The 72089-nt window shown below is 35.6% G+C and overlaps 2 protein-coding genes and 1 long non-coding RNA gene across 5 annotated transcripts; 2 read left to right on the top strand and 1 right to left on the bottom strand.

The window, feature by feature from the left end:
* Positions 1–34394: 34394 nt before the first annotated feature.
* On the bottom strand, positions 34395–43288 carry LOC148852551 (uncharacterized). Its single transcript, XR_016099623.1, has 3 exons — positions 42882–43288; positions 37958–38076; positions 34395–34831 (listed from the first exon to the last, which is right to left on the bottom strand). It is a non-coding gene; the product is annotated as an uncharacterized LOC148852551 (long non-coding RNA).
* On the top strand, positions 34663–44939 carry LOC148852550 (MLO-like protein 9). 2 transcript variants are annotated; one of them, XM_088946738.1, is made up of 15 exons: positions 34663–35085; positions 35812–35869; positions 36058–36302; positions 37408–37524; positions 38009–38069; positions 38224–38312; positions 39097–39171; positions 39254–39342; positions 39466–39515; positions 39625–39665; positions 39753–39926; positions 42082–42117; positions 42227–42294; positions 43718–43778; positions 44210–44939. In XM_088946738.1, the coding sequence occupies exons 1-15, from the start codon at positions 34957–34959 to the stop codon at positions 44528–44530; spliced, it is 1614 nt and encodes a 537-aa protein (XP_088802864.1). In that variant the 5' UTR covers positions 34663–34956; the 3' UTR covers positions 44531–44939. The 2 variants fall into 2 exon arrangements, with proteins under 2 accessions (XP_088802864.1, XP_088802865.1); XM_088946739.1 differs by lacking the exons at positions 42082–42117; positions 42227–42294 and having other exon boundaries at positions 34676–35085.
* A 5713-nt stretch (positions 44940–50652) lies between these two features.
* Positions 50653–60187, top strand: LOC148852549 (FKBP-like peptidyl-prolyl cis-trans isomerase family protein). Of its 2 annotated transcripts, none has more exons than XM_088946006.1 (8): positions 50653–50828; positions 51696–51915; positions 52375–52445; positions 52560–52646; positions 53564–53713; positions 53861–53920; positions 54660–54806; positions 59661–60187. In XM_088946006.1, exons 1-7 carry the CDS (start codon positions 50730–50732, stop codon positions 54720–54722), a joined length of 750 nt encoding a protein of 249 aa, XP_088802132.1. In that variant the 5' UTR covers positions 50653–50729; the 3' UTR covers positions 54723–54806; positions 59661–60187. The 2 variants fall into 2 exon arrangements, with proteins under 2 accessions (XP_088802132.1, XP_088802133.1); XM_088946007.1 differs by having other exon boundaries at positions 50672–50828; positions 51696–51912.
* The last annotated feature ends 11902 nt before the right edge of the window (positions 60188–72089 follow it).

Raw genomic sequence — 72089 nt, 5'->3', positions numbered from 1 at the left:
AAAATATATTAATTTAATATATATACACATCATTGAGGTCTTACATTTAGTATTCTTGATGTATTTTATGATTTAACAAAGTATTTATAGTGTTTCCAAGCGTATCTATGCATATCTTAGTTTTTCTCTTATATGCATGTGTATCCAAGGCATATCTTGATACATCTCTTAAAATTGCCTTTCTGATACACTTAACATTTTTGACACTTTGAAGCTTGATCATATTATATGTCTGCCACTTCTTCCAAACACTAACTATATGAGTTATAGATAATGGTTTTAACAAAAGCTTTGGGGACCAAGGACCCCCACCTTTCTACTTGGCTACACTTGGTGAACTCCACCTTTCTTCTCATTAGTGTTTGTAAGTGAGTTAAAATCTCTCCATGAGCCAGCCACTGTGTAGAGTTTTCTGTGCCGATGGCTATATATTGCAGATAACATCCAATTAGTCTATGAGGGTGCAAATGCACAACAACATGGATGCATCTATTCAAAGTATTAGTTGTTTCAACTTTCACTTCATTTATCTACAAAAGCCAAAGACCGATAGAAAAACCTTTAGGCCCCATTCTCTTTTTGGTAAGTTTTTTACCAATTTTCTTTTATTTTCAAGGTAAATAGGTCAATAACCATTTTAGCCTTAAAAATTGATTATTAAAGGGGCATTTTTTTGTCCCAATCAAGTATTAGCAAATCTCCTCCTAGGTGGGAAAGTTATTTACCCACCTTGGAGATGGGCCAACACATGCTAGATTTAAGTTAGGCTAAAACAGGCCACCAATAGAACTCATTGGGTCAACTAAGATGTCTCAATGGACTGGCTTCTTCAGCTGATACGAAATGGGCCACAACAGGCCAATCTGAAAAGGGCCAACAATGGCCAATAAAAACCTCAATGGGTCAATGAAATGCCTCAGTGGGCTTCTTTCTTTCTTTTTTCTTTTTTTGAAATAGACCCCTATGGGCCAAATAGAAGAGCAGCAGGTCCATGAAGCCAAATTGACCTGTTGCCACTAAAGCTAGTGTAAGATGTCATAGACCTTAGAAACTAATTAAGTTGGAGAAATTTTTCTGAGGGGGCGATGAAAAGTGGAATTCAGGAGAAACATTTGGTTCTGTAGCGGTATCATATAACGAAAGACGTTTTGATGCCCCTGTTGTCATTGTTGCTCTGCAGATCCGGTGATGGTGAAATCATGATTGTGGGCTTGAGCCTTTAGGTTTTGGCGGCCCAACAAATGTCGACATTGAAGGCCACACTTATCGACTTATGTTTGTTGAGAGTGACAAAAAAGAAAAAAAGTACGTGCCCAAAAATATCATCGTTATGAAAATTTTGTTTCTCACAGGGGTCACATGGGTTGCTACAAATGATCACTAGAATTGATTTTGGGTTCTGATGGTGGTGGTGCAAAAAAAGAATTGATTCTGGGTTCTGATGGCATGATGAATGAAACACTAATATTCACTTTCAGCATGCAACTTTATAACAACGAATAGTGGGTGATGGTGATAGGCTGGAAGTTAGGTAGTTGGGTGAATGAGAGAAAGATAACTAAAGTAATAGTGAAACTAGAACTAAAATAGAATTGGCTATAAAAAGAAATATGAATGAAAAACTAAATTAAACAAGAAGGCAGCTAGCGGGTGGCTAAGATGCTAACCACCCGCCAGAAACATGGGAACAATTTGAAAGACCTCAAGGTTGAACCTTTGGCTCTGATACTAAGTTAAAATTCAAGGTTAAAAAGAATGTATTGATTGAATATGATAATTATATTATATTTATAGACTAAAATAGAGATCAAATCTATTCAAACTTAAACTCTTATACTCTACCTAGGATTCTATGTAGTCTATCTTAATCCATTTTAAACTCTATCATAACCTAACAAATTATGTCTTATCGAGAATTCCTAATGTAACTCTATTCAACATCATCCTTATCATAACAGCCCATACATCAAACCTTATCTTAATTCCCTAAGACTGGGCATGTCAGAGAAAAATGCTACAAATTGATAGGTTATGCACCTAGCAATAAAGCAAGGGAGAAATCTTCCACTACTCGTACAATAGGTGAACAGTAACTCAGCTGATCGAACAGATTCTTCACCCATAAGTAGTCTCATAGTGGAGAAGTATCAACAATTGATCGCACTTCTTACTCCACCTACTTGTGCAAATATGGATGGTACATCCATCAGTTCTTGTTGTTACATTGGACAGTAAAGCCACTGGACCATAATGGTTTTGTGTCCCTAACCATTGATATTACATTGCACAATGTCCTATTCTTACCTGATTTTCTTTGCCTTCATTCTCTAGTAAGAACACATAACAAATAAATTATTAATTAAACTCTTTTTTTCCTACCTTCTAAATCCAATAGAATCTAAATTCAAAGAGAATTATTGGTGTGGAGAAGCTCTATAACGGGCCATATCAATTTAATTTACTAGAGTTCCATCGCTGGTTGCTCTTCACTCTACATGTCTTCAGCCTCAGTTGTGGTTCGATTAGGTCATGCATCTTGTGATCATTTGTTTCTCATTTCCAATTTAAATATTTCAACATAATCTTTAAGGCTGTGATTGGTTTGAAGGAAAAAGTAGGAAAAGGAAGGGAAATATAGGGAAACCTTTATTTAAATTTCCCTTCCTTTCCCTACCTTTTCCTTCAAACCAAACACAACCTAAATGGTTGTTGTGATGCTTGTAATAAATTAAACCTACATGGCCAAATTACCTTTTTCTAATAGTAATACACACACTACTTCTACAATATTCCTGGGCTACTTGTGTCTTATTGATGCAACATAAATTCGAAATGGAATGGAATGGAATTCAAATCTAAATCACTATTATAATTTTATGCGACCCATGGTATTGATGATTCACAGACTAGATGTATGGCCACACCACAACAGAATGGTGTGGTCAAGCACAAGCACAAATACTTACTTGAAATGGCATGGACATTACGGTTTCATGCAAAATCACCACTCCAGTTTCTGGGTGAGTGTGTACTCGTTGCTATGTACTTATATCATAAACCAGCTTCCCACTCCAGTCGGTCCTCAATGGGCATCCTCCTTTTCAAAGACCTAATGGAAAACTATTGACCTATGAATGCCTTTTGAGTGTTTGATTTTCTTGCTTATGAACAGTTACTAGGCAAAGTTGACAAATTTGCCACTCAATCTGACTGGTGCATTTTTATCGGGTATCCATATGGACAAAAATGCTACAATATACAATCTCAACACCAAAGTTTCTCACCCTGTTTGGTTCGAGGGAATAGGGATTTGGAATCGGAACCGGAATAGGTTTTATTATGATTCCAATTGTTTGTTTAGGTGGAATGGGAATCCCATTTTCATTCATTCCCCATTTGAAGAAAAGACCATTCTCTGCCCATTCCTACTTATTGTAGTTCCCGTTCCTATTCCTGCCTGAACCAGACAGACTATGGGAATGGACCATTCCAATTCTGACTATAAACCAAATGGACACTCTTTGTCTAGGGACATTATTTTTTATAAAGAAAAAACATGGTGGTTCTTAGGTCCATGATAAGGATCAAGTTTCGAGCTTACATTCTCCTAAAGGTTCTAATCTTCCTCATACTAATAGGCCTTATCTATGCTTAACCTAAGTGTATCCAGAATGCAAATACTTTTCTTTAAATAGCCTCATCAATATTTGCATTTTTCAATATTTTGAACCTTGCACCCAAATTAGGGCTAGGATATAGATTGGGTAATGCAAAATTCTCATGTAGTTGCCATCCCTAACTAAGCCCAAAGTCTTCCAAATTCCTCTTTTGTTGCAGATCTTTACAACATTTTTGTTTTGTATAATTTGGATCTGGTCTAAATGCATTGTCCTAACAAGCCATAGCAATTCTATATGGGGAGCATCTCCCTTGTCCTACATGGCCAGATGTTCCCAATGTACCATGCAAGGGCTCTTGGTACCAACTCACATCCTCTGTACCTTGGTGTAGAAAATTTTCTCAAGTACACAAATAGCAATCTACCATGCCACCCTGTCTTTATCCATTTCAAAGTTAAATCATTTTTCTTTGTTAAATTGCTATTGGTTGGTCAGAGGATGTGAATTCTCTTGGGACTGTGTTTGAACCTCGTGAGCTTAACCGAAATAGCTAGCAAAGGGTATCACATCATAGGTAGGTAAACAATCAATGCACACAACGATTTGGTGAGTTTGATGAAAGGGGTTGTATGGCTATAAAAGCTTTCAAACGTTCGTACATCCTTTCTGCTGGTAAAGCACAACTGGTCATTACTCAATTCTTCCTATGCGATCTTTTTCAGCTTCTCTAGATTCTCTCATTTTAGTATATAGTTTATGGGCCTGTTCATTTGTTTTTAAATCTAACATCTAAAAGTGCAATAATTACATTAAGAGGTATATTGGTACTGGCGAACTTTTCTTTCCTCTGAACTCTGAATGTAGAGAATGTTGTTTTGAATATTGAATTCTGGAAATGATCAAATATCTATTTTGACCCATATATGAGAGTTTTGTTTGTCTTTTTGAGATTATCAATGGAGAACAAAAAGTTATATGATTACACTTTAAGACATAAGAGATAAGAGGAAACAAACAAATATTTTTCTCTTAAAATTAAAAGATTTCTCTTAAGAGATAAGAATTAAGAGGAAACAAACAAGCCCTATGACTTTCTATAAAATACACGTTTTAAATTTCAAAACGTGTATTTTCCGCTTCTCCTCCTCTCATTTCTCTCTCTCTCTCTCTCTTTTTCATTCTCTCCTCACCTCCTATCTCATGTCAAATCACTCTCTCAATATCAAATCTATCTCTCCCTCTTTACCTTTCCTTTCACGTCAAATCACTCATTCAATGTCAATTCTCTCCCTTCTCTTTCACAATTCCCTCATCGTATTCCTATTTACACTCTTTTTAGTTTTTACATTTTACTTTGCTTTTTCTTAAAACGAGGGATAAATGAAAGGGTCATTTACTTAGAGACCCACTATAATTAATTTCTAAAACACCACTATTGTTTACACATTAGTAAGCTGATACTTTGCAAATTGCAATCAGTTTACTTAATCCAATTTTCATCAAAAATCATTGGTATTTCGGTATTGTAACCTCATGAAAAAGTGAAAAACCCAAAAATGCCCCAATGAAAAATCCAAACTGAGGGGTTTCATAGTAATACACAAATTATAGGGGTTATTTTGGTAAATACATTAAATTAGAGGGTGTCTAAATATCAAGTAAATGACGCTTAATGAAATATATCCAAAGAACCAAGATAAAGAAGATAATTTAAAAGAAAATAACAAATGAGTAGATAACTAAATTATATTTTAATTAAGATGTTGATCCTAGGATTGTTCATGTCCACAAAGCGTGAGACGTGGGACACTTCAACAATCCAATAAATTTTTATTTATTCATTTATTTGTTTTGTTCAATTTAATAAAATACTATTTAAACATTTATTTATTTGATAAAATTAAATATATTATTTAATTTTATTTATTCCTTTTTATATTATTTTTTAAATGATTTATTTAGTTAGGTATAATTTACGAAAGATAACTAGATTAGGATTATCAATGGGTTGGGTCTCCCCGATGTACCCAAACCGATTGAACCAATTATAACAGTTCCTATTCCATAATTTTGTCTCGTTTAATGAATAGGTTGATTTCGGTATTTGCTTGTCTAGAACCAATTCAAACCCAAAACCGAGTACTTTATGATATATATATATATATATAAGATTTTTATAATTTTTATCATATATTTATGCTTGAAATAGTAAATTTGATAGATAATAAATAAGACTTATTAACATATAAATAATATAGTATTTTCTATTATTTTTATTAAGATTATATTGTCAAAATTTAAAATTTAAGTTATTATTTGAATAAACAACTAATGTTTTTAGTATAATTGGGTCTATAATTTTGTTTTGACTAAATAATCGGTTTGAGATTACTCCTACCTAGACCCAACCCATTGACAACCGTAAAGCATACTAGGGCTTCCCCACTATAGCTATTTACTATTCTTAAATAATACAGTTATAGTTATTTTATTTAACAAAATAATAACAATCTAATTTATTAGGATAAATTACAAATAGGAGCCTTATGAAGGAAGGAGAAATCCATCATATGGATGGCCAAACCATGCTAGATGGCTAGGTGAAATTTCAAAAAAATTCTTTTACCCATCTAGGTATTGTATTCCCAGTTTTAGGAAAACTACATTTTTTAAGGATCGTTCTTGCACTGAACCAGACCAGATCTGAAACCAAAAGAAAGAGAGAAGAATAACTGATACAGATTCCACACATGCAGTTCCCAAACTAGGTGTTCACGCCAAAGAGGGTACCAAAACCAACTTCCACTGAAGATGGCGCAGCTTAGGTTGAAACCGGTTCAGTAACAGACCTTCAGCAAGAACTGTAATACAATAGCTTGAATCGAGCAAGGGAGGTGAGCATGAAATTATTCTAATTTTTCTTGCAAAATCAGAAGTGAGAATTGATCTCTATTAATCCAATAACTGGAGATTGAACTGGGTTTGTATGGCGGCAAGAACAGAAGAAGAGAGAGCTGAAAGCAGTGTGTTCTGAAGCAGTTCGCCCTCCTCTATTTATAAGCCTTAAAGATCATCTCTCCTAATCACATGATTGCTTAAGCTGTCATGTGACTTCTTAATTAAACCAATTAATAATGGGCTTTAGGCCCATTAAGCAAGTGGCTTACGTCCCCTTTTAGTTGCTGGCCAATTTGGCTTTCTTTGTATGGCATAAGACCCCAACAATGACCTCACATAAGCACATATGGGTTCAACCCAACTTCTGTGAAAAAGCTTGGCCGAATTCACTATCAAGCATAGTGAACCCCTGAGTCCACTATGCTTAAGCTGTCATGTGACTTCTTAATTAATCCAATTAATTATGGGGTTTAGGTCCATTAAGCAAGTGGCTCACGTCCCCTTTTAGTTGCTGGCCAACTTGGCTCTCTTTGTATGGCGTGAGACCCCAACAATGACAACACATAAGCCCATATGAGTTCATTCCAGTTTCTATGAAAAAGCCTGACCAAATTCAATGTCAAGCACAGCGAACTCCTAAGTCCTTCCGTATGGGCTCTCAATGGGCCCAACATTTACACTAAATGGCCATCGAATCTAGCCATCCTATGAAGACTCAAGGACAATGGTCTTCTGTGAGATTATCCCATCAGGTAAAACGACCCTAAATGGTCTCTTACAGTTAACCTCTCAACCCTTAATGATCAACCACTGCCCAATAGGGAAGGACCTCTCCCCTGTTTGCAAGGTGCAGTATTGCGCTATCTACACGGATGGGTCCTAAGAATATCTAATAGAGTCTGGTTTCTCCTTTCTGACACACTGTTTAGTTGTGGTGTAGCAGGATGAGACAACTATGATATAATCCCATTATCCTTAAGGTAGTCCCTGAATTCGTCAGAGAGATATTCACCTCCTCGATCTGATCGAAGGGCTTTGATCTGTCTCCCAACTATTTCTCGACTTCTTGTCTAAACTCTTTGAACTTTTCAAAGGATTCAGACTTATGTTTTATTAGGTACACGTAACCATACTGCGAATAATCATTAGTAAATGTTATGGAATAACAATGTTGGTTGTGTGTCCTAACATTCATAGGACCATATACATCAGTATGTATCAGGTCAAGTGTGCATGTTGATCTTTCAGGCTTACCCGTAAATAGTCATTTCGTCATCTTGCCTTGAAGACAAGGTTCACAAGTTGGAAGTTCTTCTATGGTAAGAAAATCCAATGGGTCATCCTTTACTAATCTTGTGATATGATCTATATTAATATGGCCAAGTCTGTAATGCCACAAGCATGTTGGATTAACCATATCACGTGTTCTTTTCTTGGGGATAATTTTTGTCGTAGTTTTGGTTATGTTTGTTTATAGAGAAGGATGGAGGATATAGAGACCATTCTCAAGTTGTCCGTGAGTAAGGAATTTGTTATTCAATTTAATAGTAATCATATCACTAAATAGAATTAAATAACCATCCTTGCAAAGTTTTGAAACTGAAATCAAAATTCTTCTTAGTGAGGGTACATAAAGACAATCTTTAAGTCTCACAATTCCTTCTCTAAAAACTAAATCTATAATTCCCATGGCTATAGCTGCAACAATTGCAAAAGTCACCAAGTAAATGATCACCTTGTTTTCACTCAACCTTCTGCCTTCTTTGAACCCCTGCAATGTGTTACATGCATGAGTAGAAGCCCTGGAGTCAATACACCAGGATGCAGAAGTGACCAATATATTGGTCTCTATGACAAGAGATTTGAAATTACTTTCTTTATTCTTGGATTCCAGATATTGAGAACATTTCCTCTTCCAATGTCTGGTTTGTTTGTAGAAGTGACATGCATCCGATATTTTGTCTTTCTTCTACTTTTTTCGGCTTTTTTGCTTTCTTCTAAGGCCTCTTCTTGCCCTTTCTCTTTCTTTTACCTAATTTTCCACCTTCAACAAGGATGGAGACAGAGAGTTTAGGATGGCATTGGTTTTTGTGTCATCATCGAGCTAAGATCCATGAGCTTCTAGTTTGTTAATATACCCCACCATTTTCATGGTGTGGTCATGGACCTGTTGGCTCTCAGTCATCTATATGGTCATTAACAGCTTGAGGATTTTTTGACGGGCATAATGATTTTTCTCCTTGTACATAGTCTTTAGACTATCCAGGATGTCTTTACAGACTTCAATCTTATCGAATTGCCTCTAGATAGCATTATCTAAAGATGCTACGATGTAACACTAGACAACCGAATTTTTCTCCTCACATTCCTAATATTCCCTCCTGTGAGCCTCAGAAACCTTGTCACCCGGACATTCCAGAGTAGGGTTCTTAGCAACCTTGTCCAATTTCTCGGATGTCAAAACTAGATTAAGGTTACGGTGCCAATTAGCACAACTGGGTCCCTTAATTTTGTTATCATCCAACAATTTGGCGAATTGTCCGTGTGCCATTTCTGATAGAAGGCAACAGATATTAGTTCATGACCTAAAATTTATTCATGTTATATTACATAGAATGGTCTTTTATTTATGTTCCGTTTTCATTTGTTCATCTCTGAGATTTCCCTCCTATCTCAGTGACGGAGACACGACGCATGTTTTTGGAAATGTGGAAAATCACATAGGTGCACGAAGCTAAATATTTTAGCTACAAAACCCCACAACTTTCTTTGAAGGATCATGTCCACCCATCCAGTGAGCTTTCCCTTTGGCCTTATTAGACAAGGTTCGTGGACCCGTGAAAGAGTCTTCCATTTTAGGATATGCCTCTCCCACATCGGCCTATGATGCCCCTATCATCTCAGGAACCAATTCAACCAACTAGACCAGAAAATGAATAGCCCAATTTTATGGTGCATCTCCACCCACCGATTCAACCCGCCTTCATGCTAATGACGGAAAATCTTTAGAGAATTCATCATATAATATCCCCTATCACTTGAGCTTATATTAATCTGGAGGGAACAAGTAAAATGGTCCCTATGTCTGATTTAGGTCATACCAAAGTGGCTCTCACTGACTTTCATAAAGCTATATTCAAATCGGCCAAAAACGGGCTAGGGTTCTACGGCGTTCCTCTTGGGGAGGAAACTGATTAGGGGGCCCATTGAAAAGGGAGATCATCCAATGATCTAAGGGCACCATGGAAATGATGTACATTCAGCCTTGGTGTTTGGAGAGAGCCACATACGATTAAACATGGGCCAAGCACTTATGACCCATGTACGAATCACATTCAGCACATCACAAGCATTCACATAATCATAAAATTGATCCAATCAATTAATGGCTTATAAAACTCTAATTAATTTAATTAACACATAATTATCCCATTAAGGGCCATGAATTATCTAGGTATATGGGCTAAACTACAAAGAGCAATTTGCCCCATATAGCAGTTGGGCTGATGTTGCTTTAACTTAACACAAATTAGGTTTTAGAAGAGAGGGCCGAATTGTACCATGTGTTGGGCCATCAAACCCTTGGCCCATGCTACAATTCTCAAGATTTCGATATGAAATTATTAACAGCTGAATATTGACAATCAATCACAACAAAAATAAATAATCTAGGGCTGTAAGTGTGATGGTCCGAATCTGATCTGGATGAACTACAATTCGCAGATTGCAGAATTTTCTCTGCAAAATTTATTCTTCTCCTTCACGCGCACTAGAAAGTATTCCAATGTAAAAAATAATAATAAAACCCTAATTTTTATTAATTACATCAAAATAAATCCTAATACATTTTGTCTAAAAATAATAAAAAATATTTACAAACCAATGATTAAATAAATAAATAGCAGGGTGCACAAATCTTGGCGCCAATAAAGAATTCGATATCCATCACACCAACAGCCCAAAAACCAAAAAAAATAATAATAGAACAATTTTCATATTATAATAGAATAAAATAAAATGAATTTCATATCAAATCGCCCAAAAACTGAGAACTAAGTTTTCAATAAACTGCAAACTACGCAAATCGGGTAGAACCATAAAACAATTCTACCGATTTGGGTTCTGCTTCAGATCTGGTTTATTTCAGTTCAAGATTGAACCTTTGGATCTAATACCACTAAAGGAAGGGGAAAACCATCATATGGATGGCCGAACCATGCTATATGGCTGGGCGATTTTTCAAAAAATTTCTCTTAACCTTCTAGTTTTAGAAAAACTACATTTTTCAAGGATCGTTCTTGCACCGAACCAAACAAGATCTAAAACCAAAAGAAAGGGAGAAGAATATCTTATACAGATTCCACACGTATAGTTCCCAAAGTGGGTGTTCACGCCCAAAGAGGGTACCAAAACCAGCTTCTACCGAAGATGGCGCAACTTAGGTTGAAGACGGTTCAGCAACACAATCCTTCAGCAAGAACTGTAATTCAACAGGTTGGGTCGAGCAAGGGAGGTGAGAATGATTTTTTTCTGATTATTTTTGCAAAATCAGAAGTGAGAACTGATCTCTATCAATCCAATAAATGGAGAACGAATTGGGTTTGTATGGCAGCAAGAGTAGAAGGAGAGAGAGCTAAAAGTAGTGTGTTCTGGAGCAATTCGCCCTTTTCTATTCATAAGCCTTAAAGATCAGCACTCCTAATCCAATTAGAAGCTTCTTAATCCAAATCTTTATTTGGACTTGGACTCTTTAAGTGGATAGGACTTATCCTCTTATCCTAAAGACCGATCCAAACCCACATTCGCCCAAGTCACATGATTGCTTAAGCTGTCATGTGACTTCTTAATTAAACCAATTAATAATGGGCTTTAGGCCCATTAAGCAAGTGGCTTACGTCCCCTTTTAGTTGCTGGCCAATTTGGCTTTCTTTGTATGGCATAGGACCCCAACAATGACCTCACATAAGCACATATGGGTTCAACCCAACTTCTGTGAAAAAGCCTGGCCGAATTCACTATCAAGCATAGTGAACCCTTGAGTCCATCAGTATGGGCTCTTAATGAGCCCAACATTTACACTAAATGGTCCTTGAGTCTAGCCATCCTATGAAGGCCTAAGGACAATGGTCTTAAGTGAGATTAGCCCATCAGGTAAAACGACCCTAAATAGTCTCTTACACTTAATCTCTCAACCCTTAATGATCAACCGCTGCCCGACAAGGAAGGACCTCTCCCCTGGCTGCAAGGTGCAATGTTGCATTCTCTACTCGGATGGGTCCCGGGAATTAAAATCTTTTGCAAATATTTTCCTTTAAAACATAATATATATTATCATATAAATATACTTTGCAAAACAAATATCAAACAAGTTTGAAATCCACTACCAGCAGTTTTGGTTTCCATCAGAGAGAGTGCAGTCCCGATCATTCACTTTGTCCAACAAAGGGGTTGATCCTGTCACTAGACCTATTCATGGGCCGGGCGGCCCGATGGGCCGGCCTGGCTCGGCCCGACCCCCTGACGGGCTTGAATAGGTATATGGGCCCGCGGGATTAACCTCGGGCCAAAAAGCCCGACCCACAATAAATTCGAACCAGGCTCGGGATTTGCCAAAATAGCCCGACCCGAGCCCGGCCCAGGCCAGCCCGACCTATAGTTAAACCTAAGTAAAAACCCTAGTCGAGACCTTTTGCCTCTTCCCATTCTTTTTTCCAGCCGAACCCTTCATCTCCAATCTCTAGTTCTCCACATCCTCCACACTCCACAGTTGTCATCCTCACACTCTCAGGCAGCCACAACTGGCGAGGCGGCAAACGTTCACCGGCGCAACAACTCCGGCAGCGGTGGTGAGCTCTCTCTCTCTCTCTCTCTCTCTCTCTCTCTCTCTCTCTCTCTTTCTCAGACGTGAACTAATCAAGTGATCATTGTCAAAATCGCAGGTCAGGCTCATAGCTTACAGACCATAGTCACCAACTCACCACGAACTCTCCAGCGAATACAATCACCGGAGGCGGCGGTGAGTCCTCTTTACCATTTTATTCTATTACAATCTTTAGTGTTTACTGTTTTTATAACTGTTGGTCCTGCTGAAAAGAACAAGGCAAAAGTGCCTTGTTTCTTCTCTCTGTCTAGTTGATGCACCGACTACCTGGGAATCAATATAGTTTCATTCAATTCTCAGATACCAATAAAACGAACTTCCTAGAAAGGCAGAAACTTTTACAGAGGATGAAAAGGAAAAGTTTCTTGCCAACACAGGAAGGAATTTTCAAGTAAATTACTTATTAGTGTTGGAGATAATATATTATAAACTTCTGCTACTTCCAGTTGATTGGGAGTCTGATTCCACCACCAGGTTTGTCCAGACATGATCCATCCAGTGTGAAACATAATCGTTATCTGAATTATGCAGAAAAAAATGGGTGTTACTGTTATCATAATTGCTTAAAAAATATGAAAATGTGAAACGTAATTCCACCACCAGGTTTGCCTCTGCATTACAAATTCTGTTAGTATCAGAACTGCTATTAAAAAATATGAAAATGTTGTAGCGGCCGAAACTAATTAAGATCTATGCCCTTTTTCTCTTCTCATTCTTCTTCTATTCTCTTCCCTTCTCTTCCTCTCTTATTTCTTCTGTTTTTCCCTTATTTCTTTTTGGTTTTCCTGTTGAAACTACATCAGAATACTGATCGACTGTGAACAACACCCGCCATCTATTCTCAAGTAGTTGTTGTTTGATTAGGAAATGATAATGGAGGTTCATGGCAGTATAGACATGCAATGAGAAACATTAAAATGATGATTAGAGATTTGAGAATGAACTATAGATGGGTACCAAGATCAGCCAATTTTGTGGCTGATTCTCCTGCAAGAAAAGGGGTGGGAAGGGAGCAAATGTACTGATAGTTTATTTCCCAAAAAGGCAGTGTATGGATGGGTAGCAGGTTTTGGTCCAATACGAGAGAAATGTTGGCTTTTCCTATTTGTACAACATTTTATCACAATACTAATAAAGTTTGATTGTCATTTTTCTTGAAAATTCTATAACCCATGGGACTTAAGCATCATACCTCAAGGGTTATACTTCATGCATCTAAAGGTCGGTCCTAGGCTCCTAGCACCTTGTCTTTTGCCTATGCATATTTAAACATTGGTTGTACGTATGGATGGGGGGGTGGGGGGGGGGGAGGGGCAATTGGGCAGACTTTGGTGGATTGGATTTAGAAGAAGAGGAAGAGTGAAAACCTGTTAGTCTTCACATGCACAAAGAAACAATAGTGATAGCCGAATGCTATCATCTTGCTTGAATGCTATTGTTTGTCTTGAAATAGAAATTTACTAGGTAATGTTGGTCTTCTCTCCTTTAGAATTTATATAAATTTTGATTTATATTATTTTGTCTTGAATTCAGAATTTATATTATTTTTTAATGTAAATAAATTTTGATTTGTATTGATTATTGAATTCAGAATTTATATTATTTTTTGGTGTAAATAAATTTTGATTTATGATGATTGTTGAATTTAGAATTTATACTGAATTTATATTGTTTTTTAATGTAAATAAATTCTGATTTGTATTGATTATTGAATTTAGAATTTATATTGAATTTATATTCTTTTTTAATGTAAATAAATTCTGATTTATATTGATTATTGAATTCAGAATTTATCTTGAATTTATATTCTTTTTTAATGTAAATAAATTCTGATTTATATTGATTATTCAATTCAGAATTTATATTGAATTTATATTCTTTTTTAGTGTAAATAAATTCTGATTTATATTGATTATTGAATTCAGAATTTATATTGAACTTATATTCTTTTTTAATGTAAATAAATTCTGATTTATATTGATTATTGAATTCAGAATTTATATTGAATTTATATTCTTTTTTAGTTTAAATAAATTCTGATTTATATTGATTATTGATTTCAGAATTTATATTGAATTTATATTCTTTTTTAATGTAAATAAATTATGATTTATATTGATTATTGAATTCAGAATTTATATTGGATAATCTGCAATTGGTTTTTTTTTTGCAGATTCAGAAATTATATTCTTTTTTAATGTAAACAAATTGTATAAATTTCTTTTAACTTTTTATTTAATATATGTTTGTCTTATTGATAAAATTAGAATTCATTATGCAGCTTACTTCATATTTAATAATTACTATCATGTCAATGGCAAGTGAAAATACAGCTACTGGAGTAGATATAGTTGATGATGACTATCAAGAGTTTGACCAGACTTCCACTAAGAAAACGTTGACATCTAAGGTGTGGGAAGAAATGGAAAAGATTAATTCAGAGAAGGCACGATGTAAGCACTGCATGAAAATATTACAAGGTAAGTCAAGTAAGGGAACTACTCACTTGAAGCGTCATTTAGAGCATTGCCCTAGACGTTGAATTCAGGATATTAGAAAGTACAAAGTAACTACTTAATCAAACACTGATGGGAGTACTTCATTGAAAAACTACAAGTTTGATCAACAAGAGTCTCGTAGAGCATTATCATTTTTTCTTGTATGTGGAAAACACCCTTTTATTACTGTTGAAGAACCTAGTTTTAGATTCTTCATTCAATCTATAAATCCTGAATTTAAAAATGTGAGTAGGCAAACTGCTAAAAGAGATATCATGTCAAGTTATGTGAAAGAGAGAGAAGGTGTGAAAAGTGATTTGTCTAATACACTTGGTCGGATTTGTTTAACTTTCGATAATTAGAGATCTGAGCATATTGATGATAAATTCATGCGTGTAACTGCTCATTAGATTGACAACAATTGGAAGTTACAGAAAAGAATTATTCGCTTTAAAGCTTTGGCACCTCCTTTTGATGGACTGTCTTTAGCAGATGAGGTGGCCATGTGCTTAAGCGAATGGAATATTGATCAGAAAACTTTTAGCATCACATTAGATAATGCTAGTTACAATGATGTGATGGCTAACTCTTTGAAATTCAAATCTTTGGTGTGTGGTGGTGATTTTTTCAAAGTTCGTTGTTGTAGCTATATTTTGAATCTTATTTTGCAAGCCGGTTTGAATATTATTGATGATGTTGTTTGTAAGATTCGGGATGGTGTGAAAAAATATAAAGAAATCAACTGCCCGAAAGCATAGATTTTATGAACTTGCTGAAAAAAGTTTTCACTTAAACACAACTAGAAGATTGAGGTTAGATATGTGTGTGAGATGGAATTCAACTTATTTGATGCTTGAACATGCCATTTATTATAAGCAAGTCTTACAACATTAGAGGCAGAGGAGTACTATTTTTAAAATGCTTATGCTTTCGGAAGAAGAATGGGGAATAGTGGATAAGTTTCACAAGTTCTTAAAGTTTTTTTATGATGTTACTTGCCTGTTTTCTGCCACTAAGTACCCTACTTCAAACATTTATTTCAAGGGAGTGTGGATGATTCATAGACATTTGATGTTAGTAAGTAAGGAACCTCAAAATTTTATGGCTGACATGGTTAGAAAAATGAAGGAGAAATTTGATAAATATTGGGATGAATATAGTATGATTTTGTCTTGTGCTGTTGTGTTGGATCCTCGTTGTAAGATTAGGTTAGTGGAGTATTGTTTTGATAAACTTTATGGGGATGAAGCTGAGGAGCATGTTAATGCTATAATTAAAACTCTCCATGATTTGTTTAATGAATACAAAGAAAATTTTTCCTCCACCTCCTTTGTTGGATCTTCTAGTCAATTTGGCATGAGTGAGAGAAATGATGATGGTGATGGGTTTAAGGATTATGAACAATTTTTGAATTCAAAAAGAAAGATTCAAAGTGAAAAAACTCAGTTAGACCTTTATTTGGAGGAACAAAACTTTGATATCAAAGCGAGTTCACTTAGGTATCCTGAATTGGCATCAATGGCTCGAGATATTTTGGCTATTCCTATTTCCATTGTTGCATACGAATTTGCTTTTAGCATTGGAAAGAAGGTGATCAATCCTTGGAGAAGTTTACTTAAGTCCAAGACAATTCAAGCTTTGGTTTGTCTTGAAGATTGGCTTCGTGCATAAGGCCTTGTATCAGGTAATTTTGTTATTTATTGTTTATTAAAATATATGATTCATTGAATTTTTTCTAATAGATTTTCCAATTGTATCCAAGGGAATCAAGCTTGTTAGAAGAGGATGGAGAATCAAATAATAGTGATGATGATGATGAAAATGTTGAACTTGATGATATGTTTTAGGTATTATAATAACATATATTTCCATTATTTATTTGTCATTTGACATGATAACAAATTACATATGTGACATGGGTACTGGATTTATCTCTTATTTTCTTTTGTAGGATGGCTTGGAACTTGGAAGTTGGAATGTTCAATATTGTTGGTGAATTCAAGAATGAATGGAGATGGCTAAAAGCCTAGAACATGTTTTATTTGATATGGTCATTTGGGCAATGAAGTCTTTTATTTTATTTTTTAGAATGGCTTGGAACTTGAGAGTTGGAATATTCCATCTTGTTTGTGAATTCAAGAATTGGTGGAGAACATGTTTTATGGATTTTGTTTGTTTTATTCAGATTATTTTTTTATGAATTTGGAGGAACATGAACTTGAAGTTATATGAATTTAGTTTTAACGTGTAATGCTATTTGTAGGAATATGAACCTATATGATTTGCTCTTATGTATTTTATTTCAGGTTTGCCTTGGTTGTATAGAAACAACCAAACAACAGGGAATATATTAAACAACCTTAAAGAAGGTTGTTGATTCACTTGATTGTAAGAAAAAAAGAATGAAATTAAAATGGGTTATGTGATGTTCATTTGAATAATTTTTTTGATTCGAGAATGTAAAGTTGTGTTTATTTAAATAGGAGAAAAAATATCTGAATTAAAATAGATAATGTTGGGAAAATTTTTAATTTTTTTTATTAGGTTGGGCTTCGGGCTTTTTGTCAAGGCCGGGCTCAGGCTTCGGGCTTTTTGTCAAGGCCGGGCTTGGGCCCAAGTTCTAGGCCCATTGGTCGGGTCAGGCTCGGGCTCGGGCCTATCATTTTTCCGTTAATGAAGACTAAAAGCTCAGCCCGAGCCTGACCAGGCCCGGCCCATGAACAGGTCTACCTGTCACTATGATCACCGCTCGAGTGAATTCTCATACTACTCTAACATACCCAGGTTTTGACCCCCAAAGGATCTCACTGATTAGTATTTCAAAGACAGTCCAATCCGACACCCAGTGTAGTACCATAATCGAGTCTAGGGGTTAAGTGTAATTTTCCAGTTTTGCCCACTAGTCTCCAATGTCTAAGGCATAATTGGAAAATGGTCTGGGTTCAATGTTTCAAACAAAAACACACTACATGTGCTTTGGGTTTAACCTTGGCAGGTGAGACAAGATACCCCAACCTACTTGGCAGCACATTAGTGTCAGCCTTGGCATGATAAACTTCTCCAGGTCTATCCAACAGCTGAGAGCATTCTAAATTAATATGAGTCTCATAAGTGTCCAATTTACGGGTAATTACACAGAAACAACCAAATATAACATGAATCAATTATGTACTTTTATTTATTTACAATAAATGGGTATATACATCAATCTGATTGGAGCTAAGGACATACACTGTGTAACACTCTATACTTTGGGGTAGTGACACATAGGTACCCTGAACTTTCAATTGCAACACTTGAATACTCTGAACTCTCAAAAATAGACACTTGGGTCAATCCATTAGTATTTTGTCAACTAAATATTACATAATGTCAAAAATACACTTTGTATAATTTTAAGATCATTTTGCAGAGTAAATTCATCACTAGAGAATGCCATTGTCGGAAAATTTGAATATGTTATTTGTTGTCGATGTGAGAACGTTATCATGGAGAGACATTCATTTACCTAAGAATGATCTAAAAAATTCATGCAAATGGTATTTTTGGTATTATGCAATAATTGATAGAATACTAACAAATAGGCCTAAGTGTTTATTTTTGAGAATTCGAGGTACTCAAATGTTGCAATTGAAAATGCAGGATACTAAAGTATAGGGTACCTATATGCAATTTACCCAATTTATTATTGTATCTTCTAATTGCACTTTTCGGGGCTTCCTTGCTAGTGAACTGTTTAAAAAGCATAGGTTAAGTCAAAGCACTTTTCGGGGCTTCCTTGCTAGCAACAGTTGTAATGATAAATTGTTGCTATAGATATCTTTTAGCAACGGTATCAAATAGAACCATTGCTATAGATGTTTTTTAGCAACGATTATATTTTAAAACTGTTGCTAGAAATGTATTGTAATAACGGTTTTCATGGTCAACCACTGCTAATAGGTATCATTTAGCAACAGTTTTCATGATGATCCGTTGTTATATGTATCGTTTAGCAACAGTTTTCATTACAAACCGATGTTATATGTATCATTTAGCAACCGTTTTATAGAATGACCATGGTAATATATCAACCAATTTTCTTTTATGCGCTGCTTTAGCCATGTTTTTGCCCGTTGATATAGCCATTTTAGCAACGGTCAGCTTAATGTCTGTTGCAAGAGATTAAGATTGTAGCAATGGTTATGTCTGTTGGTAAATGATATCTCCAGCATCGGTTTTATAAAATCATTGCTAGAACCTATTGCCACGGTGGAAGAAGCATCAATTTGGTGTTTGTTGCTAGCCCGTTGTTATAGGTCTCTAGCAACAGTTTTAAGGACTTTTGGCAACAGTTTCATCCATTGTTAGAAGTCAAATTTCTTGTAGTGTTCGTAGCTTCATTATTTGCTGGTCATTGATCAAGACGGTACATTTGAGCTATTTTTCTGCCTTATTGTAGTCAACATATTTTCTTCTATTGGAAAAGAAATCATCTGCTATGTTATCCTAGCTTAATGAAAATAATCTTTTAGGTTCTGTTCGCTTTTTGATAAATTATTTATCTAGGTGGATACATGCATTTACCCATCTTCTTTTATTTCTCAGATAAATAAAACAATAACCATTTTAGCCATAATAATTCATTATTAAATTGGACAGTTTTGTCCCATTCAAGTGTTAGTGACTTTCCCCTTAGGTGGGAAAACTATTACCCACTTAGGAGATGGGTATCACTTACCCGGAAAAATAAACTTAATTTTCCTGGTCCCCACATAAATGTGAAAAAAGAATTTGAGTTTCTTGGTCAATGGGAATCAAAATCTCGTTAACCAACTTTTCCCCATTCAAAATCCCCACATGAGTTTTTTGTTCTCTTGTGAATTCACAATTAGTGATGTTTTTCTTAAAGTTTTTGCAAAATTCTAATTTCTTTTGGACCTTATGGTTGCTGTCTCCATCAATGTATACATCTTTTTATCTTTTTTTTTGTCATTTTGTTGATGATTGTTATCATCCCGTCAAATCACTTTTCATTGGCACAAGTTGGATATTTTATGTTATTACCTATGCATCATATTAGGTTGGGAGAGATCATGCGTGCTTATGGTCCACAAAAGAATTGTGATGGCCATCCGCCATTGAAATTGGATATTTTCATCTTTTGCTAACTACTCTTTCTTGTTTTTGACACTTCAACTAGTTCTACAGGATAGATAGCACAAGTTTTTAACAAAAGCAGTTGGACAAAGCATGTAATAGAGTAAGAGTGTGGAGACGGAGGTCATTTAATGATGAAGTAATTGTGATCTGTCACAACATGATTTTGAAGAACACATGAGCACTCAATTCTTATAAAACCCTAATATAGAATTCATCCACCTTCCTTAAGCTCCTTGATAATTAGTTCGATGACAGAAAACATCTATAATTAGATAATTAATTACAAATCAATTACTCGTAGACTCTCTCTGACCCATCTATCTTCGTGCCCATATCAAGGCACAGTCCCCTTCCCATGGTGCAACTGGCAAGCGCTACGGTGCTTCCCATGGTCTTAAAAGCAGCTTTGGAGCTGGACGTGCTTGAGATCATATCTAGGGCCGGCCCTGGTGCTTGAGATCATTACATATTGGAATATTTGATGCTTTCTTTTGTCTTTTTCTTAATGCAATTAAGTCAAACCAAATCCCTAAAATTATATGGCGTGTTTATAAAATACAAATTATGGATAGGTTTTAATAAATCAATAAAACTATAAAGGGTATTTTAGTTAGTGACAGTTTTAATTTCTTTCTTTGTTTTGAACAAATATAAATAAAGCAAATTTGGGTTAAATCCGGTTCTGATATGATTTGAATCCAATTTGAGCTCCCTAGATCTGATTGATTTTGGATGAGTTACGGATTTCAGTTACGGAATTCAGATGTTTAGGATCCGAATCCGAACTGTATATTGCAGCCCAGGAATTCAAATGTGGCTATTGATTAGTTTTTATGGAACCACCCAACAACAACAAAAATAAATAAATAAATAAATAATGGAGAATTACAGCCTCCAATTCCAAAATTGTTATATCTAAATGCAACCTTAGCTCTATATATAGATAGAGTTTTATATCATTTACGTTGTTGTTTCAATTCAAGCAAAACTTGATCATCGAACCTTGGCTGCAGGCAATGTTTGAAAGATGCGGTTTTTAAAGGTGGAATTCCTTTCATCAAGGCTCATGGGATGCATGTATTTGAATATACTGGGGTTGATGCTAGGTTTAACAAGGTCGTGAATAAGGCATTGTCAAATATTACCACAATGACCATGGTGAAAATTCTTGAGACATACAAGGGATTTGAGGGCCTCAAAGTGGTAGTTGATGTGGGAGACTGAATTGGAGTCACAATTAACATGATCACATCCAAGTATCCTCAAATTAAGGGCATTAATTTTGATTTACCCCATGTCATAGCAGATGCACCATCTTACTGAAGAAATATCTGCTCTTCAGTATTATAGTCGTACTGATTTATCAGTTACCAACTCCGGTGAATTTTTTGGAATTGCTGTCAATAGATAGACAAATATTGGTGTTTTAGGGTGGGGTGTTTCTCATTTTAAATTGTATAAGGTTACAATGAAATTCAGAATTTTGCAGTGCGGTGTATTGTACTTTTCTAATGCTACCCTAATAAAACTATTTAATTACTTATGAAACAGGTGTGGAACATCTTGGAGGGGATATGTTTGAATATGTTCCAAAGGCAGATGCCATTTTTATGAAGGTGATTTATTTGAATTTTTTTAATATAAAAGAATGATTCTTTTTTAATAATTAAGCATTAATTGTGGGGCAGTAAAGGGTGCAAGCTAGCTAGTTTCACTCATTAATGAACTCAACCCAACACAATTAAATCTAGCTGATTGAATCTCAAATTTAATAATTAAGCATTAATTGTGGGGCTGTAAAGGGTGCAAGCTAGCTAGTTTCACTCATTAATGAACTCAACCCAACACAATTAAATCTAGCTGATTGAATCTCAAATTTAATAATTAAGCATTAATTGTGGGGATGTAAACTCATCCAGTTACAGCTTATGATTTGATTTCGAAAATTAATTGTTCATATATATATATATATAATGCTAATATCAACTTGTTATGTTCTAATTAAATAATGTCTATATATGTCCCAATTATTGAGTTGTCCCAAGTAACCTCTCCAGGATCACATGCACCCTGCTCTGTCCCATAGGCTCAGTTTGGAAGGAATATAAAGGCAAATATATGTAGAGTGCGAAATCTTGTATTTTGTATTATTTTGTTTGTATTTGTACTGTATATATTTGCATTTGTATTCCTTCCAAACTAATATTATAATCGTAAATGAAAGATTGTAAAAAATGTAAAAGTTGAAACAAGCTCCTTAATTTTCTCCTGTGACTCATTCGAGGAATTCAATTTAATTAACATGTCTTTCTTGGCTTGATCTTTATGCTCCTAGTGCATACTTCATGATTGGAACGACAAAGATTGCTTGAAGCTTCTGAAGAACTGTTGGAAAGCCTTACCCAACTTGGGAATGGTGATTGCCGTCGAATCAATCCTTCTGATCCTGTCACTAAAGTCGTATGGGAACATGATTTGGTCATGTTATCACAATGCCCTGGAGGAAAAGAAAGAACATACAATTAGTTCCAAGCCTTAGCACTGAGTTCAGCATTTACCAGTGTTCAAGTAGTTTGTTCTGCGTATGACAGTTGCGTTTTGGAATTCCATAAGTGATGATGATATATATTTTCTAGTTTTGGAGAACTACTTGTGGTTCTTACCTCATGCTTGCTTGATATTAATAATATCGATGGATGATGGGACTATTCTTGTGTGCAGGTTTCAGGCCCTTTCCTATTCTGTTAACATTTGGAATAATTTCATTGTGGTTTTTTTTACAGTCTCGAGACAATAAGTAAATTTGCAACGCAGCTATATAAAGAAAAGAGAGAGTTGAACTATAGCTATTTTGATGTGTTAAAATTGGGATGAAATTATTTAATATATAAGACCCAAATCATTTTTAAGTCAGTGATGAGTGTCTAGGATGCTTTTCTGGTGTGGGCACTCTGATGCTTAAGTCAACGATGAATGTATTGAAAGTTTGAAAGTGATAGTTAAAAGGTTTTGAGAGCTAAATCGTGCATGCCTCTTGTGGTGAATGAGGCTCCTTTATATAAGCGTGAGTTATGCACGCTTCACAATATTCGCCCAAGATCCCCTGTAAGACGTGTTTGTTTCGCTCAGAGGTCATTTCTTAGTCGGAGATGTAGTCCGCGTGGAGGGATAAGTTTTATGTGGTCGACTTTTGAAGCATGCAGCATGGGGAGACGAGTCTGTTGATTAAGGGATGCGATTCTGGAGAACTAGGAGGGTTGTGCGCTAGAGAAGCCATTTGCCACGTTATGCAGATCATCGACTGGGCTGCAGTCAGGCCTATGGGACCTTGACAGCAGTCGCTCCCAATGCCAAGGTCTCCAGCTTGGCCCCAACCAGTTCGTTGGAGTGAACATCCCAAGGTGGCATCAAGGCTCCTTGGAGCGTGTGACGTGCCCCCCGAGGGTTACCAAGGTGGCTCTAAGGTCCATCCAAGGTGGCATTGTTGATTGGGAAGTGCCACATGTCGCATTGTTATTGGAGGGTCAAATCCTCCTTCATCAATTGTTCTCCACTCCTGAGTTGGGGTCAATCAGGCAAAGGGAGTAGCTCACTACATATCTTTGGCCCTAAGTGACTAAGTCTAACTAGTCCCTCTATGGTTTGGTATCTTGGAACCTCAGCATTCATGTGACAAGGTGGATTTTAGATCTCCAAACGGGACGTGGTCCGTGTGTGGTAAATTCAAATTTTGAACAGGGGCGTTGGATTTGGAAAGTCCATGCATGTCCATTTCAAATTTTGACTAAGGCGCACATGATTCAAATTCAAATTGCTTTCCTTGCCTTTGAGCGAACGATCCTTGGGTTCGCTGCGAGGTTCTCCATTTTTTCCATCTTCTTCTCCTTAATTGGTGAGTAGATTTTCTTTTGAAAATGTATTAAGAAGGGCCAAAGGGGGAGTCCTATGAGTTTAAACGAGATAAGGCTGGCACCTTGGCTCAAGAGCAACAAAGGTCTTAGAGGAGAACTTCAACCTCTCAATGACTTGTGTTTGGGTTCATTCTTAGCTCACTGACTAGCGAAGAGGTTCTTGGGTTGATAGCAACCTTCAACATCCCCTTGACCTATAGCTGCATTCTACCCAGCGAGGGTCAATACCCTTGGAACCATGGGCGAAATGAGGTGTGTGTCTTCAAGGGGGCATTGATTGCCAAGCTTCATTTCCCACTTCATCCCTTCTTCTGTGAGGTGCTCAACCATTACGGGGTCTCCCTCGAGCAGCTCCATCCAAGCTCAATTTGGAGAATTGTGGGGATGATCTCTCTCCATTACCACCTCGGCATGGGGCTAGACATTGACTACTTTATGGAGATCTACCATATAAAGAAGATGCCTAGGGCACCATACTGTTTTTATGTGAGTTACCAATCTGGGTACAAGCTCCTACACGACTTCCTTTCAAAAGTGAGGAATTTGAAGCATAGGTACTTTTCTTGTCCTAGGAGGACAGCTGGCCGGTCAATACCACTTGGAACCTGAACCGAGGAAGGTCACTGTGTTTGACAACGAGCTAGTAGACGAAGTCAGATTCCTCGTAGAACGATGATCTTTGGCCGAGGATTTCTTAGCTGAGCTGGTGCTCATTGAGGCCGATCTGAGTCCTGTCGGTAGGTTGTCCCTGATGATATTTTTGTTGTCACAAGATATATTACCATTTATCTATTCGGCTAATTGTTTGTTCCTTGTGCATAAATGTCCAACACTTCGAACATCCTTGTTGCAGCCAAGACAATTGGGGAGAACAAGAGGTTGAGAAGAGCAAGAGAAGTTGCCAGCTCACTTCCCGTAAGGAGGTTGGCCGAGCACATTGTGATTGACCCGAAAGAGGATGGGAATACAGTGAATGTCGATCCTGCCCATGACGTCCAAGCTCGGTTGCAATTACATTGTAGCCTTTTCGTTTTCAACTTGCCTCAACTACTACTCTATTTCCTGCTCACAATCCAACTCTCTTGTTCAAGTCCTACTAGACCAGGCCACTTGTATGAGGCATAAGACGCATGGGATGAGGGACTAGATTGAGCTTCTCCAAGCTTAGTTGTAGAATGCTCGACTTAGTGGCGAGGAGGGTCGCCACCAACTAGGGGAGGCTCAGGAGAGATGTAGCCAGCCTCATCAGTGAGTTGGAGGCACAAGACCGCCAAATCTAGGAGTGGGACCGTTTGCTAGAGGAATGGTAGGCTAAGTACGCCAAGGACACACCGAAGTTTGAGGTTGAGAAGACTACTGCCGTTGTACCCTCTCTCAAGAATTCAGATTGTGTCGTCGCTTCCTCCGAACTCTCCACCCTAACTTCAACTTTGATCACATCTTCATCAGGTTGGTTTCTGATAGCATGGGAGATGCTATCGATGCCGAGATGAATACATCCTACAAGATGATCGAGGATGACAAAGAGGTTGGCGAAGAAATTGAAGAAGTTGGCGGCAGCGATGATGGCAAGGAGGGAGACGAATAGCCAGACACCTTTTTTCTTTTTTGCTTTTATTCCAATGTAAAGAAAGACTTTTGACTTCTTAAAAAACATAAGTTGGGGTATCGAGGGATATATAGGCCAAGGCACTAGGAGAGTATCGATTGATTAAATTTTGGCTAAGTCAACATGGGGCTGAGGTATATGTATTGGTCGAGGTGCTAAAAGTGAATCAGTCAATTAATCTCTACCAAGTCAAAATGATACCAAATGTCTGTAGGTATTTGGGGCTAGGCCGAGGTGCTGAGAGCGTATTAGACGATTAATATATGCCTAAGTCAAGATGATGTCGAGCTCCTTAGAGATTCAAGTGCTAAGAGCGAGCTAGTTTCTTGAAGAGTGAACTGGTCGACGTGTTAAAAGCATATTGGCTTTTCCATATTTTTGGCTAAGTTATAAATTAGCCAAACTGCTTATATAGGCCAAGGTGCCAAAGTAAACCAGTCTTTTTTATTTTTATGCTATGTTCCAAGTTAGCCAAACTGCCTAGATATACATACTACACTCAGGTGAGGTGGTCGACGTACGTGGTCAAAACTTCATATGCAGTATCTTCTTAAGTTCTCAACTTTACATGCATAGGGGACATGCCTCCCTTCGAGGGTTTCAAGTTCGTATGTCCCTTCGCTGATGACTTTGCATACTCGGTAGGGTCCTTCTCAGTCAGGACCTATCTTTCCAATGCCGAGCTCAAGTACCATAACCTTCCTACGTACCAGGTCACTAACTCAAAATTGGTGTCTCCTGACTCAGGCATTATAGTACCAAGCTACACATTTTTGGTATGTCGTATTTTGGATATAAGCCAGGCCGCAAACCTCTTCCACCAAGTCTAGATTGGTCTGCAGATCATCATCATTTACTTCCTCTTCATACACTTCTGATCACAAGGTTGGCACTTCGATCTCGGTGGGGATGGTGGCCTTAGTCCCGTATGTAAGGTTGAATGAAGTCTTGCTCGTTGCTATCTTGATGTCGTGCGATAAGCCCCTAGATTGCTTTAATGAACCACTGAATCTTTCTCTCCGACTTTGTGATTTATTGGGTTTTCAGGTTGATTGTTACTTGAATTTGATTAGCATCTCCTTGAGTGGTACATATTCTTTCTCTTTTGTTGTCATTGAATCTGGATCTAAGGAAGTATAGTTCCATGTTAAGGTGAGCCTCATTGGAAGTCTTTTGTACATTACCATGTACCAGCTAATGTTAAGGTTTATTCTCGTACATAATGACCTACATAGATCCATTTCTACACAAATTCTAATAGAATCTATCTTAATCATTGTTCCCAATTTTATTTCCTATTGACCAAGAAACCCATGTTCTTTTTCAGATTTATGTGGGGACCAAGGAAAATTTCTTTTCCTAGGTATCACTTATCCGGATTAGTGATACCCAACTACTAGGTGGGTAAATAACTTTTCCACCTGGGGGGAAAGTTGTAAACACTTGAATGGGACAATAATGCCCCTTTTAATAATGGACTTTTATGGCTAAAATGGTCATTGACTTGTTTATCTGGGAAATAAGAGAATATGGGTAAATGCACTTACCTGGATAAATAACTTACCAAAAAGCAAACGGGGTCTAAGGACAACATTTCCTAGTCATAATATTCCATAGGGAGTTCTACAACTCTAAGACAAATAGATGTCTCGTTAATGTGTTCTTGTTTCAATTTATAAATTGATAAATATTGATCAGCTATAAGCCAAGGACCTTGAAAGAGAGTTTTGCCTCCAACATGAACTTAAAAATATAGAAACCATTTGTGAGATCTATGATTTCTATGCTACTTGATTAATGGATTCCAAACTTGCTTCAATCTCGAAAAATCTAAAAACTTAAGTTGCACCCAAGAAGTATACCAACTAGAGTATTCACCCAAGGCAATGAATTATTTGATGAACTTCTTCCTAAATTTCCACATAAACATTAGCTTTCAAGGCACCATATGAAGCCAATGATCTTTGTCATCTACATCTAACTGTTATTTTTACTATGGGTGCTCTGCTCTAATTGTATTTCCATGGGAACTTCAGCTGAATCATATGTCATATCTTCATTTTGATCATTCATATTCATGGAAAGCTCTTTCTGTGCTATTTTCCTGGACCAACAACTTTGACCCCTTGTTGTCGCTACTAGGTTTCAGTAGCACATGTGCAAATTTGTAAGAGTTGGACTTAGTTATCTATCAAAAGGTTGTAAACCCACATGGATATTTCAGAAATGTGGCAATAAGATCTGGAGGGGAGGATTTCTCAAGGAAACACTCCCTGTGTTTTCCTTCAATGTCCAATAGGATCTAAATTCAAAGAGAATTTTTGGTGTGGGGAAGCTCTATAATGGCTTGTATCAATTTAATTTACTAGAGATCACTCTACATGTCTTCAACCTCAATTGTAGTTCATTTGTCTCTCATTTCCAATATAAATATTTCAAAATAATCTCTAAATGGTTGTTGATGCTTGTAATAAATTAAACCCAAATGGCCCAAATTACCTCATCCTAGTAGCAACATACACACTACTTCTACAATATTCTTGGGCTATTTGTGTCTTATTGATGCAACAAAAATCCGAAGCGGTGCATAATCAATTTAACACAAATATTAAAATGGCTCGATCTGATAATGGAATGGAATTCAAATCTGGACTACTATTAGAATTTTATGCAACCCATGGTATTGATGATTATTATACTAGATGTATGGCTAGGGGTGAGATAAAAAACCGAAAAACCAAACTGATCGAAATTGAATTGAAAAATTGGGTAATTGAATGGTCGGTTTGGCTTCGGTTTAGTATTTTTTAAAAAACCGAAGGTACTGGTTAGGTTTCAGTTAACCAATATAGAAAACCAACGGTTAATCGAATCGACTGATATACATATATTTCTATATATTTTATATATATTTATGTATATTATATATATTTTATATTTTTATAAATTAATAAATATGCATTATATATAGATATATATTTATAGTATATGATATATTATTTATTAATTAAAATATAATATTTTATATATATTTTTTATGTTTTATTATATTTTTATAATATATATTTTAAAAATTAAAAAACCAAAAAATTGATGAACCAAATCGACGGTTAATTGAACCAGTCCACTGGTTAACCAATTGGCTTCTGTTCGATTTTGGTTACCGGTTTTTCAAAAACCAATAGTACTGATTTAGTTACAAAAAAAAAGCCCACAATTCGGTTAACCGAGCCGTGAGCACCCCTATGTATGGCCACACCACACTAGAATGGTGGTTAGGCACGAGCACAAATACTTACTTGAAATGGCATGGACATTACGGTTTCATGCAAACTCACCACTCTGGTTTCTGGGTGAGTGTGTACTCATTGCTACGTACTTACATGTTACATCATAAACCAGTTCCCACTCCGGTCCTCAATGAGCAATCTCCTTTTGAAAGACTTTAGGTTCAGTTTGGAAGGAGTATAAATGCAAATTTCTAGAGTGCAAATCCATACAAAATAATACAAAATACAAGGTTTTACACTCTTCAAATTTGCATTTGTACTCCTTCCAAACCGAGCTTTATGGGAAATTATTGACCTATGAACGCCTTTTGAGTGTTCCCTTTTCTTGCTTAGGCTCAGTTTGGAAGGAGTACAAATGCAAATTTTTAGAGTGCAAATACATACAAATTAATACAAAATACAAGGTTTTACATTCTACAAATTTGCATTTGTACTCCTTCCAAACTGAGCCTTTTGAATGATTACTAGATAAAGTTGTTGACAAACTTGCCACTCAATCCGATTGGTGCATTTTTGTCAGGTATCCATAGAGACAAACAGACTACAATTTACAATCTTGACACCAAAGTTTTCTGGCCCCATTTGGTTCGGGGGAATAGGGACCTGGAATCAGAACTGGAATAGGTTATTCCGGTTCCAACTATTTGATTAGGTGGAATTAAAATCTCATTTCCATTCCTACTAGAATGGCATTCCCCATTTGAGAGAATGACCATTCTTTGCCCCTTCCTTGGGAATGAAATCTCATTCCTATTTAATGTAATTTCCATTCCCATGCCTACCTAAACCAAATAGACTATGGGAATGGACCATTCCAATTTCGACTATGAACCAAACAAAGTCTCTTTGTCTAGGGACATTATTTTTTATGAAGAATAAAAATGGTTCCTCTTAGGCCCATGATAAGGATCATGTTTCAAGCCTACATTCTCCTAAGCTTATGCTTGATTTGAAGGAAAATGTAGGGAAAGGAAGGGAAAGGGAGAAAAACCTATACAAGGTTTGTAAAGGTTTCCCTACCTTTCTCTTCCTTTCCCTACTTTTTCCTTCAAACCAAACACACCTTAAGGTTCTAATCTTTCTCATACTAATAGACCTCATTGTGTCACCCATCCACCAGCTAAGCTATCTGATTATGTTTTGTCGCATTTTATGTACAACTAAATGCTGCCAGTACCAACCATCAAATATCTAACTATTCAAATTTGGGTGCTTCCACAGCTTTTTCTTCTGCTTTCTTGGACAACCGAACTAGGCTCTATGTGGAAGCCCCTCACTAGTCCTCACCAGAAACAAGCCATGAATGATGAACTTATCACAATAAAACACAACCACACATGGTCGTTACTCACTGAGCTTCCTCTAGGAAAAGCACACATTCGTTCTAAATGGGCTGTGAAGTTAATACTCAAACCTAATGGCACCATTAAGCAGGCATCCTGTAATTGGTTTGAGAAATCAGCTTATGCTCTCAAGCATAATGGTTTCATCCAATCTACAGATGATTCATTACAGTTTACTTCAACTCGACCAAAAAGATTTTTGGTGGTCCTTGTATATGTTGATGACCTCATTGTTGGGAATGACTCCACCCACATATTTGGTTTAAACAGTATCTCAGTCATTGTTTTCATGTCAAGGACCTTGGTCCCCTTTACTATTTTCTTGGTGTAGAATTTACTAGAACTGATGCTAGGTTTTATGAGTGAGAGGAAATATCTCTTAGATATCTTACAAGAAGTAGTCATGTCGGACCATGGTTTTTAAAACCGAGCTGGTGATCAAACCAGTCAAGGGTCCAGTTACCAGGTCGAATGGTCCAATCGTTCAAATTGAATGGTCAGCCCGTTCTGACAAGAAAATAAAAAAATGAAAAAAATGAAAAGCAGTCAAAATTGTACGAATGGTTCGAACGGTTAACGCCCAATTCAGTGGTTCGCTGACCAAAATCAACATTTTTGGGGGAAAATCCGATTTTTGGGGAAAACAGAACCCATCACCTGACCGGTTCCTAATTCTTCCGGTCTGGTCCGATTTTGAAAACCATGTGTTAGACTGCAAGCCCAACACTTATAGAGGTCTTGTGGGTTGCCTTATCTATTTGACAATTACTCGGCCTGACATCAACTATGTGATTCATACTCTAAGTCTATTCATGAGCCATCCATGCATTTAGTACAACCTTAAATCTACTCCTAGCCATGGACTCATACTTGTTGCCTCTAGTATTCTTCATGCCTTTTGTGATTCAAATTGAGTTGGTTGTCCTCTCACTAGAAGATCCACCACTGGCTACATCACATATATCAACTCTTCTCCAATATCTTTGGAAGACACAAAAGCAACCCATTGTTGTCCATTCTTTAGCTAAAGCTAGATATAGGTCCATGACGACTACTACCAATGAAATCCTCTAGTTTCATCACCTTCTGATCACTGATCACTTGGGCCTTCGTCATAAGAGATCCATGCCCTTATTCTGTGATGATAAGGCTGCCAATCCTGTGTTTCACAAAAGAACAAAAACACATCGACATTGACTATCACTTCATTAGAGAATATCTTCAATCTTAGGCCATTTCTATACTCACCACATTCTTTCTACTACTCAACTGTGGGTATTTCAGTTGAGCTTACAGCTGACTCGCACTACTCGTATCTAATGAATTCATTTTATCAACTTTCTCAGGCCCCATTTGGTTCGCAAGAATAAGGGTCTGGAATCAGAATCAGAATGAATTATTCCAATTCCAACTGTTTGGTTGGTGGAATCGGAATCCTATTCCCATTCCTTGTGGAATGGCATTCCACTATTTGAGGAAATGATCATTCCCTCCCCCTCCCTTGGGAATATGAAATCCCATTCCTGTTGATTTCAATTTACAGTCCCATTCCTGTCTGAACCAAACAAACTATTAGAATAGATCATTTCGATTCCGATTCTAGCTGCGAACCAAAGGGACCCTCATTTTATATAGGAGTAATGACCAATTTCTACCACATGCTCCATTCAGTACATAAGAGTAGTAACCACTACTAACAAAGTTCCACCAAGTAAAGTTTAGTGTGTAGAACCTACAACATGGATCCAACTAGAACAATTATTGTCATCCCTGCATTGATCTTATGCTAGTATATCTCCTCTTTCGCTAGAAACTCCTTCAATTGCCTATTGGATATTGTTAAATGGCTGTGTTCTGAACTCGAAGTTAGTCTTGTATAAATTATTCTCATCTATCACAATCTATACCAAGAGCAAGAAATCCAGATAAGTATAAAACTGTCCAATTTATATCATTCTAAAAAGGAATCCCATCCATTGTCACCTTCACTTGAAGCCTTAACCATGCATGAGATGAATTTCACAAAAGTGTTGGAGTCTACAAGTTCGAGGACACATAATATCAGCAACTTCTTTATGTCTTTGCTATGCATAGGTATGGGTCGGGCAAGTGGTTTTGGATCCATGCCTTCCAATGGTCTTGTTAAGCTGTGTATGGGTTGTAGGGGACCATGCATGTTAATGATGATGCGGGAGATGGTGGAGAGGGAGGGAGGGAGATGAAACACTTTGGAAACCGAAAAGTCTTCTGAAAATAATGAAAATTAAAACCATAAAAAAAAGAATGTTGCTATATATGTCTATATCTATACAACTGTTAAAAGTGTAAATGAGAGTTTGAAACTTTTGTTTGACTAGAATACCTCTACTTTTTTAAATGTGACCCCTCTCTTATTATAAGGATAGAATTGTAATTTGATCAACCACTTTCTCCACATTCAAATTCCTCTCATTAAATCTTATATTTAAGGTATTAACTCCTATTATCATTCATTGAATTATACTCTTCACTATAATAATCCCTATTTAATTTTGAATTTGGTTCTCTAATTGTGAGGACACAAAATGTAATTTAAATTACTACATTTATCCTCACTCAATTCCCTCTCTTTAAGTCCTATAATTAGAGTATTAACTCCCATTTTCTCATTGGATCCTAAATCTATTTTTTGACCAATAAATTTTATTTATTAATTGATCTATATCCAAAATACATGCCTTTTAAAATTGACTCAAATATTGTTCTTTCATCTTGTGGCAAGTAAGCAATTCAACAATCTAGGTCAAATGGACCAATCCTGTCATATTAAATAAAAAACTTTTAAAATATCAATAAATACAAAAAATTAAAAATATAGAAAAATTGGACATATCTCTAATGTTTTATATTAATCATATTAAGAAAATAAGTGTAATAAATAATAACTATTCTTATTGATACTGGAATGGAATATAAATCTAAAACTAATCCATGGTGGTGGGTCAACAATCCAACTTTTTGAGTCAAATGTGCCAATCCTTAATATCATAATTAAATAAAAAAATAAAAAGATAAAAACACAAAAACATTATGTAATAATATAGAAAGTGTGATATATAAAAAACATTTAGGCACTTATCTAATGTTTTATATTAATCATATCAAATAAAGATAAGTGTGATATATAATAGTTATTTTTATTGATGTTGAAAATAAAATATAAAATTAAAATCAACCCAAAAATAAAATTGTTTTCCTGGTGGTAGGTAAATGTTCAACCTTTCCGGTTATATGTGTCAACCATTGATCTCAGAATTAAATAATAAAAATTAAGTAAATCATAAAATACAAATGCTATGAGAAATATAGAAATTCTATAGAAAATATTTGGACACATCTCTAGTATTTTATATTAATAACCATATGAAAAACTAAACATGATAAACAAAAATTGTTTTTTAACTTTTTATTAATGATGGAAATAAAATAAAAATAAATAAAACTAACCCAAAAGTGAAATTGTTTTCTTGTTTAGTGATAGATCAACAATTCAATCTTTTCAGGTCAAATGCATCAACCCATTATGTCACAATTAAATAATAAAAGTTAAAAACATGAAAACACAAAAAAAATATAAGCTACATAGAAAACATTTGGGCATATCTCTTATATTTTATATATTAATTAACCATATTAAAGAAAACTATGTGACAAAGAATAATTGTTTTAATTGATGATAGAGATAAAATACAAATTTTAAATCAACCTAAAAATGAAGTTGTTTTCTTGTTTTGGTGGTGAATCAACAATTCAACCTTTCGGGTCAAATGTGTCAATCCTTTTTCCAAAAAAAAAATACCAATGTTTTAAAAACTTTTATTCAATAAATATTACGTTACCTTTTTCCAAAAAAATATTAAATAATAAAAACTAAAAAAAAAAAACAAAACATTTGAACACGTATTGAATATCATGTATTTATCATAATAAACAAAAATAAATATGACAAATTAGAATAATGTATATAAACAAGAACATAAAATAATTAATGAAAACTTTGAAAACATATCATATACTCTCATCATAAATTGCTGCATGCAAATCTTGTACGCAACTAGTAGTGTGTATATATATATATATATATATATGTGAAATTAGGGGATTCTAAGTTGCCTATATATTGCATAAATGCATAACCTGAGGGTGTAGATGATCAAACTAAGTGAAATTCTCAGTGTCTGATGTTATTCATGCAATGGTCTTCTTCAATCTTCAGCATCAGTATATGATATAAACAGTTTATAATCTCTCCCACAACCAATTGTTCTTTTGATAGGCGGCATAACTAATCGTTCTTGTGGCTAGATTTTGACCAATGAGGCCCGATGAAATGCCTAATAATAATAGACACCGTTAAATACTATGAGGGCAGATTCGAAATTAACATGCTAAACCAAGGCATTAACTTTTAATCCTCCTTCTCTAACCGCCACTTATTTTCCTCGTACGTCCTTGGTTTTGTACCCTTACTGCAAAATTTCCATTCCTCTTCTCAAATCGTTTTCTGAGAAAATAATGAGATGGTTTCTGAAGGTCTGAGGCCACCTTCATTCAATTTTTCTTCCGCTCTCCTTCAGCTAAAGCCATCTCTCAGACCTCTCTGCATTAGAAATATTCAATAAATGCATGTTATCAGAAGAATCCCACGTAAATACAGAGAAAAAACGCCTCACGTATTATTATCATCCTTCGCCTAGTTTCTGGAACTAGTTTCTTTTTGTTACCATGTCGGGAGGTGATAACTCTCAATCAAGGCAGCTTGATCAGACACCCACGTGGGCAGTTGCTTTTGTTTGTGCGTTTATCATTATAATTTCTATAGTATTAGAGAAGGTTCTTCACAGAGTTGGGGAGGTAAGCTGTAAACATATGATGTCTTTCTTTTTTGAATTATTGAATTATAATTATTTATCTTCTCGTTTTATGGATTTCTAGAAGAAATAAACAAGTATTTCTTTCCCCAGTGGTTCAGGCTTTGAGTTTTATTTGGGATTGTAGATGGGTGAGAGATAGATTGGTTTGGTCCCCATCTTTTGTGTGGTTGTGTGATTATTTTCATTCTGTTCTGATTGTCTTTTTTAATTTCATTTTTTTACATGGATTATGAGAAAAATGAGGGGGGTAATCTCTTTAAAGAGATTCCCTCCCTCCATTTTTAGTCATTTGGATTCATGGCCATGTGCTTCGCGGGAAGAGAAATGGATGAAGTTTGGCTTTACAGTTGGTTGAATGATTCTTTGATTTTTATTTTGAATTTAATATGCTTGAATTTTTTATACATTTTTCATTTCTCCCTTCCAATTCTATCACTGGAACTGCTTTGTTTTCCCATTGTGAATTTTCTTTCTGTTATCTTTTGTTTGAGAATGCATTGCAGAGTAAAGATAGAAGGCATCTCATATTTGAGAAAAAAAATAAAGATTGACAGTTTGCAACATCTTCTTCTTAATGGATTAGGTGGTTAGCTAATGGGTGGTGGGAAAGTTGACCAAATATTATGGGCAGTTTTTAGATGTCAAATGTTGTGTAACTTCAGTGGTCTCCCTGCTTACTGGTCCTTGCATTTGTGTTTGATTTCAGTGGTTTCAAGAAAGACGCAAGAAGGCCCTGTATGAAGCTCTTGAGAAGGTTAAAGGCGGTAAGATAACTTAAAGCCTAATCCTTAGTAGTAAACATTGCAACAAAGAGAAAAAAAAGAGGAGGGGGGAACTTCCGGCTTGTGCTTTTTCTGCTCTTTCATCATCATCATCATTATTTTATTATTATTGTGCCCATTGCTTTCCTTTTTCTGCTAATTAATTTTCTTTTATCTAATTATTTGTGCAGAGCTTATGATTTTAGGTTTCATTTCCTTACTCCTGACTTTCGGCCAGATCTACATTGCCAAAGTATGCATTCCTGAGCATTTTGCAAATACAATGTTGCCATGTCCCTATAGAGCAGGGGGATTGGCACATGGTGCAGAAGATGGAGAACACAAGACTGAGAGTGCTGGAGAGGGACATCATCGAAAGCTTTTATGGAATGAGCGTAGAATCTTATCTGGAGGTGGAGATTATAAATGCATGGAGGTACTGTATCTTAGGGAGCATTCAGTTTTCGATATTGAATTTCATTTTTCTGATTGAAATTTGAAGATTAGTGCAACAAAGTTCGTATATACATTGGTTTTTCATGCAATGACGAAATTGAAGGTATATATGGTTTGGATAGAAGCAGAGTTATTGCTGTTGTGGTTTAAGCTAAGTTTTTAATTGCCATTAACATTAAAATCATCTTTTGAAGGCAACATCACCAAGTGTTTCACTTTGTGAAATTTTAAATTTCTATAAACCCTTTCCAATTTTCTAATTAATGTTAGTTTTGTACCCTTCTTGACACTCAAATTCTGAGTTGAGAAGCTCTCCATGTTTCATCCAAGAAAAAAAATCAAAAGAAAACCAACTTGAGGATCAGTGAAAGGAATTTCTTGTTTTTATGATTCTACAGTGTGACATGGGATAGAGAAATCAGTGAGAGCAATTGATTTCTTGCTTTTATTTTACAGAATTTGTTATACTTTCTATTATTATGAAAGAACCAAACTAGATGCTCCAAGAACAAAAGGCTTCACCTTTCAATTATTAAAAAAAGAAAAATACACACTGTTGGACATGGAATTACGTGAGGACAAGCTACTGAACTTGAGAATCTAACTTTTCTATTTATATTCAAAAGGTTTGTTCAAATGGGTAAGTACCTGACGGAATTCTTGAAAGAAATGCCCGATTTCAGGACCTGAAATACATGGGTTTGGAGGGGCATTTGGATGGTTTAGATGCTAGGGACCAGCTGGTCCCTAGAGTAATGCTTGACCTTCCTCTCAGGTAAATATAAATTCCACCCATACATTCAACCAACCTTAAGCTATTGTCCCAATACTATAAAATCAAAAGCTCCATTTTCCATGAAGGTTTGTGAAATAGTTCCATAAGCCAATTAAATACTGTTACTTTTGTCTTCTTGGTTTGCTAGCTTTGCTAAATGCTAGTAACTAACTTGTGGAAATAAGATAACTAAAAATTAATTTTCGTCTTCATTATGGGCTCTAATTGACTATCTTACCACGTTTTCAATAATGTATGAATGTGATCCTAGCTTTCCAGTTTATAACTGTTTTATATTTCATGACAACAGGGGTACGAGCCACTTATATCTATAAATGGATTGCACCAATTACACATTTTCATATTCTTTTTAGCAGTCTTTCATGTGGTGTATAGTTGTGCTACAATGGCGCTTGGAAGACTAAAGGTAGGTCAAATATGGGAGCATTTCTGTGGTTTTATTATTATACCCTGTAATCTCTTAAAATAGTTGTAGGGACACTTGATACACAAGCAGGATATTCTGTCATTTCAAATATTAATTTGCTAAATGTTTAACCCATCACATATAATGAATGACCAGAATATTGGTGATTGGTTAGTACCAGCATCTAGATAGGTTTTATAGAAATGCTACGTCTGGGCCTGGCCACAGTCACCTGAGACACTAATTTTCATTTATTCATTGAGGTCAATGAATTTCCAGAAGCGAAGTTTCCCAGTGACCTATAGAAAACCATTTATAGTCTTGCTGTAATTGAGGTTAACTGAGCTTGGCACCTGCCTATGAAATTGGCAGCTATATAGCTTTATAGTCAATTTATATTAATTGAATTTTCTAAGGATAGATCTGTCCATACCTTGGAGATGTTCAATGTACATTGTGGTTGTTGATGAAGCTCTTTATGCAGATTCGTGGATGGAGGGCTTGGGAGACTGAGACATTATCCCATGACTATGAATTTTCACAAGGTACCTCCTGCATGGAAAAATATTTTAGTTCCTACATTTTGGGCTTGAAATTGATGGATGTTACTTAGAAGTGGCAGACTTTTAATGTGATATATACTTTTCATGGTCATTTCCCTGAATCTAAAAAAATATATATATTATCCTAATCCTGCAGATCAAGCAAGATTTAGACTTACTAAAGAGACATCTTTTGTAAAAGCACATAACAATTTCTGGACTCGGGTTCCCTTCTTGTTCATCATTGTAAGAAAAATTCCGCCAACTTGTTCACTTTCTTCTTTTCTTCATTTTTTTCTTTCTTGTTTTTGTGAAATGACTTGAATTTCTCAGGTTAGAAAGAAAAACTACAAATAGAATATGGTAAGAATGCCAAAATTGACGTTACATTCTTAGATTAGAAAGCAAAATTGCAAATAAAATGTAGTAAGAATGCAAAAATTGTGGTCATGTGGTTTTGCTTTTCCATTTTTTTTAATAATGTAGATGCTATGGTATTTTGTTTACTTATTGCCCACGATGATATGCTTATAGACAAGTGATAGTACTAAAGATAAGGAATGCAGGTGAGCAAGTATAATTTTAGTGCACCTTAGTTCTTCCTTCTGGAATGCTTAACTTAAAGATTTTTTTTAACGTCTTCTCATTGATCTCACAAGGGTGGCATATGTTGCTTTTAAAGGATGCATCCAATCCAAATTGGGACCTTAATCCCTAGAAATGCCCCTCTGAGACCTTAGATAAATCCAACATCTTGTTTGGAGTTTATGAAAATATTTGAAGTTTGATTTGCTTTCTCAACTGCCAGTTAATTATGTCTAGATAGAAGTCTTTCTTTGGGCAGCAAGAGCAAAGATATGCTACCTACTAAAGAAAAATAATTAAAGAAAAGGGTTTTTCAACATTCAATTCTTTTGTCCTCCCTTCTGTGTTTTTTTTAGAATTTTAAGATGACTTTTTGCATTTAAATTAAAAGAAAGTTGATATAAAATGTATAGATCACTGATTCTTCTTAAAATATTCTCTTTAGGTATGCTTTTTCCGACAGTTTTTCAGGTCTGTCCGAAAGGCTGACTATTTAACCATGCGGCATGGATTTGTGGCTGTGAGTTTTCTCAGTTTCTGAATCCTTAATATGCCAAGTTCTGTTCATTTTGTTTTAATTGACACTAATCATATTCTTGCAGGTTCACTTAGCTCCTGGAAGTAAGTTTGACTTCCAAAAATATATCAAAAGGTCTTTAGAAGATGATTTCAAGGTAGTTGTGGGAATCAGGTAAAGTATTATTATTTTTTGGTTCTCATAATCAATACTGCTTGAAATAAGTTTGCATGCATGTATGATTATATCACTCCATGTCTTGTATCCTTTTACTGAAGTTTTTGATGATATCTGCAGTCCATTGTTATGGGCTTCGGTTGTGGTAGTTTTTCTTTTGAATGTTAATGGTAAGTTAGTTCTTCTACCTAATCCCCATTTTGATATAATATTATCAATGCATCACATTCAAATAGAATACAATGTTGTTCACTATTTCATGTCATTGTTTTCAATCAGGATGGCATGCAATGTTTTGGGTGTCTATGATCCCTCTGGTTGTAAGTAATACTGGCACTAACCTATAGATCACTACCATGCTTTCGGTTCGACAGGAAAAGAAGTTCTAAGTATTAAATTGATTGTAGGTTATCTTAGCCGTTGGAACAAAACTTCAATCAATTATAACAACTATGGCTCTAGAAATCCAAGAAAGACATGCAGTGGTTCAAGGGATTCCTCTTGTACAAGTCACTGACAGGCACTTTTGGTTTCACTGGCCTCAGTTAGTTCTTTATCTCATCCATTTCGTTCTGTTTCAGGTATTAGATGTTTCTGATCTCCTATTTTTGATGATAGTATATAATATGATGATTGAGAAGAATGTATATTATAAAGGTTAACCAATTATGTTATAAAGTTACTGATGGAGATGGGTGTGATTTTCTTCTTGTATAATAGGGTTTAGGGATTTGGAAATAGACAGGGGGAGTTGGGTTTGGGGGAATTTATGGGATTGAGGTTTGGTGATAAGGATGAGAAAACCTATGGGCTGTGTGAAATATGAGGATCAAGAGGAAAGTTCAAGAATATGGATTGTATTATTTTTAGTATCGACTGAATTTCATGAGCTGGTTGCAGGATGTACTGAATAGATGAAATTTTGGGTCAGATTATAATAATTAACTTTCTTCCTAACCTTCAAGAAAACAGATAGAAATAGGATTTGACATGTGGTTAGAATTAATCTGAACTCAGTTCAGTTCAACCTAGGCTTAGTCCAACTATTTGGATCTGCTACATGAATCCTGCTCCAGTATTCCACTTTGTCAAGGCTTGGAATGATCCTAATCACAAGTCCTCGAGTCTTTACTAACTATTTCCATGCACATCTTCCTTCCTTTCTTGTTTCTCTTTCAGAGACTTTGACTTGCTATAAACCATTCATATCCAGTCCATTCAATGGATACCTATGTGTTGATGTTCTAGACCTTAAATGAGCCATTTGGAATTCTTTCAACCACTATTTGGATGATCTGAGAAAATATTGACAATTGTGAACAGTCAAGGAGGAAAACAATTGATATATTTGATTAGGTCAATTCTATGATTAAAATGTTTGTAAGGCTGGAGTTGGAAAGCTACCATATATACTGTTGGGTATACTTACTGGTCAGTGTGGACTGTGGAGCGAGTGGACCTTTCAATTTGCTCCAGGCCTAAATATGCAAAACTTGAGGATTCAAGGACACGGTTCCATATCCCTAGACCCTAGTGGTGATCATTGTATTTAGAGGGGATAAGGGAGCTACTGATTATTACATTGATATGTCTTGCCAAAGTTCTTAGACTGATGGTGAGTGAGACAGATAAATTTTGTCTACAGTTGCCTAATTATGCAACTATTGTCTTGTATTTAACCACTTGTCTATGTTAATGGAACTATGGAACTAAAAAAGCTCAAAAATTTTTCTCACGTCAAGCATTATATCTCAGGCCCAAAGGTTCCTGTGGTTCAAGAGAAGAATTTTGTGTTTGAGAGTCATTTCAATCCTCAGCCTTTCGCCAGGATACTGAAGACAAGAACTCGGACACAATATGTCAATTGCCAATTCAGGGGATGTTTTGGATCGTACTCACTCCCCTAGATCTCAAATACAACCTCTGAGTACAGATTAAAGCCTGGAGGTGGGTTTGCAAATTGGTAGGGTAGGGATCTTGGCCTTTTCTTTCGGGATGAAGTTGAAGGTTCTCGTACATTACATTTTGAACTTGAGCAGAGTTATCTGATTCCCTAACAAGTTTCTGAGTCTTTGTATGATTTAGTAGAAGAAGTGACTCAGGACTCAGCTTCAAGTGGTGACAATGGGAAGTCGGTTGAGTCCTCTAATTTAATTCATAGTGATAATGAATTAGTTTACTATATTGGAGGATTTCCTGATCTTAGAAAATCAAAGGAGTTGACGGATCTTTACTTGGAATGCCGGGTTGAAAAAATTAAGAGAGGTTGCAAGGTGACAAGAGGCCGAGGAAGAGGAGGAAGGGGAAAGAATTTCTGCTGATTCTCTCATTGTGGTCTTCTAGGTAACCGTGGCTCTTCCTGGGTTGTTTTTTGGCTTCTGTTGGGTTCTTGGGAACTCAGATTCAGTCCTCACAATACCATGCTTATACCATCCTCACACCCACTTGCAGCTATGAATTGGGAATATCTCACCGTAAATAAAAAGATACAAGTATAGAGATGTTCCCAATGCACCTCTGAGAAAAGGCTGTGAGGACGGAATGATGTTTCTGGCCTTGTTCTTTCTTCTCTTTGGTCTGAACTTCTGGGCTGCAATATTAATGGCCTATGTTTCTTTTCTCCCTTCTTTTTTTTTTGCTTTTAATATTTTTTTATTTAGTACAAAAAATATTATATCTCTGTTTCCAGGTTTTTAAATTGATTAATTGTGTTTTCTTTTTCTGTTTGTGGCACAGAATGCATTCCAAATAACATATTTCTTTTGGATATGGGTAATGAACTGTTCCCCTTAATGTAATTAACTTCAGTATTTTCATTTCTAGTTTCATGGCATGTATTCCTCAGTCAAAGGTCTCATGGAAATATTCTCTCTTTTTGCAGTATGAGTTTGGGTTGAAATCTTGCTTCCATGAGAATCTAACGCTTATATTCATTAGAGTTGCCATGGGGTAATCTTTTATATCCATATTTTGTTTATCCATGCCATAGGAATAGTGGACTCCAACAAGGGAATCTGTAAAAAGATTTCTACTTGGGTCATGATATCTAGAATTACAACAGTTGGTAGAGACTACAAGGATGTACCACTTGGACATCCTATCAGTTAGTTAAGCTAGAGCTGCATTTGGGAGTGCTTCTTCAACAGGCTTTTTGTGCATTTTCATGTTGGAGAAACCAAAAGCAGAAAAAACATTCAGAAAAGCATTTGGGAGTGCTTCTCTAAACATGCTTTTTCGCATAAAAAAACATTCAGAAAAGCAGACAAAAAAAACCCTCTATTTAGCTTCATGTCTAGAATAGGGTAAAGGACTTAAACATACCCTGAGTTTTTCAAGTAGACTTAAATATACCTTGTGAAATGACTCACTGGACTTAAACATACTTTCGTTTCTTCTTCCCTTTCATGAACCTCTTTTAATATTTTAAAAATCCAATTTTATCCTTTGAAAATAAATGGCTTTTAAAACAATACACTTTATTTCTGCAACTACAACAACAATCTTTAAATCTATGGCATAGAGGAATGAAAGTAGACCTCTTCTTAAATCTTTGACATGCAGATGAGGGCAATTGGTTCAAGATGTAGAGACTGGAGCTTTCTATTAATCTTGCGCAGATCAAACTTCAGTGTTGTAGAGGAACAAGCATACACAACTGAATCAAGTGGAGCTGGTGGTTGATCCGTGGCATAGCAAGGGAACAAAAGACGTTGGATGGATTTGAATTAAAATAGGGGGCCGGTGGCAAATTGTTGGTTAAAGGAACAAACAAAAGAGAAGAAAGAAGAGGGAAGAGGAAGGGATAGTAGAAGAGGGGGAGAGAGAGAGAGAGGTGGTGATGAGGTGTTTTATGTTCAATGGTGAAGGACTGAAGGGGTAGAGGAAGGAGATAGAATAGAGAGGAGAGAGAGAGAGAATGGGGAAAGATGCGGCAGTTGAGCTTAGTATTCAACAGTGATGTTTTGGACATGATGAATAGTGTTTAGGTTTTCTGGTTATTTTTGAAAATTTAAAGAATGATGAAGGGTAAATAGGTCTTTTATGAGCATAAGTTATACTTAAATTTATTTGTAAAACTCATGGTATGTTTAATTCAATTCATGAAGACTCAGGTTATGTTAAATTTAAGTCTTACCCTTTAGAATAAGCTATTTTGAACCAAAAGAAAAAAGAAAAAAAAAACTGGTGACCAGCCAAACACTAAAAAAGCACTTCTTTAAAAAGCTCATTCCAAAAAGTTGGCTTTTACAGAAGTCAATTTAGGCAAAAAGGCACTCCCAAATGCGCAAGTATTTACTTATTTCCCAATTGTATTCAACGCAAATAACATTGATAAATTGATAATTGGGTGAATTTTATTGGAGTGTTGCAGGATTGGAGTCCAAGTTGTGTGCAGCTACATCACACTTCCTCTCTATGCACTAGTAACTCAGGTATCCTGTTTCCTTCCTCATGGAGTTTGTAGCACACTAAGTAGTGATAGAGAAGTAGCAAATTTTCTTAGCTTAGGCTCAGTTTGAAAAGAGTACAAATGCAAATATGTACAGTGCAAATACATACAAAATAATACAAAACATAAGGTTTTGCACTCTACATATTTGCATTTGTACTCCTTCCAAACTGAGCCTTAGGTACTGTAACTTGAAGGGGTTAGCTGTTACAACAGAATTACCATTGGCACTGCTGGCTGCCTTCTCACTTTTCCCTAATAACAAGATATTTTAACTCCAAGAGGCTGCCACTGAAAATTTATTACCATCAAATTAAAGAACCCTACCAGAGGCCAGAAACTCAAAAATTTACCAAGAAAAGGATAAACTAATTCCATCTTCAATCACTAAGTTGCATATCTGGGTTTGTGCAGATGGGATCAACCATGAAGAAATCCATCTTTGATGAACAGACGTCAAAGGCCCTTAAGAAGTGGCACATGAACGCCGTGAAAAAGAAACATACTGGGGACAAACCAGCAGCTTCCCCTACTAAGGGCCATGGAGGAAGCCCCAAGTCTTCACCTAACCAAACCCCAACTCACCCACTCAATCGTTCTGACATTGAAGCTCATGCATCACCAACAGCAGCAAACCTTATGGACAAACCAGAAAGTCTTCAACAAGATGGGCAAAATCCTCCCATTGTGGTGGCAGAAGACTACACCAAGGCTGACCTACTAACTGGACTTTGAAGGTGATGGTAGTGATAGCAATGATACGATGGCATGAAGATTACAATGGTAGTTGTCATTGGACCAGCAGCAAATTAAGCAATCGATATGATGGAAATCAGTTTCTCAATCAATGCAGTATCTTCAGTTTATGCCAGTGACATATTTTGTCGATGTATTTGACAAATGACAAGTTGGAGCCCACACATTCAATATCATTCCTCTTCTCATTCTCTGATGGATCAACCAGAACTGGTGGTGAATTATTAGTTAGCATTACCCTTTTCTATCAATTTGTAATGTAATGTAATGTAATAATGTCAATCTTTAAATGAAAGAAATTGTAATAAATCTCTTTAGCTGGTTTACAGTTTGAGATGTTGCTTGGTTCAACTCAATTACAAACTTTCAGAGTGAGGTCATCTTTTTATGAGTTCAGCTTCTTTTCACTGCAATCAAATGTTTTTTTTTTTTTTTTTTTGGTTTGAGAGGGGGAAAAAATGGGAATAAATAACTTTCCCACTTGGAAAGTTAATAATGCCCCTTAATTTTAAGCTAAAATTGTCATTGTCTTATTTACATGGAAAATAAAAGAATATGGATAAATGCACTTACCCTTTCCCGGGTACCCAGATAAATAACTTACCAAAAAGCGTTTCCCGGGTATCCGGATAAGTAACTTACCAAAAAGCAAATGGGCCTAAGTCTGACTGAGGAGGAAGTTGTATTCATTTATTCAAAGATGGGAAACAAATGTTTAATTTTAAAAATAGAGCTATGGTAAATGGCAATGGGCCATCCATACTCTACTCAACTTCGAGTTGAAACAACCATGGCTACTTCTTTGTAGACTGTTGACAAATGCGCAATTGATTTTCTTTTATGTTCAAGTCAACTAGCAAGCCGCGCCCCACTAAGCACGCCCCACATGAACATCTCAGCTTGCATTGAAAACATCTCTTGTACTTATCATGGAGAGATGTTCCCAATACACGATTGGGATGGGTTGTGGCGCACATATAGGAGCACTGATGCGAATTCCTCTTCCTTGAAAAGCTAATGCCACTTGAGATCATTTTACTCTCTCCCAAGGATTTAAATATTGATAGGATACACCCGATATGGGGTGTATCATATCAGTATCGGCCTATGCTAGTACGGGATATGCTACGACAGAAGCATAACTCGTGAGTTGTATGTATCATAATGATACAAATCCGTATTAACCTGTATCGCATTGTATCGGCCAACAGGCCGATACACATTGATTGATGCATTTAATATTTAGTTTACTTTTTGTTAATGTTAAAAAATAAATAAATAAATAAATAAAAATAATTTATATAATAATTAAAATGTAATAGATACATATGTTTAGTGCCTTGGACTCTTGATTGATGCATTGTAAATAAAATTATATGATACCTATGCATCCTGATATATTAATTATAATATATTTCTTCACTAAAAATATACATTTCCAATGTATTTATATACTATTTGTGATTATTTTGATATTAAATTTAATGATATTATTGTATTTATGGAATTTATATGTATTTTCCTACTTTATCCATGCATTTTCATATATTTTCGTCCGTATTCATACGTTTCCGAAGTGTATTTGTATTCGTATCCGAGTTGCTCGATACGATACCTGATATCTATTCTTTGCTCTCTCCACCTTCACACGTTAGAGAGATGGAACAAAATGTTGGACTACCCTCCTGATGGAGTGGGGCCCATGCAAGAAGACAAAACAAAGAAAGACAAAACAAAAGGCTAAGGCAAAGTTACTTTTAGCATTACCTTTTCAAGAAGGCAAATATATTACTTCTGGCCAACGAAATGGGGATCAATGTTTTTAAATTAGTGGGTATTCATTCGGTTGGTTCGGTTCAGAAATAGAATTAAATCGATATTTTGGTTAGGTAATTTTCATGAATCGAATCCAATTGAATTAGACTTGAAATCAAACTGAACCAAACCAAATTTAAATCGGTTCAATTTAGTTTTAATTTGGTTAACTAAAATATAAATGTATTTTAATTTATATTAATAAGTATTATTAAAATATATCAACATTTATAATTAAAATATATAATATTTATTATTATTAATATAAACAGTAATTTAATATATATTAATGTTAATATTAATATGAATATTTATAATTAAAATATAAGTATAAGTATTTATTATTTTGGTTAATTATGTTTTCAGTTCAGTTCGGTTGAATTTTTTTCTCAAACCGAACTAAAAAATAAAAAACCAAAATTTCTAAGATCTTAAAACCAAACCAAACTGAAAACTGAAATAGCCAAACCAAATTGACTTATTCTGTTTGATTTGGTTCGGTTTTCGATTTGATAACTGAATTTGAGCACCCATATTTAAACCATCACTAACCCAAATGGTTGATCATGACTGAATGATCCATTTTCTGTTTAAAAAATGTTGAAAAGGTCAACAAACCGTTGAACCGTTCAACCCTATAATGATTTGCATGTTGACGTTACAATAATATTTATAAGTGTCCATCTAAGTTCAATTCAAGTATAAGATTTTTGGGTTATTTCTAGTTTATCCAATCACAATTTAAGTTGAACTTTAGTGAGAGTGGCCAATTTCTATTCTCTAGATAAATTTGAAAAAATAACTTTTTTTTATTAAATTTTATTGGTTTATTATTATTTTTGTATTATTTCTAAGTAAAATTATAAAAAAAAAATCCTTTAAAAACAATTCTATAAACCATGCTTGTGTTTTGGCCCTAACAAAGGCCTATCCTATAGTTCTAAAAAAAAAAAGTTCAAATACCTCATTTCCCTTGACTTTTCGATAACAAAGACATTAAAGTCCTGTCAATGTTAATGCATTATCATACATAATTTAAGGTTGCAACCTTACCCTTTACTAATTTATTTTTCCAGAAAACTTTTAAAGAATAGTTCTCCTTACTCTTCTTGGACAAAATGAGGTAAAGAGGCTAAAGTGAAGTAAAATTAATGCATTACATCAACATTTTTTATTTGGAATGCTAACAAAAGGTACGCATTTGCATCTTCTTTCAAAAACAATAGGAAATGCTTTGTTAAGGCCAAAACACTAGGGAGCTTCATAGGATTGTTAGAAAACCCAAAGAAGTTTTTATAATTTTCCTTATTTTTAAATGGAATTTAAATTGATTTTAAAATAATTAAACTATATTTAAAATGAATATTTTTATTAATTTTTAAAATTAGTAAAAATTGAATTTATTTAAGCATAGAAATTTTTATTTTTAGTGGAACTTAAGTTGGTTTTAAATTAATAAAATTTAATAATAGAACTAATAATTGTTTAATAATTTTGTATTAGTATTATATTAATTTTAAATTGATATTAGTTTTTTATTTATCTTATTCCTTTTATTAATTAAATTATTATTTTTATATTAATAAAAATATTTTTATCAATAACAATAATCAGACAAATATTTTTATTTTATTTAAGTAACTTAATAAATTATTTTTGTTATGGCTGATTAATTTTTATTATTTTCAAATGGAATATAAATGAATTATAATTTTGAATGGAAGTAGATTATTTTGCATAATAATATATCATTGAATATCTTAATTTCAATATAATTAACCTTTACTAATAACTATCTAGGTCGACAATTCAACTGCCTGGGTCAACAAGTCGTTGATCAAATCAATGTTTTTTTTTTCCAAAAAGTGGTTTTAGGGTGAAACGAAATCAGTTACTTGACCAATTCTCGATTTTTTTGGTCCCACTGTCCAATCCGGTCCGTTTTTCAAAACCATGTCTAAACTAAAACCAATTTGAGTAGTTTAGATGGTCCAAACATCAAATTAGAACGATTCAAAATAGTCCAAAGTATTCACCAGATTGGATTGAACCTGGCCCATTTGTAATGAATTCATATTGAACTAGACTGGATTGGACCAAATCCGGTCCAATTAACACCCCTAGATGATCATAGTGACCAACTCTAGGATTTCTCTCCTTATTATTACATTTCTTTCATTTCTTTTTCCCTCCAAGAACTCAAAGAGAATGATGAAGGGGGTTTCACTTTCTCTTATTTGATCGAAAAATCTAAGGTCCCCTTACTTCTGCTATTCACTTTCTCTAATTGTCTAATGGTACGGTTTGGCATCTCTAATTGTCTAATTGTCTGCCTGAGACCCAAGTTTAAATATAAAGATATGGATGGGCTAATTGTCGGGCCCAATACACTTGGGCTAATATTTGCTCGTGTTATTCCTTCTGGCTTGTGCTCTTCCCTAGAATCTGAGGCACGTGCCTTACTAGAAAGTCTTCAATTTGCAATTTCATGTGGAGTCAATCACCAATGCCCTATTCGAGGGTGACTGCGCTTCTTTGATTATAATATCCCTCCGTGGAGTGTAAGAACGCTCTTCATTAGCTGCAACAACATCTTAAGATCATACCCGGAGTTTTCGGTTGCCTTTTCTCCTAGATCGACTAAAGAAAATTGTACCTGCTGACTCTTCTGAGAGCTCTTAATGAATTGTTGGCCTCTAGGCCTTTTTCTCAAAAAATAAAAAATAAAAATAAAAAGATGAATTGGACCCAATGAATCCAAACCAACTGAGCCGATTATAGTTCCAGGATCTGGTATCGATGGGCCAGTTTTGAATCTGATCAGTTGTCTCAATTATTATTGATTTAGAACAGGTTATATCCAGTCCATAATTGATTCAAATCCGACCTTAGCCATATATATCATTATATATACATATTTATAAATGTATAATGCATTAAATAAATTATATATTAAATGAATAATATTTTTAACAGATTTATTATAATGGGGTCCATTGGATCAAATCTGATTTTCCTAAGAACCAATCGGTTCAGTTCTGTGTCTACAATTATATACCCTATAGGGTTTGGTTGGGTCCTGTTGGAGTTAGTTCCAATTCTACCTAGCCGGACCCGTTGAGAGAAAATTGTGAGGAAATCTTAGTAGAGAGATTTCTATAAGGGCTTTCTTCTCTCATTCTCGTGCGATTTGAGGGCTAATGCCTAATTCTTGGTGAAGATTTTGGCCATCTTTGACCACATTCTTGTGGATGTCTTTCTCATGAAAAGTATGAGAATTAAATTTTCCTCTTTAGGTCTGAGAATTTTTGATAAAAATCTCTAAGATTCATCCTATCTGCTTGGGGTGAATTTTAGTTTGAAATATGCAAATCAATGTGTTGAATTTATGATCTTTTACATACGAAGCCAATTACTACCCCTCTAGGCTCTAGCTTTTGGCGCCTAACTTTCAAAAGATTTTGGTACTCTAATTTCTTATCCTATATTGTAGTAGACTATATATAATGGGTGGCTTGCAATATGTAACCCTTAATTATTGCCTTTGCATTCAACAAAATGCGCCAATTTCTTCAAAGTTCTATTTCCAGGTAGGGGTGTGTGAATGGATCGATTTTGGATTGGACCCCATTCAAATCAAAATCAATTTGAACAGATTGGATGGACCAACAAGATATATTGAATTGGATTGGACCTAGTCAATTCATAATAAATTCATATTGGATTGGGTTGGATTGAGCCAATATTTAATTCATTGATAGAAGATAAGAACATAGGTATCAGTGAATCAGATTTGGGTTTGAATTGATTTAAATTAAAATAAATTTGAACAGATTGGACGGTCCAGACATTGAATTAGATTGGTCCAAAATATTCATTTGATTGAATTAGGTCTGGTCCATTTGTAATGGACTCACATTGGACTGAATCAATTGAGCCAAATCACTCCAATTGACACCCATATTTCCAGTAAGCAATCCACCATTGCTCGATCTCGTATAGAATTTGAGCTGCTTGCTCTTGTTTGATGCCACTATTATTCTTGTTTGGCTTTAAGGATTGCTATGTGAGTTAGGCTTTCCGGTGCCCCCTCCAATTTAAATAAAACCCAAAAATCTAATAAAAGTCCCTGTGGACTGATCCATTAATCGGAACCGGTTCCGACCCAACTATTAATCGGGTCAAAAGAACCAAAACCGATATAAGCGATCGGTCCTTTGGTTTTTTCGGGTAGACCCGATCCATTTTGGATCTACGTCGCGGCATGACATGACCCGGATGACGTCCGCCTACGCCTTCACTCTCCGCAGAGATAACTGGTGGGGAATTCTGTAGGATTTCTCCGCAACGTTTCAAAAGGAAAATGAAAACCACTCTCAGTCTCAGATATGGCGGAGGTTCTAAAGCTCTTAGCTTCCATTTCAAGGAGAATCTCCCCATTAACTTCAACAACTATTTCCAGGTATTGTTAATCTCCTCCTCTGTCTTTTCTCGTCTTCATGTATTCTGTATTTATTTCATTCGGCCTTATCTTTTCCCACCTTCTCTCCATGTATTTTCCAATATGTTGATTACCTGCCTCTGCTCTCTTTAGAAACCTCGATTCTCTGATTCTAATTAGCGTTCCATGTCTTAGGCTTTTCTTTGTTTTTAGTTTTCTGAACTCTACTCTTCCGCAAGCGTGAGGGACTGTGATTTTCTGATACGTAGAACTGGTGACTAATTGCTCTTAAATTAATTTATTACTTTACAAGGATAATGCCTACTTAAACCTTAAAAGAAGTTTCAGAAATTAATGGTTTCCGACTTTCTGGAGTCGAACTCTTCAAATTGAAGCAGCATTCTAACCATGTTTTACGCTTATAGCAGAAAACTAATGCTACTCTTAGAACATGGGTCCTAGCCATGTACAAGCATATTACAATTTTAATTAAATACTGGAATCCCCCGAGACCATCTCTATGGGCATTTTCTTGGCTGTTGAACACTTGAATTTTGACTTTTTGGTTAAATTTGTAAATCAACTCTCTATTACGTGGTCTAGGCTCCATCAAACTTTATGAAGATTGTGTACCAAATTTTATTGTTTTTAACACAGGAATCTACTGTCTATGCTATGCTATGCTATCTACCATTTTCACTGCCATCTGATATTTCATTACCCTCTAATTGACTACATGATTTGTCAGTTAAATGTTTAAGCTTTTAACATTCTACCAATCATAGTCATAAAAAAATTTCTGTCAATCATTGCTTTGACTGTATGGTGTGATTATCATAAGTAATTCACGGACCAGCTGGTCTAACAGCCATGGCTGATTCTTTGCAGAGTATTGACAAAAGCATGGTTGATTTTCATCTATGTTCAAAGGCAACAGCAAACCAAAAATTATGCTCAAATCAAGTTGCTCTTCCACTACCCATTTCAAGAAGATCTACTCTTCTGATCTCTGCTCTACCACTCAACCTCATTTTACTCTCTCCACCTTCACATGCTAGAGAGAGACGGAACAAAAAGGCCATCCCCCTTGAAGATTACAAGACCAGTGGTTCTCTCTTTCTCTCTCTGCCACCCTCCACACACACGGATACACATAGAGTTGCAGACAAAATTCATGATTTCTCTAGAATTTCTTATAAGTGCTGCAGCGCATATGAAAATTTGTTCTCTGATACTTGATCGTTTGCCTAGATTTATTTCTGCATCCATTTGATATTTTCATGCAAGTTTGGGTTTTATCTTTGTTTGCATTTGATTTTTGATTGACACTGTGGTTAGATGTGTATCATCAAAGTGGGCAGAGCATTTTATATTTTTTCTTGCTCTCCTTAATGATAAGATTTACTGTCCACACATCAACAGCATGCAATGTATAATCTTATGGTAACAGCAATGCCATTGGAAAATAACAGTACTGTATGAAAGATGTTTAATATTGGTGTTACATCATGCACATTATTCTTGTTGTTTACACAATAGTCTATTACAATCTGAACTTGTTAAACAGCTGATGGTCTGAAGTACTATGATCTTGTTGAGGGGATGGGTGCAACAGCTGAGAAAGGATTTACAGTTCAGGTTCTTCTATAATAGATGTAGAGAATATTCTGTTCCCCCAAGTTAATTGGTTCCTTGCTTTTCCAATGTTATTGAATACATCCTTAAATTCTTCTTCTCCAATTGTATTCTTAGGTCCATTTTGACTGCATATATCGAGGTATTACAGCTGTTTCAAGTCGAGAATCTAAACTCTTAGCTGGGAACCGCACTATTGCACAGGTTATCAATCTATTGGTCTCTTGCAATGTTTTGTGAAACATGCATGTTAATTTCTTTTCGGCCCATCTTTTTCTCCTTTTTTTCTCCTCTAGTGTTAGAATCATAGTGTCAGATTGGCTGTAATATTCTTTTATTCTGAATCTATCTTTTTTGGGAAACATTTATAAGATGTAAAAAAATTTGACTAAAATTTTTCACCAAAAAAAAAAAAAGAATTTGACTAAATTATGTCTCTAGTTTTTTGCTTTCCAGCTGAAGGGCCATAGGCCCAGGCTTGTTTTTTGTGCCTATTGCTTGGGATCCGAAAAGGATTGGTTCCCCTTGGCCCATCATTTAGAGAAAAGTTGAGGTGATGGCTAAGACCATAAAACAATGAATGGGATTCATGATTTGACTGAAGAAAACTGGACCTTAGATGATGAGTGAAGTCAAATAGCTGGAAGGTGGAGAGCTGAATACTTGGACTAGCCCCTCTTGCTCCATCTGTTTGTAAGGACATTTGGTACAAGATAGCTAATAGCTTGCAATTGCTCCTACCACTAGGCCATTCAAAAACATGTTTATGTTCCACTCTGTAATGGTAGCTAACTATCTACATGTTTCTTTCTTTATTTAAATGATCATGTATTATCATCATCCATGCCTTATCCCAATTATATGGGGTTGGATACATGAATCCTGTTGCACCAACACCAATTCATTCTATTTAAGGCCATATAAGGGTTTGGCAAAAGCTTTAGTGACAGTTGTTAACCTGACACAACTTTCCTCCTTTATCCAGGCTTGGGACCAGTGGTGTAAGACAAGCTCATACTGGCACAGTTAAATTGCTGACAGACATATTCTATGTGCTTTATGTACATGTGTCATATTATGTAAACAATAATTGCTGATAGACATTCTCTGTGATTAAGTAGCCATATGAATTCAAGGTTGGAGCTCCTCCAGGAAAAGAACGGAAGCGTGAATTTGTTGACAACCCAAATGGTCTTTTTTCTGCCCAGGCTGCACCGAAACCTCCAGCAGCGGTGTATTCAATAACTGAAGGGATGAAAGTAGGAGGGAAGGTGAGAATTTCTTAGTTAATTTCCTATTTCACTAGTTTTCCTCTTAGTTTCCTCCTAGTTCTAAATGCAACTATATTTACTTTTAATGTGCAATTTGACCCATATTTTTTATGTAACTAAGTTTTCTAATAATTGATTCCACTGCAGAGGACGGTTATTGTGCCTCCAGAGGCTGGATATGGACAAAAGGGAATGAATGAAATTCCGGTAAATCCTAGTTATTGTTTGATTTCGTTAAGTATAAAAATATGGACTGTTGGTGGTTTCCCATTATACCCTGATCTGGATTGGTGTCAGTAGACATTCAAGACTGCTATAGCCTTGAACCCTAATAGATTTCAGGTTCGAAAATAGAAGAAAAAGTATTGAGAAGAGAGGAGAAAGAGAAGAGAGAGCAGTAGAACACAAGGGTTGAAAGGAGGGACAGAATCTTAATGTTCTGCCGCCGCCACTTTTATTTAGTATTTATAGGTTATGCTCATTACATGGAAAGGACAGATCTGCCCTTAGTATTTACATAACAAGTAGAACAAAATAAAACTGAAATAAATAACAACTAAAATAACCAACTGATCCCCAGATAACCCTAGGATGACTAGAACACATTCTACCCTACGAACACAGTGGCACCATAGCTGTGGGGCCCACATAAGTGTTCTCTACAGTGTCACAGCAACTAACTGTCCATACCATGAGCAATGGTGTCAGAAACCATCCATACTATGAACAGTGGTGTCAGATCACCTACATTTTTCATCTTTTTGTGCATCTAATTTGATTTTTTCTCCCCTGATATATATTAAGTTTTTTATTTTGGTAGAACGTACAAATTTAAGTTGAGAGTGTATTTCTTGTTCATAGAGGGCCTTCTCAAAATCTACATTCATATTACATCTTGAAGTATACTTGAAAAGCACGTAAAATGAAATAAAAGATTATTTTGCAGCCTGGAGCTACCTTTGAATTGAATGTGGAGCTTCTACAAGTAATGCCACCAGAGGCAAACTAATCCATGATGGTTGATAAGAGGGCCATCTAAGTTGAATTTATATTCTTGCATTGAAGCCATTCTTTTCCCTTACTTGTAGAAGAGGTAATTTTCCATTTGAGTAATTCTTTTGTGCAGAATGGTATCTTATCTATAGATTCTCCCCCCTGATATCTGAATTATCTGTGTTTGTTTCCTATCTCTTTATTGTATCTACAATATCATTTCTTTTTAATTTTTGGTATTAATTATAGCCACAATACATACTGTAACAAATATTGTAAAAGGTTGGGGATATTTAAAAAAGTAGGGAGGTAGCATTCTTGCTAGGTAGAGACGTACCTAGTGCCCAAAGAAGGCTGTTCAAAATCCCTTTTTCCTTTTAACTATGACAATTATTCTCACTATTGAAGCCTATCTACTGTGGTTATAAGCTTCTCATTCTGATAATATTATCCTTTTTTCTAATAAGTACTGATAATATTTCTTTTGATCATATGAGATGGTATAGTTATTTATTTTGACTGTTAAGTTTAAGTTATGGATATTCAGGTAGCTGTTTATGTGGTTGTTGTTAATGGGGATACTAGTGTATGTTTTTCCTCCTTTTTCTTCTCTACATCATTGATAGTTGACATCTACCATTGGTTTGGTTTGGATAATTAGATCCATGTATAATGAGGGTTGATACAATGAGTGGGTCACTAGAACTTACTACAGCTTCACTAGCCACTCCAACCCTCTGCTGGACAGCTCCTGAAACCAGTCCATACCTGTCTATCTTTAGGCTAGCATCCCAACCCATTCCAAAATTTTTTTAAGTTCAATATAACCTTTCATGATTTTACCTTGTCCAATTGTCAATTAGGTTTTTGTTAGGAACCTGCCTAACTCAAGAGTTCTCTTCGGGGGTGAACTCATCCTCCAGCAGCAAGGCTTATGCCAAACTCATGGCCTTGCTTGATGCGAATATCTTGAGTTTACAAACTGGTATCACTTTGAGGTTGGGCCACCTTGGTTCAACTCTGTAGTGGGCTGGTCTCCCGAAACTGTTGGCTGGCTATCAATAGCCATGTAAGGTCTAAAGACTCCCCCCTCTTGAGGTCAACCTTGTCCTCAAGCTTAGGAGAGTAAGTCGGGTCAGGTTAGGTTGGATTATGGTCAAGGATTAAAGTATTGATATGACACGCCCCATATCAGGCATATTGTATTGGTATTGGTGTATCCAGATGCAATGGATACACTAATACACAAAAATTTTCAAAAGTTTAAAGGGTCTCAGACCTCTTCTGGCACCCTCTCATTATTATAAAATAAAAAAATAAAAATAAAACAAACAAAAAAGGAGTATTGGCCCATATTGATACACAGTGATACCCATGTTGGGTATCGGTGCATATCAATATTTTAATCCTTGCTTATGGTCAACCCTAACCCAACTCAAGGTTCTGAACCCCCAACCCTAACCCTAACCCAACACAACCTAGTCAACCCAAACGTAACCCAATCTAAAATCCCTTAATCCTAACCCAACCTCTTAAAATCTTATAAAATCTCTAAAATTCTCTTGATATCTGATTAAGACACCCTAAACTTTAACTTTTATGACCATATATTGACTATATATTGGTATTTTCTTGTTTGATGTTTTTATTGTCTCTTTTAGTACAAAAGTAAAAAGAAAAAAGCACCTATGAATTATGATAGATTTCCTATTGAAAATATAAAATCATGAAATCATCATCAGTAAACATAAAATTATGGAATGAAAATCACTAATGCTATCTTGTCATTAGGGTAGGGTTAGGGCTTAAGAGTTAAGACAAATTGATTTATAGTAGGTGGTGGGACTATAATGCATATGTTCAGTAGTGATAATACTGCCGGGTTTGGGTTGGCAAAACTTGACCCAACCCTAACCTGATTGTCAGCCAATCCAACCCAACCCACTTTATTGGATTGGGCTTGGGCTAACCTAGCCCAAGTTGCAGCCCTACTCAAGGTTGAGACAAAGGAGTTACTTTAGATTGAGATAGGACACCCAAGTTGCATCCACCCCTAACAGTTTAATCCAAATAACTAAGGTTTCTTCAATGGTCTTTTATCCTGTTAACTCTTCTGGAGTCGATTATCTTCATGGGCTCGACTTAAAGTGTCATTGTCATCAAAGTCAGGCAAAGAAAGTACCCCCATTTATGTTTCAGTCAAGGCGTTGCTTGAGAAGGGAAACATGGAATATTGGATGGATTTTGGAGCTGGATGGCAAGCCCAACTTGTAGGTGCCATGCCTATTGCACTGAAGCCATGTTCCTTGAAGTCAGAAATACTCCTTTCTGAGGTTAATCAGGAAAACAGGGTCTTGGTCCGAAACAATGAACCTGAGAGTGCCATGCAATTTGGCCAATTTGCTCACAATAATTCAGCAACCATCATGACATTGTAAGGACGTGGAAGCCTAGAAAAGTGTTCATACTTGGGGAGTCTGTCCATGACTACCATTGTTACTTATTTTCCCCTGGATGTTGGCAATCCGCTGATAAAATCCGTCAATGCATCATTCCAAACTCTTGTGGAAATATACAATGGTTGAAGTAGACCTGCAAGCAATGGGGTTGCACGCCTCTTTTGGTGACACACCTATTTGCTTCTTCATTCCTACTAGTAAAAATGAGTTGCCACCTGTTTATAAGTTCGCGATTCCTGAATGACCCCCCATCTGGGTATAATAAAACAACTGCAATTACTCTAGAATAAATTTCAAGTTGGCTAGTAGAACCAAACATCCCTTGTAGTGCAAATTTAGGCCATACACCACATACCCGAGGTGTAATGAAGTGTCCTAGGCTAGCTGAGCTCTAAGTTTGCTCATACTAGGGATTTTGTGGGCTTCATTTTTAATTTCTTGTAATAGTGGATTTGTTGATCTGGGAGTCATCAATTGGTCTAACTCGGCCTTCCTTGAGAGAGAAGTCACCACAACATTTCTCATTTCTCAATGGGTCATGTGGAAGGAAAAATGTCTTAGGAGCACACCAAACTTCCTTCACAGGAAATGACCCAAAAGGGAGGGGCGGTGATCCTAACCAACACATCAAAGAAGGAACTACAAGAAAGCTACCAGCAGAGGTCGGAACCCAAACATGCCAATCCCCAGCAGAGTTAGGAACTATCAAGAGCCACCCCTTCCAACAAACTTGGAAGACTAGAACTAGGAATAATTTCAGAATCCCTTTAAGCGCCCCTTCTAAAACCCAAGTTTCAATTAAACCCAAGGTCAGAAGAAGGTGAAACAAAATTAGTTTATTTTTAAAGTTAGAGATAGTATAGAGAGAAGGAAAAATGTCTTTCAGCGGTGACTTCTCAAGTCACAGGTCTCCCCAGAACTTATTCTTGTTGCTTGATGAAAGGTCATACCTGATATGGTTTAGAAACAAGGGAAGAGTGCTATGGATGCCCTTCTAAGGAGAAGCAAGGGTGGCTCTACGCAAGATATCAGCATCCCATCCATGCTTTGAGAGCCCATGTATAGTCACCACAACTTTGTGCCACAACTTATCACACTCCACCGAGAATCTTCACAACCATATTATCTAATCCCAGTCCCCCTTCCAATTTCCTTCTACTCACTAGGTCCCATCTAATCAGGTGATCCTTTCCTCTCCAGCTTTCCAAAGGAAATGCCTCATCAACTTCTCAATTCTTCTAATAATCACTTGTGGTATTCTAAACATAGAGAAGTAGTACGGAGGAAGGTTAGCTAAAGTGGATTTAATCAAAGTTATCCTATCCCCAAGAACTTTTCCAAATCACCAATCTCTTCTTGATTTTCTCCACCACTGGATTCCATAAGCTATTTGGTCTTAGGGTTAGCTCCTAAGGGTAGGCCTAGATTCTTCAACGGCCACTCACTGTAGACACAACCTAAGGCTACTACCCAAGAATTTAATTCATCCTCTTCCGTATTTAAACTTGCCACCATGCTCTTTCCCCAATTGACCTTTAATTGAAATTTTTTTCAAATAACCTCACCACCAACTTTAGGTTCTCAAATCCTTGCCTGTTCTCCCCACTACAAAAAATAATAATGTCATCAGCAAACTGCAAGTGAGACACTACAACACTATCTCTTCCCACACTCCACCCTTTGAAGAATTGAATCCTTTCTGCTCTTTAGATAAGCCTACTAAGAACATCTGCCACAAGAGTAAAGAGAAAGGGGGATAAAGTCATCACAAAACCAATCAAACATTCTTCCAGCCTATCCATGGGACAAAACCCATTGATCAAACAAACAAATGTTCACATCATAGGTTGACAACTGATTTGATGGAAATTAAAAAACATTTCCATTTTCTTGCAGTTATGTAAACTTGTAGCATATTTAATGCAAACAACTATTTAATCTTATTGAAGTTCTCTTGTTGATTACTGGGTAGGAAAAAGAGAATTTCTGGGTTTGTACATATTCCAAGACATCTAGCTGATTTAAGTTTGTTCAGGTTATGGATTCACAGGAGGCATCATTAAATTGTGGAACTTGTAGCTTAGTTGACAGAGATGGCATGCTTGATATTCTGCCATAATTTTTCCAAGATCTGCTAAGGAATGGTATTTGGCATTTCAAACAATACTTAACAACATAATGGCATCTATATTACTAGCAACAACTGCATATATACATTATGTTGACTTGCTTCGATTTAGAAATTCAGATACTGTTTCTTCTGCTTTTGCTGAAAGTGAAACATATGTTCTTATGGTTAGCTTCCACATTGACTTGAAAGGGAAACTCTATAGTTAGTTTCCACGGTTACTATTTCTTCCATTTAAGATAGAAGAGTGTATGATACACCATTAGTCCATTTTCTTTGCATATATATTTCTCCTGTAGAACAAACCCTTTAAAATTGAATGGCACTGTTTGCAGATTTCATTTGGGCTTATTTGTATGTGCTGCAGGAAGCTGCTTTGAGACTGGTTTTGGCATATTAGATGCAGAACTGAAAGCATATTTGTGTGGAGCTAAGCCATGCTTGCTCAACAAAGAAACTAGAAGAAAATCATTTTCGAGCCTGATTCAAAATTTGAAATATTTGCATCGAATGGAGATGCTTCCTTGATTTTGCTTGGATGCTGTAGACAAGATTAATCTCTGTTATTCTTTTGATATGATTAAATTTAGGCCCTGTTTGGTTCGCGGGAACAGGGGTCTGGAATCGGAATCAGAATCGGAATGGCTATTCCAATTCCAACTGTTTGGTTGGGTGGAATCGAAATCCTATCCCCATTCCTACTGGAATGGCATTCCCCCATTTGAGGGAATGGCCATTCCCTGCCCCTTCTTTGGGAATGAAATCTTATTCATGCTGATTTCAATTTCCATTCCCGTTCCTGTATGAACCAAACATACTACAAACATACTATGGGAATGGACCATTCCGATTCCGATTTTAACTGTGAACCAAACAGACCCTTATATTTGTTAATTGATCCTTTAATAGAGTTTAAGATGCGTTGTTCATTGATCCTTTAAAGAGTTTAAGATGCATCGAGCACTTGAAAGATAAGGCAAATTGCCAATGAAGATTGGAAGTGGGCCTTCTAGGCCATTACCTAGAAGATTAAGATACTCAAGTGCAGGCTTCTTTTAACTTATGAGACTCCCATAATTGCAGTTGATTCAAGTATGAAAATTTGATCCTTCAATCACCTTTAATTTTTTTGGTAATTGTTGCAATTTTTTATATTTTTCCTTCAATTTTTGTTCTATATTTTTATCATTTTTGTTCATCCTGCAATATTTTTTTAGTAATTTTATATTTTTCTGTAAATTTATTATATTTTCTGCATTTCATGTGATTTTTGTTATTTCAATCGGCTTGGATTGGATCACCTCTAATTTGATCCATTTGCATTAAAATGAATTGGATTGAATTCTCTTTTTCGTTGGATTTGGGTCGCACCGGATTTGGATTATTCATAATGCACCCCCATGCTGGATTGGATCGGATTGGACCAAAACCAGTCCATTGTCAGCCCTAAATAATAACAGAAATGCCCACTCAAATGATGGGATGACCATTCAGTTCAAGGTCGATGGTCAAATGGTTCCAGTCGTATATGACAGGGCTAAGTTCACAAAGCCACTATCCCTAGGATTGCACCACTGAAATCCAGAAGGTGACAGTTCACTACAAACAAATGATTCTGAATCTTATGAGCCAATTCCGTCACAACTGAGTTGATTTCCGTCCGCCACATGTACAATGAACGGGTCAGTGTGCTGGATATTCAGGGCCAGTTGTCAAATGCGAATGCATGCAATGAGCGTGCTTCCACCAGATATTCCAAATACGAAGCTGTAATGTCTTGTGGGTAGCAAGTTGATTGAGCCACTGTCTATATGAGTATGGAAACCCTTCGTCCAGTTAGAACCCATTTGGCCAAGTAGGCTTCTGGGTCGATTGAGCTGTGTTCATCAAGCCACTTTAGAGAAACTGCGTGACGTAGACTCACTGGAAAGTTGACTGCCGCTTCTTAAGCCTATTTCTGACTTTTTGGGGTTTTACCAAATACAGCTTCATGGCATTCTGGATATCTTGGCTCATGGGACGACAGAAGCCACTACATGGAAAACCCCTGGCACTAGATGTCCTTTGACACTCATGCTAGAGTCTATGGTGACATTGGATCTATGAGAGCCTACAAAGATTGCTGGGCTCTTAGGCTCAAAATAGAGGTCCTATGCTTCATCAATTAGGCTTCCCCATTGTCTTCAATCTGTTGGGAGATGGAAGGTCAACGGCTCTTACACTTGTAGCCTGGGCTAAGGTTCAATGTATCAACAATAATAGGGTGCAATTGGACCAGATTTGGTCCAATCCAATCCGGTCTAATATGAATCTATTACAGATGGACCAGGTCCAATCCAATCCAATGAATATGTTGGACCAATTTGGCCCGGTCCAAAATGGTTTATTGACACCTGTATACTTCTCTTCTATCAATGTATTGGATATTGATTCAGTCCAACCCAACGCAATATAAATCCATTACAGATGAACCAGATCCAATCCAATCTAATAAATACTCTAGACTGGACTGGTCCAATTCAATATGTCTTATTGGTTCATCCAATCCATCTAAATTGATTTTGATTTGGATGGAATCCAATACAAAACTGATCCGTTGACATCACTAGTTGATATTCCTGATATACAGATTTCGCGTATTGAAATTTTATATTGAGCGTTCTTTTTTCTTTTTACTTTTTGTTTGGTAATCTGACAAAGGCCTTTCACTTCATTGATTATTGTTTCAAATAATTGAAATCATGTAAATGCTCAATTTAATATATTGGTCATCCTAAAAATTGATGCATAATAGTCGATGCACATTGATATGTTTCAATATTTTGAACCTTGGCATGGGTTGAATTTTAAACCAAACACAGCCTTTTTAGCTGTGTTTGGTTTAAAAGAAAAGACATCCTACAAGCTTACATCTTCACCCAAGTTTATTTCTTAGGGTCTTTTTTTTTTTGGATTTTGAAAGGGGGAAAGTTGGTCAATGGGATTTTGGTTTCGATTGACCAAGAAACCCATGTTCTTTTCATTGATTTATTTGAGGTTCACTGAAAATTTATTTTCTCTAGGTACCCCCATCTCCTAGGTGGGAAAGTAACTTTCCCACATGGGGAAAGTTGCCAGTAGTTGGATGAGACAAAATTGTCCCTTTTAATAAAAGATTTTTATGGCTAAAACGGTCATTGTCTTATTTACCTGGGAAATAAAAGAACATGGGTAAATGCACTTACCCGAATAAATGTTTCATAGGAAATATTTACCTAGGTATGGGGGTGTCAATGGACCGGTTTTGGGTTGGACTCTGTCCAAATCAAAATCCATTTAGATGGATTGGATGGACCAATAAGACATTGAATTTAGACAGACTGGACGAACCAATATAACATATTGGATTGGACCTGGTCCGTCAATAATGAATTTATGTTGGATTGAGCCAATATCTGATCCATTGATAGAAGACAAGAACATAGTAGTCAATGGACCAGGTTTGAGTTGAAATCAATCTAAATTAACAGGAATTTGAACAGATTGAACAATCTCTGGACCGGTCCAAAATGGTCCAAAATATTCATTGGACTGGATTGGACCAGGTTCATTTGTAATGGATTCACATTGGACTGGACCGGATTGGACCAAATCCAGTCCAATTGACACCCCTACCTAGGCAAGTGCATTTACTCAGATAACTTATGCATTGTTATGCCCATATTGAATTTTATCTTGCTTCCACATCTTGGCCCCAACCGTAGCCATCCCTTGGCTGGCTAGGGGGCCTTCACCCCCAATCTGATTTTCTCCTTAAGGCCTTCTACAAAGCATCGTACCACAACCTTGTCTAGCCACCCATGGACCTTGATAGTAAGTTACTTGAATTTTAGTTGATATTTTTGAACCATTTTGGTTTGTCTCAGTTTGGAAACTGACTCAAGATAACCTTCAAAGGCGGTTGGCCCTAGCCTTGTATGGATTGCCTCTGTAAAATTAGGGTTGCTCATGGTTTGGTTAATCAAACCATAGGGTTTTTTTTTTTTTTCTGAAACTGAACCAATCCTACCAATTTTTCCATATCCCAAATCGAAACTGAATCGATACCACCGGTTAACTGGTTGATTGGTTTCAGTTTTTTATCGGTTTGGTTATTCGGTTTTTGATATTTATAAATTTATTATAAATAAATAAATATAAAATATTATATTATAAATAATAAATAACATATAATATTATTTATAATATATTATATATTTTGAATAGATAAATACAAATAAATAATTATAAATAGAATACATGTATATATTTATATAATATATATATAAATAATATGTAGGATATATTAAAAATATATGTAATATACATATAAATACATATATCGGTCCTTCTGTTTTTCAGAAATACTGAACCGAAATCAAACCGATCGATTGGGTTAACTGCGTTTTTTGGTTCATTTTGCTCAGTTTGGTTTGGTTTTTGGGTTTGTCGTTTTTTATAAACATTCCTATGTAAAGTCCATTCAGGCCACCTACGGGTGTGAAAAGTGGCAACATTGATACCAGTGGATGGATTTTGTCATCCCAATGAATAGGCATCTATATAGAGAGTCACTGATGACCATGAGTCTCGTAATACTCAAAATATTTTATGTCCAAGGGATTGAATTTATCACTTGTAAAAGGAGGGAACTCGATCCTTGCATTCTTCCATGGAGCGCTACCCCCTTTGCAATTGGAACTCTGGCGATCCCTCCTAATTAGCATATTCCCTCTCATTAACTCAATTTTTGAGGAACTTACCTAACAATTTGATCCACTCCATCCACCATTAAAGCTTAATTTATGGTTATCCTCCCTTCGCTTTGTTAGGAACCTGCCTAACTTACGAGTTCTCTTTGAAGGGGAAGTCTTCCTTCATAACAGAACTCATGTGGTTGGCCTTATCTCCCTTGTGCTCAGGGGTGAAATCAAGCTGAGCCGAGCCGAACCTTGACATGTCTTGTCGTAGTATGATTCTAACCATATTTTCCAGCTCGAGCTCGATTCGATTAAATATTCAATGAGTTCGAGTTCATCTCAAAATCTTGAAAATAAATATATTTGTGTATTATATATATGATATTTTTTTTATAATATATAGTATTTTCTTTATATTGTATAGAATATAAAAGTATAATATATATAATATATATGTACATATGTATCTGTATGTATGTATATATGCATGTATGGCTGTATGTATGTGATGGATGGATGGATGGATGGATGGATGTGTTAATCAAGTCAAGCTTACGAAATTTTGAGCCAAACTTTTTATTGGTCAAGATCGAGCTCAAATAACCAATCGAACTTACCCCAAGGTTCGAAGTCAATTTGAGCTCGATTAGAATTGAACTCGAAATGAGCCTAATCGAATTTAAGCCTGAACTATTCGATTAGTTAGAGCTCAATTTGATGCCAGCCTTACATGTGCTTGTCTCAACTATACATGTAACCTAGTTGTATATGTTCCTTGTATCAATTTTTACCTCCCTTTTGTATACTGGCATCATAATCGAGTCCTCTCTCAAATTACTTTGCATCTTTATGCTATCAGAGCATTAGCCTCAATCCTGATCTTATTCTCTCATGGCTCTCAACAACTCTCAAAGCCCTGAAGCTATTGAGAATTCTATCACCACACCACTCAATTTCTTTCTTTTCCTTGCATTTGGACAACTAGTCCCTATCTCTTTCTCTCACTACTTAATTTAGACGATTCTCCATTAAGGTCAACTAGGTCTCAGGCCCCAACTAAAGATAATACTCTTTTTCATTGATAAGGTAAGTATAAAATATGAGAATACATTCATATTTATTTTCCTTGGGTGCCTATGTCTTATTCTTTCTAGTTTGTTGTTGTCATCATCTCTGTTTCCATCTCCATGTTATTTCCCAATGTAGAAAGGGAGAAGTGAACCATACAGGTTTCATCTCTCCCACAGTAGATTGACATTTGTTTGATGTTTATGATCAATTTTTATTTTGTTTTCATTCCACACAAATGTTACAAAAATCATCACTATGCCGATCTGATTATCTCAGATTCAAATGATGTATTTGTATAATTAGGTTGGATTTGGATTTTGCAATTTGCATCTGAATTCACTAGGATTTGAATTAGATTTTAAATCCGATTGGATTTCAGATTGGAATTGGGTGTAAGTTTTCAATAACCGGATCAGATTCAAAATTCTATGAATCCAATCCATTTACAGCCCTAATCTATCACCAGTGTTTGAATGGGTCCCAACTAAAACTATGGGTGCATTCATATCAGTTTACCATGTGACCATTATTTAAGTCAAGACTAAAAATGGAACTTCATATATAAGGAAAAAATACATCAAGAATAACTCCCACCATTCCCCAATAAGCCAGGTTGGGTAGAACCCAAGGAATCAACTACTCTTTTGCCTCACCCAATAAGTCAATGTTTTGAAAGCTAGTTGCTTGCAACAATTACAACTTGTGTTGTTAACCTTGGTGGAGGTATTCAACCTAGGCAAATTTCAGATTTGGTGTATGTTAATTATGTCTAGAACCATCGTTGTTATAACTATCATGTTACTAGAATTTATATCTAACATGGGAGCAATACAAATATCTTTTAATAATTAAGGCCTAAATAACTTTACATCCCACGACCATGAGCAAACATTAAATAAGTTAGATGAAGTAAAAATAAACAATTAAGTTTGTATCATTTGGCAAGAGTTTAGAAAAATGGGGAGATTTAGCAGTAAAGATGGATGTGTTGAAAGAATCCAATCTCAGTAGAGAAATTGTACATAGAGGGGAGGTAACGTCTCATTATATTGATTAAACATAGTAAATATGTTAATGCATTTGCCTTTGTAGGTAAGATTCTCTCTTGACCAATCTTTTTCCTCTTTTGATTGATCGTACAAATTGTAATGCAACAACTATTTTCTTTATGTCCATTACAATCCCACATATTCATATAACTTCTTTTTCTTCTAGTGTTCACTCAAGTTGTGGAGGTTATTATTAGTATTCAAGTGATTTGTTTCTTACCAGTTTCTTCCAAACACAAAATATTTTTCATTAATTAGATAAAATAATCTAAATATCAAATTTATCTCCACAGATTTGTCTTTGGTTTTATAGCGATAAGATTGAGAATCCATCAAAATCAAAATCTTGGAAGAAACTTTTGCCAAGAAGTATATTGATTGCTTGTGGTAGGGATTCAATTCAGACTTCAACTTGGTACACACTTACTAACATTATATCAAAACTTACAATTATTCTCCAATAGTGTGATATTACTATTTTGCATTGGGAAATGGCTAGTGAGACACTATTGGAAAATTTATCTATAGAGGCAGTCATAACTACTTCTAAAGGCATAAAAAGTTCTTCTAAAACAAATAGGAGGCAGCCAAGTGAGTGCCTCTAAAAGCCCTATGACTATATGTTTTAGAGGCGCTTGGTTGAGAATTAGAGGTGGATCATCAATCCACCTCTAAATTGGACTTTTAGAGGCACATAGGGCTGCCTCTATTTCACTAACACTAAAAATCCTATATAGAGGTAATTATAATTGCCTCTAAAAGCCCAATTTAAAGGCACATTTGAATGCCTTTAATTGTTTTTGAGGCAACTTTATATGCCTCTAAAAGTAATGTAAGAAGAAGAATAATCTCAATCAAAATGTTTTAGCAACATTTTGGGCCACCTCTAAAGATATTTTCTTTAATTTTTAAAGGCACTTTTGGCCACCTTTAAAGATGTTTCAGATTTCTTAAAAGTGTTTTATCAAACGTATAATAAAATGTAGATAATATTGAGACAAAACTTGTATAAAATATGTCTATACCACTTCATTAAAAAAATACACATATAAATATTGTTCCATGATAATTGAATTAAACAATAAAAAATACACCAATTAACTTCCATCCTCTTTCTAAGAAAAAAAACCAATTTTGTTGACAGACACCCCCTAAGCTGGTTACTTAGATAGATATGGTAGTGACATGAGCAATGAACTCCAAGTCATACTTGAAATAGATACCACATGATTAACAAATTGAAAAAAAAATGGATTGAATACAAATACTTAGCTCATAGAACCATTATAGTTTCTTTCTCTTTACTTAGAAAACCAGAGGTCTCAGCTCGATCATACCATAGTTCAAGTGCACTAAACTATTTGATTTGAAAGCTGAAACTTTAATTGATCAAAAACTTTGTAAAACAATGGAAAACAAAGACAAACATTTTTAATAGTATAATATTGCAAGAAAGATCCCATATCAACTAGCTTGAGTGAGAAAGGAAGGGGGAGGGGGGCAGGATAGATGCTTGATCACCTTGAAGAAAGAACCATCATTTATAAGAATTACCTCATGTTCGAAAGTAATGGCATCTCCTTGCTCTATAAATCGTTCTCTTCGACAAAGTTTGTTAAGATAGTCGAATGTTTTCAATTCTTTTATCCTTACTTCACTATAAACATACAAATGATTTGGATAATTACAAATAAACAAATAGAACCATACTAGAAGCATCCACTACAAAAAGTAGATACAAGAAATAATTTTTCTAAATAAAATTAAAAAGTTACCACCAATGTTTTCTTGAGATTATTATGGTTGTGACCTCTAGAAACCTCTTGTTGCCAATCGACTAAAAGTAGGTATAAAACATGCCAAAGGTGAATATAGGGAAACATTATTTCTTCCCCTCCCCCCCACCCCCCCAATTTTTCTCTCCTTATTGATGAGAGGAGATTGACTTCCCCCATCCCACCCTTTATAAAGTTGTTAGACAAATCACAGACACAAGGCTATATTTGGTTTAATAGAAAATGAAAGAAACAAAAAGAAAAGTGTAATAATTGGAAATTTTATAAATTGTAGTTAATTGATTAATTTACACACACATTGTAGGTGCATAGTGATCGTTCAGACCGTCAGAATACAAAAGATATCGAATTAATACCACACGAATGCTTGCAATGAGTTCATAACACATCAAACGTCTGTGATGATTTTATAACTCATCGCACGACTACGACAAACTTGTACTTGAACGGGTTATGATGAACTTTGGCTAATGTAAACTTGCGATGAGCTTTAGACCCACACAGGTTTGCGATGAGTTTTAGACACATACGGACTTACGATGAGCTCTGTACATAACTGAAACCACAATAGATTTCAAAGCTATTAAGGAATCACAACAAGCGTAGAGCTACTGTGGACCAAGAATGAATGCTAGAAACACGTGTGTCTCTAATTTACGCATGTGACAAGACACTCTATAAGCCTAGTAAAGGCGCACCAACTAAATAATGATGTCATTCATGCCGCGCTAGTTAAAAGGGTCACAAAAGAAAGTAGCACACACGGATTATGAGAATCCTCGGATGAAAGGAAAGTTCATCCTAGAGATATCTCGTAAGACATGTGGCAAAACCCTAGTCCCTAACAACTGACAGTGAATCCAATATTCCCTTTCCTAGTGGGAATCAAATGCTTTTGGCTCCTTCATTTCGGGACCTCCAGATTTCTCCCTATAAATAGGGGTCCATCTCGTAACGAAGGCATCATCTTATCATTAACATTTACCCTAGCCTCTAGCCTACCTCCTACATCCGATCTTCCTTTAACTTTCAAGGAGACCCCCGTATGTAGCCTCACCACTTCACTTACACATTATAAAAGAATAATGAATGGTACAGGTTTGATGAAGTTGGATCCCATCAGTTTTCAATTGTGGAACTAGGGGCATTGGATCCCATTAGTTTTTAACCCTAATAAATGGTACAGGTTTGATGAAGTTGGCCTAAGCTCAATGGTAGAGCCAACCAAAAAATGGAAGGAGGTCTACAATTTAAACCCCATTTGGCCATATCCAATGGATAGAACCAGTACACTTACTCCAAGCTTGGCTCCTATTGGACTAATCAAAGTCCAATCTTCAATCAAACCAGTCCTATCAATGAACTATCATAAGCCCCTAGATCCTTAACTTATAGAGCATAAATATGGCTTTCTTATCCATGCTAGAGGGGCATCAACATGAAAAGGAAGGTTTTTATGCCCATCCCCTCCTCTTGTTGTTTACTAGATCTTATGGGGAGAAGGGAAGTCCTTGCTGAACTATGTATAAATCAAACATAATTAAGTCTCCTAAATTAACAAAGCACAAATCAACCCTGTGGACCCTACATCAATAACAAAAAATATGAATAAGGAAAAAAAGACAAGAAACTAAAATTTTCAACCAAGCTATGCTTTTAGTTGTTCAATTCTACTAGTATATTGTGGAGAGCTTGGAAGAAAGGGAAGCAAGAAAATTATTATGATTATTATCCAACCACATTTTCTCTCTTTGACTATACAGTTAAAAGAAAAAAAAGTTTCTAATAGTTTTTGTGTATTGGCAACTTGCAAAAAAAAAAAAAAAAGAAAAAGAAGATATTACCTGCTAAGACTATGGCCATCAATAAGATGGAGATGCATGTATGTGAAGTATGATGGTGGTGTTGGACTGCACCGAGAAAATAAAAAGTAAGCAAAGGTTAAGTAAACTTAATGAGATAAAAAGACTAATAATGAATTTGCCACACTTGGACCTACTTGTTCAACTAATATACAATTGAAAGAAATAAAGTAAAAAAAGAAACTCCATTTAGACCTGCTTGTTCTTATATGTTACCTAAAGACTCTAACTAAGCTATAGTTTATTAATTATGACCTTGATGTGGTTAAGCATAGAGAGAAACAAATTGTTAGGACTAATTGGAAAGTAGTTTCTCTAATGAATGTCAATATGCTCCATGGTTCTTCTCCTTTAAATATTGTCCACAAGGTATTTATAAGAAGTATAACTATATATAGAGTAGAGTGGTCTATGAGGTATTTATGCCCATCTACTTTAAATTACTTAAGCAAAGGTCTACCATTTAATTCTTATCGATTAATCAAAGTAAAATTAATTATTAATAAGTCTGAGTTGAAGACCATGATAAGCTTTATTAAGGGGAAGAAAAATATAAATCTACACTAACAATGGCTAAAGAGATACAAATAAAAGCCACTTCTCCTACAAGCTTCTTCAACTCTCCTACAATCATGGAAACAAAAACAATTTTAGATAATACCACTTAAAAATATATAGAACTAAAATAGTAATAAAAAGGGCTTCTAAAACAGACAAGAAGTACAAAAGATACACAGGCAAGTTGGACTATCCATAATCCTAGTTTGTGTATCTTGTGATCATTAATCCATTCTTTAAAATTTGAAGTATCATGTACGAAAAAGTGCACTTACACCAATACACCATCCTATATGAAATTCAGAAATTGGTTCATCCACATTGAAAAAATCAAACTATTTATAGAATTAAAAATCAAGCAAACAACATTAACCAATTAATAATTTTTATTTGGTTATATTAAATTTATGAAGATTGCAATTTACTTTGATACCACCACATTATGTATGGTTACCTCAGTTCTTCACTTGTTTTTATCTTTTTCTCTTTTCAACTTTTCTCTTACATTAATGGAAGATGGTTCCTATCATAAATTTATTTTTCCTAGCACTTTTAACGAGATCTCCTATCTTCTACTACCTTCTCAAATATGATCATTTTACAGATTTTAGAAAATGAATTTGATATTAAGTTTTCTAAACTAATAAGCATGAAGTAATCTGAAACAAAACTTAAAATTTAAGTGATCAGATAGAAGAGATATTTAAATTTCATTGGCAAGATAATTACTAGACTAGGCTCTACAAAGAAGAAAAAAGATCCTTTGAGAAATTGCCTCATTCGGCATGCAAAATCTCAACATAATTGCTTAAGCTTATTTGTTGTCTATGGAAATTAAATTAAATTAATAATATACTTCAAATCAAAAAAAATAAAACACTAATTCAAAAGAGAGCTCAACAAGGATTTTACAAAGAAACAAACAAAGACAGTAAGAGGAGTAGAAGCTACCTTCAATAGATCCCAAGAAAACATTGCAATTTGTATCCTTCATGATTAAGTTCAGTCGGGTTCCACTAAGATTTCTCGTATCCAGATTAATATTAGCCATTGTAGCTTCTATGGAGACCTTGGCAATTCTACCGGTAACTAAATCATGACTAAAAAGTACACCAACATTCACCACTATAGGTCTTCGACAGTACACAATCAAAGAAGAAGACCTACATCAAAATGAAAATCAAGACAAGAAGAGCAATACCCATGGTTGAAGATTCAAACTAATAAATGGTTTATTTTCCAAATAGAGCTCAAAGGAAGCCGTAAATGTAGAAACAATATTGGGAAGCAAAACCATAGGCAAGAAGGATAGCAAAGTGGCACCCCTATTTAGACCACACAATAACCAAATTGAAGAAAAATTAATCCAACCCAAATGAAACACAAAGGGGATGGGTTTGCCACACTCTTCTCAAGATTTGATTATGTTCTTTTAGATATTTAGCTCACCCAAACCAAAAGATGCACAATTTAGCCTAAAGTTCTTTGCAAAACATTGGTCATTAACATGCCATTGTAAGTCTGTAAGATCCTTTCAATTGTAGCATGATTACAAACTCAATGAAACCATAACCCTCTGATTGATCAACTTGTTTATTACAAATCACTTTCACAGAAGAACATCGCCCATGTGAGCAAAACAACAATGGAGATGGCACTCCTTCATCCATTACTACAAATCTTGGATCCAAAGCATGTAGACCTCATCCATGCTTGTTGGATATGTAGGTGGATATTAATGT

This window comes from Nelumbo lutea, chromosome 5 (genome assembly GCF_056320005.1).
Source record: "Nelumbo lutea isolate HS-2025 chromosome 5, American lotus-T2T, whole genome shotgun sequence".
NCBI classification, from domain to species: domain Eukaryota; kingdom Viridiplantae; phylum Streptophyta; class Magnoliopsida; order Proteales; family Nelumbonaceae; genus Nelumbo; species Nelumbo lutea.
The sequence above is the reverse complement of the archived record's forward strand: the minus strand, read 5'-3'. Positions and strand labels throughout refer to the sequence as shown.

Excerpts from the sequence above, each read along its gene's own strand:
- LOC148852550 (XM_088946738.1), top strand. The coding sequence starts at position 34,957 with ATGTCGGGAGGTGATAACTCTCAATCAAGGCAGCTTGATCAGACACCC. Across the intron at positions 38,313-39,096 it reads TTCCCTTCTTGTTCATCATT|GTATGCTTTTTCCGACAGTT; the intron begins GTAAGAAAAATT and ends TATTCTCTTTAG. Across the intron at positions 42,295-43,717 it reads TTCATTAGAGTTGCCATGGG|GATTGGAGTCCAAGTTGTGT; the intron begins GTAATCTTTTAT and ends GGAGTGTTGCAG.
- LOC148852549 (XM_088946006.1), top strand. The coding sequence starts at position 50,730 with ATGAAAACCACTCTCAGTCTCAGATATGGCGGAGGTTCTAAAGCTCTT. Across the intron at positions 52,446-52,559 it reads AGAAAGGATTTACAGTTCAG|GTCCATTTTGACTGCATATA; the intron begins GTTCTTCTATAA and ends TTGTATTCTTAG. Across the intron at positions 52,647-53,563 it reads GGAACCGCACTATTGCACAG|CCATATGAATTCAAGGTTGG; the intron begins GTTATCAATCTA and ends GTGATTAAGTAG.